This window comes from Sceloporus occidentalis, unplaced genomic scaffold (assembly GCF_023333645.1).
Source record: "Sceloporus occidentalis isolate IW3139 unplaced genomic scaffold, rSceOcc1.0.p SCAF_2, whole genome shotgun sequence".
Taxonomy (NCBI): domain Eukaryota; kingdom Metazoa; phylum Chordata; class Lepidosauria; order Squamata; family Phrynosomatidae; genus Sceloporus; species Sceloporus occidentalis.
In genome coordinates this window covers 218,450,415-218,522,503 of record NW_028316982.1, presented here as the reverse complement: position 1 = coordinate 218,522,503, position 72,089 = coordinate 218,450,415, and positions in this window count along the sequence as shown.

Below are 72,089 nucleotides of genomic sequence, written 5' to 3'. Positions count from 1 at the left end.
CCTAATATAAAGATCTGTTGGAGATCTCTTATTCATGGAGTTATATGTCAACACTGACTTGACAGCATAGAACATGAACAATAACATATGAGAACATGAACAACAGCAGGCACAATCTGAAGCATGGTCTTTTTCTTTAACATTTTTACTGAAGTTGGTAGTTTATTTTCAGTTGGGCTGCTCAATTTCAGGAAGTTCTTTTTGTTGGAACAATGTTCCTTTAACATGTTGTAAAATATTTTGTATGGCTAGAATTGCTGAGTCAGAGCACTTGGCATGATGCAAAAACATACTCCAAGAATTACATCATGCTGAGTAGCACCAGATAATGACTCTTAAGAGCTTATCACATGAGGCACTTACCATGTTCGAATCATTGTCCAAACATTTCAGAAGCGCAGAGGTGGGATAGCCGGTCGTGCTTCTGAAGTGTCACTGAGGCATTCTCCCGTTGACAAATCATTCACGGAGCAGCCATTTTTCTAGTAATAGAAGTTCCCATTATTACAGAAATGGCTGCTCCACAAACAATTTGTCAACAAGAGAAGAGTGGGACACGCTTCAGTGACACTTCAGAAGCATGACTATCCCACCTCCGCACTTCTGAAGTGTTTGGGCAATTATTCCAGCGTGTTAAGTGCCTTGTGTGATAAGTTCCCTAGTCAACTCTGTACATAAGTGCACTGAGAGTTAAGACAACTGTGGATTGTTGAAGAGAGTGGTTTGGAGATTATGGACTTTATCGCATAGGCCCTGGAACTGGTCTGTCGTGTTCTAAAAGGGGACATGATGAGAACAGGAGGTAGCATAGAATGCATCTTACCACACAGGGAAAATGCTGCCACTGCCTCCGGACATTCCCATCATGTTCCGGATGCGTCCCAGAGGGGGCCATTTTTAGGAGCACTTGGGAATGTCCAGCGGCAGTGGCAGTGTCTCCCTGTGCAGTAAGATGCGTTCTATGCTGCCTCCCGTTCTCATTGGGTCCCCTTTTAGAACGCGACAGGCCAGTTCCAGGCACTGTGCAATAAAGTCCAGTGATTGGTGGTTGTTGATGGATTGATTGTTGAGCTACAGACAGTGAATGTTGAGAGAAGTTGTGAGGATTGTTTTGTACAAATCTGTATATAATGCAGCTTAAGATAAAAACCTCCAAAGACTTGAAAGATATCAACAAAGGTCTGTGAGGTTATTCAAGTGGTCAGTGCATTGACAAATACTTAAACTCAGCTGGTGCTTCCATACTCTTCTACTGTTAGTTACTTATGAGAATGTTAACCTCAGACAGTGGTGGGAGTTGACATTTCTGGTGGGTCTATAGTTTTGGTTTTGTTACTGCACATCAAGCAGGACACAGAAAAGAACCAACACTTTTTCCTCAAGTATACTCACATTCTTGCAGAGAATGACACTTCATGGTATTATCTCCGAAACTGGAAAATAAAATGACAGTGTTCACCAGCTATTTCAGAACTACAGCACATATGTGGAAGAATAATTGAAAGAAAACCCTTTTATGATCAATGAATCATATATATATATATATATATATATATATATATATATATATATATTGATCATAAAGGTTTTCTTCAGTATCTGCCAACTTTTCTGATTTATAGACATGACCACAAGATTAAATTACTGATAAGTTTAAACCAAAACACATCTAGTAAAGCACTGTGAAGATGTGTAATGGATATCTCCACTGCTATAACCATCCTCCCAAATATACAGCAATTCTGGGTCAGTACAGTTTACTTGACAATAAGATCATGTTTTTTCTAATCTGCAACTTTTCTCAGTAAAGTCAAGCACAATTCATTTGTCCTCATGATGTTTTCAAAATTCCAAAATTAATTGGCTCAGAAGTACAATGGCACCATCACATTTACCATGTGATCAGGCAATCTAATTTAATGAAGATGAAATCCTCAAAACGGGTTAGAAATTAGAGTAGCTATTCTCAAAGCTACAATCAGGCATGAGGAACAATGCAAAACCTATGAAGATAGGGATAGTTTTCACAGGGCATTTGTACGTCATGGAAACCAGTTTTTCAATTTTTAAAAGTTTACATTTCACATTTCTGTGCATCTCTAATTATTAATGCTCTGTGTAAGTAATGCTGAATATAGTCTGAATCTTGATGTTTCTCTCAACCAAAGCAGACCCACTGAATTAATATGATTCCTCTACATGTCACCTCATTATTCAATGGCTTTGTCCTATCTAGCTGGGACTAAGTATTAGGATTCTTGCCTCTATTTAATTTCTCCCTTTCCACTACAATTCTTCTCTCTGCCTCACTCACTTCAGTGATTAATTATATTCTAATTACATTTTCATGAATACACTTGAAAGGCGCATGCAACAATGTCCTGTTGTATGACTTCTCATACAACCATGGAGTCTCACATGACATACTGACCTACTCCAAGGAAAACAGAAAACAGTGACTAGCTCTGATATTCAAAATTCTTTTATAAAATAATGCACTGGTAATGGACCGATGCTACTGCAATAATATTATGATGCAGATAATTTAAGGCTGAATCAAAATACTTTTTAAAAAGCAGTGATTACAACAAAAAATTCAAAATATCAGTTGATCTCCAGTTGCCATTTATGCACAAAGGAAAGAGAAGCAGCAGCTAATTACAGGACTCTATGAGTGTTTTTTCCAGCTGGATGTAAACATAGAAGGCTACCTCATGAGATACTTTTTTAAGCGTAAATTCCTACCTTTATCTGTCAATCGTACTTGCATATCAGGCTGGTTCTAAATAAACCATTTCAAATGTGTCATTGCCCATAAAGGCCATATTGTGAATGTCTATACCTGGGCCAGCATGCTTCTTAATCCTTAATTGATTAACTAATTTGCAGTTCAGTCTTATCAGAGCTTAATTCTCAATTTTTCCCAACTAGCATAGACGTCTGCCTCTTTCCAGGTTCTATAGGACCAACTATAATTGAAAATTGCAAACTGCACACTGAACCTCTCTCATTCTCTTTCTAAACATAACAAATTATATCTTAAATTTGACACATATGCACTGTCACAAATGTTACATGCATTCCAAGAGATGCCAATGCAGGACTTGATTGCAGGACTCTTCTGCTGTTCTGCTCAGTATTTTTGCAACATTTGGTTCAACCTTAAAGTCATAAAAATGCAAAACAGAAGGTAATGCAATACAGACATTACATTAAAAACAATTTACTCTTTTGTTCTCACCTAAATGCACAACTGAAAATCCCACTACCTTATTCAAAGTGAAAAGGGCTATTTAGACCTGGCAACTGCAACTCCTCTCCAGTTCCCACTCTATTACTCTCCTTCTAAACTTAGCCAGAAAGTAAAGCCCCTTCCTTAGGGCTTTTCCATCCACCGGGCCAAATCAGTCCTCATAGGGGTTTAGCTGATATCTAAAGCCTACACTTTACTCAGAACTCAGGCCACTGTCACAGTGCAGAAATAAAGCAGTTTGACACCACTTTAACTTCCATGACTCAGTGCTATGGAATTCCAGGATTAGTAGTTTGGTGGAGCACCAGAACTCTGAGAAGAAAGGATAAATATCTGACAAAACTACAAACCCCAGAATTCCATGGTATTGAGTCATGACAGTTAAAGTGGTATCAGACTGCTTCATTTATGCAACTTGGTAGCACTTTCACTGCCACTGAGCTGAAAGAGACCTCCAGCTAAGTATAGATATATTGCACCCCCGAACTTCTTGTTTATGTCACATACTTAAACATCACCCTGTCACTAACTTCTCACAGTCTTAATTAAATTCAAAAGGCGTCATGAGAATACTGGTGATATATTTTGGGGGTTTGAATCAATCGAGCTATCACTTTCATTAGTAATTACTACTGTGGAAATTTAGAGGTTTATTCCCACAAGTGTGAATAGCAACACTGGTAATAGCATTGTGTGAGCATAATGCTTTTCTGGCCCTCATCCTCCAAAGTAAAGGGATGCAGCATCCCCAGATTTTATATGAAAGCAGCAAGTGTTATTATACAGTGAGTGTAAACAGTAATAGATACCCAGGAGGAAGAGGCTGTTCCACCATTGTTATACCACTAATTTACTAAAATATTTGTGTATGTATAGGATGATTAAGAGCAATGGTACAAGCTGATGTATTTTATATTTAGAAGTATTCAGGCTCAGTGTTTGCCAAGAAATATTCAGTCTTGCAAAATTATGACCATTCTAGAAGTGTGCCTGGGAGGCATACTATAAAAATCTGATCACCTTTCTTTTACCATTGCAAGGGGAGAAATAAACATATTTTATTCATGTGAGCAGAGAGAGGAAAAATTGCTTAACCTCAACTGTGTAAGCTTATGCATGACAGTTTATATCTGACATGGTGAGTGTTGGGCTGTGCATCAGAGATATTACTAAAGTCTTTTTTAGCAGACGAAACATAGGATAATAAATATATTTGATAATATAGTTTCAGAAGCCTTCGGAAGAGAAACCAAAAAATGCTTTGAAATAAAAGAGCCCTGTGTGAAACTAACAGACTGATCTATGTGCTCATCTGCCTGCAAAGAATTGCAACAGATAGGCTGAAAAGCTGCTGGGACACCATATCATCACAAATTGTAGTGATATCATTTTAAAAAAAACACATCAAAAATCAAATCCACTATGGCAGAAGCAAAACTCCAATGAAATGATTCTATTTTGCATCTGTTTCCTGATGTTGAGCAGCTGATTTCCACAGAAAATCTCTCTACCAATTTTGGCAGCAAGGATGTCTTAAAAATGTAGATTGCACACATATTCATGCTGTACATGAAGAAAAAACTAATTATGCTTAGTTTCTCTTGTGTATATGCACATATTATTCTCCTGCTGTATACATTTGGTGCTGAAACCAATGGTGTAATTCTGGTACCTCCTAAAGAAAGTGAATCACGTATCACTAGTTTAGTTGTTATTTTCTGTTAAGTTGATTTAGACTTTTGGCAATTCTATGAATGCTAGGTCTTGCAACCTGGGGCTGAGGCTTCCTTGACTGAATAAATCCATCTGTAGTATGGTCTCCCTCTTTTCCTATTGCTTTACACTTTACAAACTATTATCATTTTTTCCAATAAGTCATTAAAGAGCTTAGCACACAGCAAAATATAGTGACTAACTGTTCCTGAATTCAAGCCAAATTCAGGCTGCTCCTTAGTTTTATCGCATGGCTTTTGTCCTCAAAACCACTATCCAGATATAGCCCGGCCCCGAAACTGGTCCCTGAACTCACTTTGGTGGCCATTTTTCAAAGTCAGAAAGCCCCCTACTTTGAAAAATGACCACCGATGTGAGTTCAGGGACCAGTATTAGAGCTGGGCTGTACCCAGATGGTAGTTTTGGGAGCAAAAGCCTTGGGATAAAACCAGGGGGCAGTCTGAATTTGGGAGCAGTAAATAATTTATTTTGCTGTGTGCTAAGCTCTGTAATCTCAGAGTATCTTTAAAGGACAGTAGCCTCATTTAACCATCTTCATTACCAATGAGAGTATAGGCTTGACTTGCTCTAGGACTACTCTTTTCAGTAGTCTATGCCATCTGTAAAGCTCTTCTTTAGAACTAATTTCCAAAGAGTTAAATTATTTCATGTCATCTTTCTACATTGTCCAGCTTTTACACCTATAAATAGAAATCAGAAATGGTGTGCCTTAGACGATCCTGACTTTTATAATATTTCTTTACACTTGAGGATCTTATCTAGTTCCTTCGTGGCCACTTTTTCAAATCTTAGAAATGGGCCTGTTCCATTCCAAAATGGGGGTGCACACGGGTGCGCATGGAAACAGGATGGGTCTAGGAATGCATCTTACTGCACTAGGAATGCCGCCGTTGCCGCCGGGCATTCTAATCGTGTCCTACATCCATTCCAGAGGGCACGATTTCTGAGAATGCTTTGGAACAATTCTCAGAAATCGCACCCTCTGGAATGGATGTAGGATGCAATTGGAATGCCCGGCGGCAGCGGCAGCATTCCCTTGTGCAGTAAGATGCGTTCCTAGAACCATCCCGTTCTGTGTGCGCCTGTGCATGCCCCCGTTTTGGAACACAACAGGCCCATTTCAGGGCCCGTGCAATAAACTTCTCAGTCTTATGAATTCTTGATTATGATCTCCATTTTATTAATGACTGGGCCAAGTTAAAGGAAATCTTTAACTGTTTCAGTGTGTGTGTTTTAACGTAATGTACAATTATATGGTCTTTTTTTTTTTTTTTTGGTCTCAATATTCAGCTGTGACCCAACATTTGAGCAATCTATCACTGCCTTAAGTAACTGGATTTACAGAGATGACATATTCAGGCAATGGAATCAGGAAAGAAATTGCAGTTCTTTTGGAAATTAAAGCACATTTGAACCAAAGCATTGGCAGAAGAGAGCAAGTGTAGAGCAAGTGTAGAGCAATAAGAAGAGTTTGCCAGAAAGTCAGAGTACCACACAGTATCATCCAAATAAAAGTATTCACTAGTTTAATAGAGTGCCAAAACATTCATGAAAAGAGGCTACAAATGGGATGTAGAGAAATGACAGGCAGATGGGGAAAACAGAAAAGTTTGGATCAAATGCAGCAGTATAAGGGGGAAAAACTGAACAGACAAGGCCAAGCTAGCTGTTGCCAAGGCAAAGGGCTGGCAGGCCAAACATGGCTGCCTGTAAAAAGTATCTACAGCCAGGACTTGTTCAGGGACAAAGATGCTGCCTGGAGGTGAGACAACGTTGGAACCTGACTAAGACAATGCTGTATTTTCCCCTCCACTTGGGAAAAAGAGATGGATAATAAACATCTTTTAAGTTTTCAAGACCAAACATTAATGTTTCTGCAAATAAAGATTTCATTTCAGATGTATTCCTCTGCTCTGTTTCTGAATCTGTTTCTCCCAAGGGGTTATTTTAGCTAAAACCATAATGTTGGAGGTGGCTGAAATAAATTTGTATTACAAGTTGAATCTCCCTTACCTGTAATTTCAAAATCTGAAATGTTCCAGCAACGACAACAACAACAACAACAACAGAAACAACCCTTTTTCATGGATGGCTGAGATAGTGACACCTTTGCTTTCTGATAATTCAGTGTCTGTGTACAGAAACTTGTTCCATGCACAAAATTATTTTTTAAAAAGTATTATATCAAATTACCATTAGGCTATGTGTATAAGGCGCAAATAAAAAAAAAGAATCTTATGTTTAGCCTTGGTTCCCATCTCCCAGATATTTCATTATGTGTGTAGATATGCAACACAGGTAATCCAAAATCCAAAACATTTCAGGTCCCAAGCATTTCAGATAAGGGAGGCTCTACCTGCATTGTTATCTTCCCAAAATACCCAAACATCAGAATTAGGATGTTTCAGCCAAAGAAGCTGAACAGATTTTGTTTTTAACCTAAACCACCCCTCTCAGAAGTTACTCCAATAGGAGGTTGTCACTAAATTCTATTCCCCACAACATAATGGTTTGATACTAGTAAAATAATGGTGCAAGTAATCACTGATGTCATGACCCAGAGATGTGTGTCACCTCTTCTTTGCACTGTGAACCTAATGTGGATTTCTGAAAGCCTGTTGAACAGAGATGGGCAAAGGAGTCTGCTTACCCAAATTATTCCTCCCTAAAATTGCAAACATCAAGCTTTGCTTTCTGAGACAATCTGAAGTTTTGAGAAACACTCTGCAGCAAGGTGATATGAAATTTCCCCACTTTTTTTTAGCAGCACCCATAACGTAAGTGTGGGGGTAAAAAGCTACTTTATGTCAGAAAGTCACTGTGCAGTTTGGCTTTTGCATCAACCATAGTTCTCCTGAAAGCAAAGCAGGGCAAGAGCAAAGAAATGGATAAATATCAATGTGACTTTGCTGGAGAGATTCCATCAAAAGAAGGAAAAAGTTGTAAAACTGCTCTTGCTCATGTTTTAATCCAAGAAGGAAAAGAATTTAAGGACTTCAAATGTGTAACCATTATGGTACCCTGAAAGCTTATTAACAAAGTTGACCAAAACAAACCAAAACAAACCAATCCTTTGCTAATGTCTCTGCATATGAATTCAGTTTATAAAGAATGAAGCTATTGGTCCTTTTGCATAAAACAGCAGCACAATTAATTTCTAGATTACCTGGGCAAGGTCCCCTTAACTAGAGAAGGAAAAGGTTAAATATGGGTCTCACACTATGTGGTTGACCTTCACCCTGGAGGAAAATAACTACTAGTGTGCCTCAAGGGCCTGTCCTGGGCCCAGAGTTGTTCAACATCTTTATAAATGACTTAGGTCCAAAACAAATGGGCCAAAACTTTCCCCTCAGGCTGATCCAGGGATGACGCATAACCATGGGTCTGCCAGGAGCTACAGCTCAAAATGTCTGGAAGTTCACTTTTTTCAGCCACTGCAGTATACTTCAACATACTACAATTCCTAAGGTTTCCCAGCCTTATTCCATCCTGCCCTTGGGTTCCCAATATGGCTTCTGGGTTATATATGGTCCCAGGCCATTTCAGTACACTACAACTCCCAGGATCTCCCAGACAGCAAGGCTCATTGGCTCTGCCAGATGAGGATTCTAGGCAATGAAGTCCATTAAGAAAAATATAATACAACTCTCATGTCTGAATGGGTGTTTACCTAAAGTATGTAACCATGCACATCAAATTCTTATTTAAATGTCTTGTCCCTTTACTTCATTTGCAAATGATGTAAAATTAAAATTTTCATACCTTGGTGAAGAAGCTACCAAGTTTTACAGCTTGATAAAGATTTTCCTGAAGCATTGAGAAACCAATATCCTCTATGTTTAACTAATAGTGATGTTCTTCATCGCATCCCTTAGAGCAGGTGCCAGTCTCAGCTAATGACAGATCTATGCAATTTGTATTCCAGCATAAGTACTCCAAACTGAAAAAAAAATTAAAATGAAAAGTAGCCCTGAGGCTAAGGAGGAAGTTTAAATGCTACAAACAGAAAATCTCCATCCTCTTACTATCCTCTACACAGTTGAGCCACCCTGATTCCAAACTCGTTGACCAATTGAAAATATGCATTATATTGCAATGCATTACACTTTTAAAAGTATCTTCTGTTGTTAGTCTTATGTTGCACTTTTGCCTCTGTATTACATCTAAATTGGAAATTCTTATTTGGACACTTGCAGCCAATGAGGGAAGGAATTAAAATGTAAATTTTCATGTTAGCCAGCAAAGAGAGGATTAGAAGCCTCTTCTGACAAGTGAGCCTTGATTTACATATTGCTAGGCAGAGTCGTACCATCCATATTTGTTGTTTTGCAGCTGAAGGGAACAGTACTACTTTTTGTTGTGATGTTACAAGAAGGCATTATAAGCTAAATGCTACTGCCAGTTTTGTACTACTAAGTCTAGCAATACAGCTAAAAGGTGACATTTATAGAATCTTCATGCCTAAATATACTTCTCCCCTTCCCTCAGTAATTTTTTCAAAGTAGCACAGGGTTCTTCTTTTCTTTCTGTCATTTGAAAAATGTTTCACTATTTCCTCTCCTTTTATTCTTCCTTGTAGAGAGTGATAGCAGCCAACCTAGAAATGTAAATACTTGAATTATACAAATGAACTAGCTCTGGGCAGTTTGCAACTTTTAAAAAGTCAACATGAATTTTTTTTATGCATATGCATGCTTCTCCCTCCTAATGTATGCATTTGCACAAATTTTGCCTAATATATGCTCATTTCGTAAACAGCCATTTCTTATATAATGGTTCTGAAGCTTTGTCCTTTAATGTATAGATTTTTATGCATGTTTTTCCCTAATGGTGAACATTTTTTTCCTCTCCCAAAAATCCCCATTGAGAGGTATGAATTGTAAAGGATAACTGTGTTCTTCTTTACATATTGATTAGGAAATCATATATGATTTATAAAGTTCTTTTCAAAATGTAAATTGAAAAGAATTCTATCCTTCAGGAGGCTACTATCTACATTTCTTTCTACTTTCCTTTTCCCAGATCTTAAAAAATAAAATTTTAATACGGTTCCTAGAATCCCCCATGGCTGGAAATTCTGGGACCTATACTCCACAGAAGTAAACATTTTCAAGATGTTCCTACATTTCCAAGATAATATTGCTGAGCTGGGTCTGGGGACTAATTTTACCCTCAGCACATTCTACAGGTAGTATGTCCTCTGGAACACTTTTGGGCATTTATTTAAAGCTAGAGATGATCAGAAATCAATGTTCAGGAGGTTTTTTTGAGGGAGGTGGGAAGTTAACACACTCTCAACCTCAGAAAAAGGCAAAGGCCTTTGAACAAATCTTGGCAAGAAACTCCTGTGATAAATTCACTTAGGGTCATTGAAAGTTGGAAATGACTTAAAGGCATACAACAACAACAACAGCAAACTTATGATATGAGACTTTCCAATGGAAAGGACATGGAGACCCAAAGACATATGAAAACACAGATAATACAAAGAGAAAAGCTAAATGTGTTTGCTGATCATTCCAGCCTCCACCCAGGCTAGAAACAAAGGCAAAGGTAAGTAAGCCAACACTTCCTACCTACACTGTATCATGTCCCCAGCCAACTTCCCTGTCTGGGGTTGTCGTAAATCCAGTCAGTGTTTTTATCACTCCATAGTTAAAACCAGCTCTTTCCAGAATCCCATTGTCAATTCCTTGGGAAGAACATTAGGTCTTTGGAATATACATTGAAAGATAGCACCTAGCACCCATTGAGGCTAGGTCCTCAGGTATAAATATAACTCCCAAACCTAGCCTCCTCAGACACAGTTGCCCCTCAGTCTGTGCACATAGGTATACACAATGTGCACAGAGAGCTTCTTCCACTCACATTGTCGCCCTTAGACAATATATGAGCCATTCTCCACTTTCTGTGTTCTTCTTCCTAGGACAGGTAAATATTACCTCCTCTACAACTCTAAGCCTCTGCTATCCAATTACCATATCTCTGTTTTGATTCACTCTGGATGGTGTGTCTGTTTAAATGCTATTGTGTGTTTGACTGCACTCTTGCATTTTTCTAAGTAAAAATCTTCTTTATTCACCAAACCTGGAGTCTTCACAGTTAGTACTGGTATAGATAGGTGGAAATGATCCTCAACATTATACAGCCTCTTGCAAGCTTCTTTGAGCTAATCAATTCCCCTAACATTTAAAGAGGAGCAGACACAGTTGGTAGGGACCTACCAGTCCCGCTTCCACCTTCTTTTAGGTAACAGAATAAGGCAAAAAAAAAAAAAAAAAAAAAAAAAAAAAAAAAAAATTGCCTCTTCTCTTAGCTCTCTTTCCTTTGCATCTTTTATTTTCTTATCTTCTTGAGATTGCTGGGGAAAGACTAGGTAGAAGAAAGAGAGATGCATAAATAAAAGGTAAGCAAGTACCAATTCTCATCAACTTTACCATCTGTTGTAACTCAGCATACAGCTCCACAATCCACAAGCCATATACTGTGATGGCTATGAATCATCATCTTGTGTCCCATAGCATGCTGCAACTTTTTGCAGTAAGTTGCAGCATGTCATGTGCTCTGACTCAGCATTTTAGGACAGTCTCACAGGATATGATGGATCCTGTCAGTCAAAATCTTTTCAACCCAATTTAAAGGAATTTTATTCCAACACAATCTTCCCTGTGCAAAAAGGTGGATGGAAAGATTGTCATTGTAGAAAAATGCCCCTCCTCAACAAACAAACAAACAAACAAACAAACGACCAAACTGTCCAAACCATCACTGAAATGTGGATGCATTTAGTTTCCTATCACCATCAAAATGCATTTTCCCCCTGAAAGAAAAGGTGATATTTTGCTGAAATTAAAACCATCCTTCCATTTGTGCTTTTGTCTTTTAAATCTCCTCTTGTTGTCCTTCTTCTATGTTTATTTCTGTATCACCTTTTCCCCAAGACTAGAGCTCAACGTGCTTTACACATTAAAAAGGATTACAATTAGAAACATACAAACTATCAGCATTAAAATGAAATGGCTAACCATATATTTTTTTAAAAAATTAAAAGCTTTATAATATAATTTAAAACAATACATCACTTCAAGGTCTTTGTTAAAAGCCTTCAACTCTAAAATGTCTGTATAAATAAAAGTCTTCACCTGCCAGTGTAAGGACAGCACTGAGGGTGCCATTTCAATCTCCCTAGGATGGGAATTCCAAAGCATAGGGAAAACCACTGAGAAGACCCTCTCTTGTGTTCCCATCAGTCATACCTGTGATAGTAGTGTGAAATCATCCTTAATTAGGTTAATAATCACATGAGGAGAGAATCAGGATGAACTCAGAGTTCTACATTGCATCAAAGCTCATAAGAGAAGGAAATACTTTCCTCTGTAGAACTCGTCTTTCACACAGGATCTGGCCAAGTAGCTTTCGTTCCTCATAGATTTATGTAAACTAAATAGAGAATACCCCACTAGTACTAAGTGCTTGGACCTGACAATTATTCATTTATCTCATTTTTAAACAGAAAAACAAGAACAACAACAAAATAATTCAGAAGTTTCTGCCTGTTTAGTAAGTTTTGCACATCCTTGCATTTGGTGACTTTTTACCAGAGTTTGTTGATTTTTGGTTATGTGGAAAATGTATTTTTATCCCCAAATACACTGTTTTGCAATGTACAATATGCTATATAAGAGACTCTTTCTGAAATGTGTCCAGAAACTTCTTCAAGTAAAAAAAGCTGTAGCCAGATTGTTAATGGTATGAGGGAGCATACCATTCCCTTTTGCCATAGTTCCACTGACTACTAGTCCATTTCTGGGCATAATTCAAAGTGTTCATTATGACATATGAAATCCTTGCAGCCCAGGTCTAGGCTATATGGACCTGAATGGATTCTAAGAGCTTTGAGGGAGCCCTTTCTCCAAGTCCTACCACCTTCCCAGATATCTTTTGTAGGAGTAAGTTAGAAGGCTTTCTTGATGGCTGCCCCAGACTTGAATCTTCCTCTCCAGAGAGGCTAGGATGATTCTCTCATTGTTGTTTTATTCTGTTAGCAAGTAAATATTTTTTTCTGTTCCAACACGCTTTTAGGAATTGACTGCAATGGCTTTTAACAATGTGCTGTTTTGCTGACTTTTATTGTCTGTCTTTTAATAGATTTTTCAATTGTTTTAAATTCTATAGAGTTTTAATTGTATTTTTATAATACAATTGTTTTATTAATGCCTTTATTGATTTTAATTGTCATTTGTCTTAGTTTTTGTAAGTGACCTTAAGTCCTACTGTTTGAAGAAAAGTAAGAAATGGAGAAGGAGGACGAAGAAGAAGGGGAGGGTAACAATGAATTTATTTTAACACAGCAATTATATGTACATGCCAAAAAGATATTCTGAGAAACCTAGTCACTCTATTCTGCACCACCTGCAATTTCCAAACTAATTTCAAGGAAAGCTCATTAAAAAAATGAGATTACTATTTCATGGAACACTGTGGTCAAAGTATCCCTCTGCAAGAATGGCTGTAACAGCTGAAGTTGGTAGGATATACTCTTTGCCACAGAGCCACCTTGGTCATCTAGTGACAGAGATAAATTGATTGAAGGCAGGGACATTCATCCAGCCCACTGCATCCAGGCATGGGCCCAGGTTACCTAGTCAGTAAGGACTCACACCTGATCATATAATAGAGCAATAGAACTGGCTACAGAAATTATACCAAATCCTAATTGTTAAAATCAATGGATAAATCTAGATTTTTTCATAGGAGGGGTGCAATGTTTTGTGACACCACACAGCATGGTTGCAAAGGGTAGGAGATGCAGTGTTCCAATGCCATTATGTAAAATTGACCAAAGAACCATCATAGTCAGAGCAAAATTCTTCTATTCCATTCTGACAAAAGTCTAGAAAAACATCATGGCTGATGGTATTCAAAGGTGCTGAGAGAAGAAGCAACAGGGACACACTTCTACTGCCCCTTCCCCACTATATGTAATCCATAAGGGTGACCAGGGACTAGGCCATTCTAAAACAATTATATCCTACATACTATATCCAATACTTGCTTCCTCAGTAGTAAAACCACACCCAGAAGCATCCCTAATTGCAAATTTACTTTGTCAGAGAAACCAGGACTCCATAAAAACTAGGGGAACATAACTCACAGAATTCTTTTGCCCTTTTTGTTGACAAATGTTTTGTTAATAAGAAAGAGCCCTTCGTTTTCATCCATTTCACCTGTAATCTTTCATGAGCAAAAAAGCCCACATTCCTAGATGTGCAGTTATATAACACTTATGAAAATGTATCATATTCAAGAGCCAATCTGGTGTAGTGGTTTAAGCATTGGACTACAAATCTGAAGACTAAGGTTCAAATCTTTGCTCAGCCATGAATACCAGCTAGCTGATTTGGGCAAGTCACATTCCCACAGCTTCAATGGAAAGGGAAAGGCAAAGGCAAACCCACTCTGAACCAATCTTGCCAAGAAAACCCCATGATAGTTTCACTTTATAGTTGCTATATGTATTGTAAATCTACAGCGCTATATAAATAATAATAATAATAATAATAATAATAATAATAATAATAATATGTCGGAAATGAATGGAAGGCACACAACGACAATACTTATTCTAAATGTAAAGAACTTCAGCCTGGGCTTGAAAAATAAAATTACACATAAAACAACAAATGTTTTGTGTCATTAAAAAACTAAGCTGTTAACATTCTTTAACATGTTCATGGTGTTAATATTAGAACAATCTCCTTTATAGTTTAATTTGCTGGATATGAAAATTAAGCACCGTCAAAACATTTTCCTTCATCTATTGATCCTTTTAATCTTCTATATATTTCCTACAGAGGCATATATATTAATAGTTCTACAGAAGTTTAGTCAGCAGGATTCCTCAGATCTTCTAATAACCCTCTGAGTATATATTGTCCTGCTGCCTTTTATGATTCACACAATCTAAGAACTTTAAGAAAGGTATATCCTCATTCAAAGCCTCTTCTTTTGCTTTGACTTTCATGTCACAGAGCTCATTTCATTAGAGGAACATTTTTTCACATCCTGATTTGGTGCTGCTCAAATTAACTACTTTAAAATAGTAAATATTTTAGGAAAAATATTCTTACATTACAGTTTGCACAGTTTTCAGCACAAACTTTTTAAGGAGACACAGGAGGGAAGGGGAATATGTGGTAACCATGCTTTCTCCCCCATATCAACAGTATCTTTAGCTGAGAACAATTGAAGATGAAATCCCCCAAAGGAAAATGATTATGACCTTATCCATGTAAGAAATATTTATCAGTCAGTTCATGAAACTATAATGAAACCTGATCCCTAAATAAAAGTCACATCTAATCCCATCATTAAGTCAAATTCCTGTTACCTATTCAGCGTTCAGAGTGGATGGTACCACTTTCATTAACTTTATTATCCTACAGAATTATGAATAGTAAATCTCCAAGATATGGCAGGTTTTGATCAAAATATTAATGTACCATGGAAGATAAATGACAGAGATGTCATCTAGGGGAGACTACATAGCCATCCTCCCTCTTCCCCATTTCCAATCCTGACAATTTTTTTTAAAAAAAAGGTTTGCATAGTTTATGATGTCTATGTTAATCTTAATAATAATGAATTGGACATTATGAAACACAATAATGCCTGAAGCTCAGTGTATTGTGAGAAGGACAAGCATCCATTTTAGATCTGAAACAAAAAATTCCCTCCCATAGGAACCCTAGTCTTTGTTTATCTTTCTTTGTTGCTATTGTTGAGGAGAACCAGACTACTCGCTGATTCCACATGTACCATTAAATAGACAAATCAAGGGCTAGGTTATTGTGGTAAAAATCTGTATTATATGACATATGGAGAACATCTTTCAGGGTTCTTTAACCACCACCCCCCTTTTATGAGTCCCATTCACATGATTCTTTTTTTTTACAGAGATAAACAAGAATTTCACCCTGAAATGCATAAAACCAAATTAAATTGTCAGATTTCTTGGGTTTTGTTTGAAGTGGGGAGTACATTATAATTTCCTACACCTTCGCAATGGGAGCATGTGCTGTATGAAGTGTAATAATTTTATTCATAATATTTCACAGGGGCTTGCTTGAATGCATTTCTTTAATCAATACAATATTAATAATAATAATTAATAATTTGTTTTATTTATATACCGCTATTCCAGAGATCATAGCGGTGAACAGCAAGTAAGCTAATTTGCTCCCAACAGTCTGGGTACTCATTTTAGCGACCTCGGAAGGATGCAAGCCTGAGTTGAGATTGGGCCCTTTTGCTGGTCTTGAACTCGCAACCTTGTGGTTTTGAGTGAATGGCTGCAGTACAGGCATTTAACCACTCCGCCACCATAAGAATATTCAAATAGCCATCCTAGCTCATATCAAAAATCTATCTAGACCAGCAGCCAAAACAATACCACTGGTAAAACTAGTAGCAACTCACTGGAGGGCTTATACGGCGATAGCCCCTACCCTCTGGAACACACTCCCAGAAAAGATCCGACTCTGTTCTACATTAGAAGCCTTTAAGAAGGCATTAAAAACCCACCTCTTTCAAGTAGCATATCCTCCCGATTCTGTTTAGATTAAAGAGCCCCCCCCCCCCCGCCTCACAACTGATGGTTTTAAGGATCTGTATATGGTTCAGGTTTTTAGGAAATTGTATGAAATTGTGATTGTAATTACTGAGCCATTTTATTGTTTTGTACTGTGACATGTGTCACATGCTTACTATGCTGTGAACCGCTTTGATCTACAGGAAAGGCAGTATATAAATAAATTTTTTATATTTTTTATTAAAAGAATTCATGGTAAAATAGGCACAAGATGTGGGTATTGGGATGGAAAACTGGGAAAACTGAGGAATAGAGGGCTCAAATTTTATAGAAAAGAAGGAATTAAAATGCTTGCAGGATTTACATACTGAGGTGATACCAATGTATAAGGCAAATTGCTAGAAGCTAAAATTTTGTAAGGATAATTTAAAAAGAAAACTTATGATTTAAACCTCAGGTGGGGGATCTAGAAATCATTCTATGAATGAAATAATTATGAAATAACTTTGTTTGTATGGAAGTTGGCAGGAGGAGGGAGTTAATGGGGGCTAATGTTTTGCTTTCAACTGTGTGTTGATATTGGTTTTTTTTCTCTGCATTTTGTATCTATTTATTTTGCAAGAGAGAGAGGGAGAGATTATTTCTTCTTGTATATAAGAATGAAATAAATAAATATTTCCATCCTGAATCTCTACTGCTTTCTGTCAGTGAGTAGAGAAGCAAATGTTCTGCTTGGAATGAAGTCAAGCAGAATTACTGGGAGAAGCAATGATACATTGTCCAACTTTCTCAATGCTCAATCTGTCTCTCCTACTTTTGGGAAAGCAGGAGCTTGTGAGAAGTCAAAGGGGCTTTCTACATTGCCATTTGGGACGTCCTCCGGACGTCCCATTTTAAAAAAGGGGCGTCTCTTTTAGACGCCCCATGGCCTAGTACGGACTCCGTCCGTACAAGATGGCGGCGCCCCTTCTACATGGGCGCCGCCATCTTTACGTATCGGACGCACAGCGTCCAGACGCGTCGCGCCGCTGCTGACGTAGCGAGCGCGCCCCTGGCGCCTCGCTACGTCGCAAACGCGACGCAAAAAGAAGCTCCATTTTGGAGCTTCTTTTTTCGGTCCGCGCGGGAGTCGGGCCGTCTGAAGGCTCCGGCTCCCCCGCGGACCTTCTGGCGGCGGCGGCAGACCGCCGCAAAGCGGCGGTCTGTACCCCGTCAAAGAGAGAAATGTTTTAACCTAATTTTGGGGCTAAGATTCTATGCATATGCTCACAATGTGGCGTTCTGCTTTAGTCCAGTCATTCTCTATCTTTTTACCCAGGATGAATCCATGAAATAATTTAGAGGTCTCAAGAAATCTCTGAATAAAAATTATTCTATCTACATCAAATATACATTCACCAGTCATGATCATGTGGAACCCTTTACACCCTTTGTCTCAGCTGCAGCCAAGCCATTAATCTCATTGCCAGAGGCTAGAATTTGCCTATATAACCTTTAGATCCATTTACCCAGGTGTGCTATAGTCAAATTACAGCTTGCTTCACATCAGACCAGACTCTGATTTTATCTCCCTCAGCCATTTTCCCCCATGTTTCAGTGGCCATGCCTTCCATCATCTACATCTTCATTGGGTTCCCAGAAAAGCCTTCAGAAGTAAGTATTTCCTGTAGATTTGCCTCTGTCAGCTCTCTCCCAAATTTCCCTCCTTTACTTTTGTTGAGAAGTGTGTGTGTGTGTGTGTGTCCTTTGCTGCATGTTTGTTTCCCCTTGTTAATAAATATTTAGACTTAATTGGAGCAGTCTCTCTCAGCATTGTCTCTCAAGGGATCATTTTGGTCCTCTGGTATACACTACAGGACACGGTCTTGCAAGGGTGTTGTTAGGATCTTCCCTCTCAGCAATTTGAGCTAATTAAAAATTCCCCTAATTAGAAACTTCCTAACAAGGCCTACCTGTTGACCCTGTGTGAGGCACATTCACTCATCCTTAGAGGAAGACAATGGCAATTTCTCAGAACAAATCTGGCCAAGAAAATCCTAGGATGGGTTAATCAAATGTTGGAGTCAGTTTGAAGGCATATAGAAATAACCACACATGTATTTTTAAAAGCTATGCCTCTTGGCCTTTCACTTTTATTCTATGTTTCTAACCAATCCAATTTTAGTCAGAAAGTGTCTTCATTAGTGTTTCATACATTACATATTTATTTCAGATTTATCTTTGTTCTCCCCTGAATCATATAAGCCTGAATCACCAGAATACTGTGTTGGAAAAGGCATTTATTTACCACAGAGATGTCTAAAGTGTCACCTATAGGCTATATGCAGCTCATGGGCCCCTTATTAATTCCTCCTCAGTGACCCCAGACTTTTAAAAAATTGATTTTCAGCAGCAAATTATTGAATATAATAAAGTCAAGGAGAAAAGAAACCAAATGCACTATAATCAATATGGTCCCTTTTAAGTCAATATAAATTGGCAACATGGTGGTCAATATGAGTAATTAAAGCCAGTTTAAATACAAGTCAGTTTCATTTATATATAAATAAAAATACTATTTAATAATAAGTCTTAGTGGGGTATTTTATTTGTTAGTAAAGAGTGGGACTAAGTTTAAATAATTTAATAACATTTAGTAACAATTTCTTGTTGTGTGCCTTCAAGTCATTTCCAACTTATGGCAACTTGAGGTTGGAGTTGGGGTCCCCAGTGTCTTTCTCCTGTCAGTGTTTTGTTTGGTAGTGTGTTGTCTATGAAGTTATTACTATAAATTCATTCAGGTCAATACTCTTCTGGAAAGAAATAAACATTATCTTGATTCTATGATTTCTGATACAGTACACTGGCCTGAATCCTAATTAACAACTCTCAGAACAGAACTGCTCTGAACTGACTCTTAAACGGGTACACTCTCCTGACTCTGACTTGTTCCTCCTCTTTTATAGCCAGTCCTCTCATAGCCACTCCTCCCTCTTTTACAGCCAGCCTGAACCAGTATTGCTGTTGAAAAAATCAACCTTGCCTAGTGATTCACTACAACAACTGTAATAAATAAATAAATAAAAAATAAAAATCCAGGAAATTGCACAATCAAATTGCACTGATTAAAAACGTCAGTTCTTACCTAAACAAGATCTTTGCTTGCCTGTGGAATGATAGCAGTCAATTTCTATATGTTAAAAAATTTAAACAATTAAAACAATAACCAAATAAGGCAACTGCTAAACATTTGGTCAACCTGAAAAGTGATTGCTTGTCTTTTGGCTCTGCTGTATCATAGCAGAGAAAAGCTGGTGATGTGGAAGAAAGGGTAGGGAAGAGAAAGTAAAAAGAGATACTGATAGGAAAGAAAAGAAAGTCTAAATTAAGGGAGAGACTAAGGAGTGAAACAGACCGGCAGCTTAAGATGGCTTGAGGGCAGTGGGAGGGCATGGCGTTTAGATGATGCATACACTGACGATGCCCCCAAGCCGGTGTCAACTGCCTACCTGCCTGCCTGCCCAGATGGCGGGCAGCAATAATAATAATGATGATGATGATGATGATGATGATGATGATGATAATGATGTAACCCGCCTTGGTTCCTTGAGAAAAGGTAGGCTATAAATAAATATTATTACTATTATTATTATTATTAAAATTTATTTCTATCCCACCGCTCCAATAAGATTAAGGCAGGTTACAATGATAAAATTCATACAATGTAAAACAAAACAAATCCCAGTATCCCCTACTTCCCCAACAGTAACGTAATAAATCCAACATACATAATAAAATACAATTAAAACATTAAACAATCAAAGATAAAAGCCAGTTTATTAATTTTGTTATTAAATCCATTGTATTATTGGTAACCTGATGTGTTTGTCATCATTCACAGGGTATGCAATGACTCAGTGGTGCATCTGCGCACTCATGTTCTTGATTGATCAATTTTTGAGTTGGAGACAAAACAAATGACTCGCAATGGTGCTGGTGGCTTGCCTGGCCCAGAGCACCTTCTCCTGACCACTTCTGTTACAGCACACAGTCTTCATGCTGGTATAATACTTTGCATTTTCCTGCTTAAGCGGAACAAACTGAATTTTTTTTGGGGGGGATGTGCTCTGGTGTTAAACCCCAGATCACAGCATAAGTCCTTTTTCCTCCTGTTTCAGCCATGTGTAGGGTCTGAACAGGTACGTTTTGAAACAGAGCAGGGCCATTTCTTTTAGCCCATGTGGACATAGAAACCTAGAAAAAATATATACCGTTTTATATCAACTCACATTCATTACAGACCCAAGTATTTGCTGCAATGATTCACTTTCCAAGGTTTTAAACCTTCCATACCCTGCTTGGAGATACAATAGATTTAATCTTTTTTACTTAGCACTGAATGTGATAATGTGATTATTTTCAATTTGTTTAATTCAGTTGTGTGAAGGATTTTGATCTTAAGATGATGTGTATGAGATTGGGATTTGTTGTTCTAGTTGTTTCCTGTTCACAATAAATCCCATAAAATATTTTTCAAAACTAATTTAATGGAATACAATACATTATATAAAGTACCTGAAATATCTCTATTTTCTTTCAGTAGGAAAGGAAATAAAGATCTTAAAGTCTTCATCTTCACTTGTTCAAAGAAAAGTATCCAATAAGGGAATGACATCTAAACATTATCTCCTTTTTCATTTGACAATAATATTATAACCAATGACCTTCTTTGGAATGCACATCTATTGAATGACTTTAACGTCTTCACAACAGAAACATTTGTATATCTCTGGTAGGTGTATGCAAATTTGTCACTTATTGCTTCTATTGGGACATGCATAAATATATACTGTGAAGTAATAGCATTCTTTTCACATGTTTTGCCAACAAAAAGGCAATTTTGGAAGCATGGATTCAAAGCTGCATTAATATTGTGGACCATAATGTTTCATCTGTTCTTATATTGAAATAGCTTGAAATGAAAAAGATGAGGCTGCAGCTGAATGGACTGTAATATTCATCAAGTTGCTCTTTGGGTCCTTTATTCTGATCTAAAATTGGAAGGCTAGCTGGAACTGCCATTAAGAATCTGTGACAGGAACAGTGGGACAGTAATCCCTTTTGCAGATTCTATTTTAATTTAAATCCTAGTGTGTTAAATAGTACTATAGTTCTTAATAAGAGGGGATCAGAAACTGTATTTGCCAGGCTCCATACTGGGTATATTACTACCTCCATTCTTTGCTTGTTCTTCAGAAACATGATTTTGGGCTTTGCGATGAGTGCTAAGTCCCTTAAACCACTGAACACTTTCCCTGAATTGTTGGATTTTAAGCCATGAATACTTCAGATCCTATCAAGTTAAAATTCCCTTTCAATTTCACTTCTCCTCAAAGGCCCACAGCACTGATTTTATTTTAACTACTTATATTATCTTCCTGTGTTATCTGAACTATTTTATATTTTTCTAAAGTCACCTAGGATGGCATCGCAGTCCTGTGAAAGTGATGAAAATGGCATTCTGTATGCTTTAAACTGGCAATCTGTAGGGATATTTACAAGTGTGGCAGTTCAGAGATTCTCATAAAATGCAGCCTTTTGTTTGATAAACAGTGTCATCGCTCAAGTATGGAACATGTCTGTATTATCTCCACTTATAGAACTGAAGTAGCCATGGGTAGTAATTCAAGATAACAAGGCAATTTCCAGCTCTGCCCAAGTGACAGGATTGCAACCTTGATGTCATGGGCAAACCCAGTCTGAAAATTTATCTTCAGTGCTCTTCAAAAATGGAACCTAGTATAGGTATTTTTCTTCTTTTTTTAAACTTTTAAGTGTGAGTTCTTCAAGCTATCAACTATTCCTTTATATGAACCATAGGGTGCTTCCAGGGACATTTTCAAACATTCTCTGCTATAATTTTACTCTGGTGAAAGGCCTGCAACAATATTTTAGGAATAAAATGGTAAAAGGGATTGCATGCATATTTTTGCCAGTGAGTCAGATTTTTTAAAGACATGCCTACATTTTTGCATTTTTATATCTAATTTGCAGGTACAAGTAGATCCATTTAAACAGTTTCCAAGAATATGGCTTTAATCATGAATCATGAATTTAAGACTCTAGTAAAGGGATATAAAGACTTATGGGCAGAGCATTTTCAATTTAACAGAGAATTCCCTGAATCAATAAGAAGCTAATTAATCGTTACCTCCTGGTTCAGTTACTTGTCAATATAGTCGAACTGTATTCTTAGTGAACCACACATCTGGAAGAAATAGTGGCAAAATGCAATGTCCATTTGAGCAGGTGCTAGAAAACAATACCAGTATGATAAACTATGGGACTGAACAGATGGCCCCTTTCGAGGAGGTTGCCACCACCCCTTTGAGTGTTAGATCGGGGCCACAGGAACCGCATGCTTAATGCCATGTCTGTGCTTTTGCTCCATTTCTTTGGCACAGTGTAAATAAACGCTGTGCTGCAGAAGCATACCCATGCCGCCCAGCATCTGGTCAGGCAGGCAGCATGATGGCAGCTTGGGGGTGAAGTTGGGACATGTGGTGTGTGGTTACCCAACCCCACTCCACCCTGATGCCAGCTCATAGTGCCGATCTGTTCACTCCCTAAGTCTTAGGAATGAAACAGTACTATCTTAGCATCACTTCACCATAGGTAACTCAAGGTCTCACTTCACCTGAGACAGAAAGTGAAGTGTATCCCTACACCATATTGTGCATTTCTCTTGCATAAAAATGTTTCAGTCAGACAACTATCTATGTGAATGAAAAACAAGACCATGCCTATTTTACACATTGCCAACAAAGCACATCTGATAATTTTGACACAGTTGCAATAGTTACATTTGTTTTGTACTTCTTGCTATAGCTAACTGATGGTGGCTTTGGAATTTATATAATGGGAAAGGTATAGGAGACACAAGTAACTCTTGGTGTTCTCTTTGCTTCTGGTTCCAGTTTCCATCACCTATGTAGTATCTGAATTGTTTAATACTCAATGTCTTCCTAGATGTAATTCAAGCAAGATGACATATTTAAAAGAAAAAAGTATCCTAAAAACCATATATGTTATGAGAGTTTTGAACAGGTACAAGTCTAAATTGCAATGTGTGAACTATTTAAGATCACATCATCTGACATTATATACCCATATTCTTCATGTTCCAAAATGTTACTACATCATGAACAAGTATAACAATCGAATTATTTCTACAGGAATACTACATTTTCTTAATCTATGTATCTAGTGGCTTTGCTCCTGTTCTTTCATAGGGACATGGACAAATTTCAATTTCCAGTTTAAATGCTGGGTGACATAGAATGTTGTGTACTTGGCAATGACTGCAGTTTTTTTTAAAAAAACCAATATGTTCAACCCAATTATGGTGTCATATCTTGCTTTCTTTAATGCATTTGAAGAAGAAACTTGACTTGATTTTAGTTTGACTTGAAATGCCTGTGATTGGACAGAATAGTTCTCACTGGATTTATTCAGGCAATTCAAATGATTAGAGGGATGCAATATTCAATATCTAAAAAAATCAAACTGAAACCATGGCTAATTCAATAGTATTTGCTGTAAAGTTGACAGTAGGAAAACAAAGGCTAGATATTGCCCCATTCTTTTTAACAGAGTACAGGCTTAATCTATGACTCCCCTTATTGTGTGTGTGTGCATGTGAACGTATATTTTTACAGGTGTTTGTGAAAATGGATGAAACCCTGCTCATGAAACACAGATACTCCTTTTTGTCTTGTGTGATGAGTGGATGCTTACTTAGCCTGGTCATAAAAAGGCAATTCCTGTCTGGGTTCTCAGAATATAATGGTCATAGCCCTATTGATGACCAACCACAAAATAACAAAACCAGACACAAGCCATTGGGTTAAACAAGGACCACTTTTTTTACCTAAAAACTAATTAAACCCAACATGGAGATAAGCAACAAAATGGGGGGAGCAACCTGATGAGGGTCTAGCTGAGGCCCAGGTGTGAACCTGTGACCACTTCTGCAGCCTTCCCTTTGGGTGAAACATCTGACCTGAAAAGCAATCCAATATCATTGGTTGATCTTCAGCTGGCTGTTTATAGAAAGGTAAATTGAGAGCACCCCCTCCAAGTCCATAAACTTTACAGGACAGAGCAACACCCCCACCCGGTAAGCCCCAAGAGAGGACTATTTTTCCACCTCCCAAGCCCCCCAGTCTGTGGAAGAGGTTCCATAGTCTAACCTTTCCCCAAAAAGGTGCCAAAATCTGATTACCCCCCCCAAAAAAAACCCCACCTAGTTATATAAAAAATAACCCAAAATAACCTATTTAGAAACACCACCTGAGCCAATTGATACAGTGTAGGGTAGGGGGGAAAAAACCAACATGTAAAAGGGGAAAATATTCCTACCTGCCCACAGTGTGACCAGCAGAGCTCACACTGTACAGAAGCCAGGCGGGTGGGTTACCATAAATCTCTAAAGAGGACTTGTGAGAGAGTGGCAGTCATCCCCCCCCCTTCACAAAGTACAGCTTAGCACCCTTTGTGCCAGGCCAATCAGATCTGGCCTCTGATTGTGGAGGCCGTCAAACTGCCAGTCTTGTAGCATCTTCCAGATGCCCAGGTTCAGGTACACATTGATGAACAACCACAAAATAATAAGACCAAACACAAGCCATGGGGTGAAACAAGGGCCACTTTATTTGACTTAAAACTTCTTTAAATGGAACCTGGAGATAAGCAACAAAATGGGGGGAGCAACCTGATGTGGGTCCAGCTGAGGCCCCAGTGTCAACCTGTGACCACCTTCCCAGCCTTCCCTTGGACAAAACACATGACCCTGAGGCCAATCCAATATCATTGGTTGTTCCCTGACTGGCCATTTACTGGAAGGTAAACTGAGGGTAAATAGGAGAGAGCAGGGGGGAGGCTATTTCCCTGCTTCCCAAGCCCCCCAGCTCATGGAGGTTGTTCTATAGCCTAACCCATCACCAAAAGGGTCACAAGGTGTATATCGGTCTGATATTTCCCCCCATAACCTGCCATGAACAAGGGATAAGTGTCTGCTCAGTCCCTTTCCCCCACCAGACCAGCCATATCTGCATCCTCATAAACTATAACCTAGTGCCCTTTACACCAGGCCAATCAAATCTGGCCTCTGATTGCAGAGACCATCAAAATGTGCCCTTCCAGTAGCATCTTCCAGAAGCCCAGGTTCAGGCATGCTTTAGGTATGTGGATGTGCTTATATCTATACCATACTATACTATACTAAACTGTGAATAGTCTTTGTAAATACACAAATCCTTTTTAAAGCCAGCGCTTTTTGACACTCAGCAAGCATTGTATAAACGCCATGCCAAAGGAGCAGCGTGATGCCACCTGCCATGTAGTTGGGTGAGCGGCGTGATGCTGGCATGGGGGTGGCATTGGAGCATGAGTCATCCAAACGTCATGCCCCTAGCTGCCCTCATGCCGGTGCTACAAGCCTGTCTGTACAACCTCTTACTCTCCAAAGTGTATTTTTTTTCCTGTAAACTTTACAACAGATAGACCATTGGTACATTTTCTACACCATACTAATATTCACTTGGAAAATATTATTTTAATTTAAGTTATAAACTGATTTATCTAATCATAATGTCCCTTCTCTTCCTTGTTTGTGCCACCCTGTACACACCTAACTGCAAGCAAAAGCATTTAAGTTGGAAGTGGTTGGCTCCCCTCTCCTCCTCACTATCAATAGTTTATTTTTGTTTTTGTTACTATACTCATATTGTTCTACAAAGAAAGGGTTCAACAGTTACATGTCTTACAGGCTTACAATCATACACAGAAAGGGAATAATCATGAAGGGGAAAGGAAAAAGTTGTAAAGTGTTTAAATAGGGAGAAATCACTATTATTTCAGTTACATTTACTTCATCTTAGTTAATGTGAAGTATTGGGGTATAGAGAAGGCTCACAGAAAAATGTGTGCATTATTGACATATGCATACCTCTCTGATATTGAAACAAATATGTTGATCATTGCTAGCTAAGGAGGTTTGTGACTTGTAGCCTAAAAAGGTAACTTCCCCAAGTCCTTTATGACTTATGAACTGCTGAACATTATGAATGTATTATACAACCTTTAAAAACTCACCTGCGGGAAGAAAGAAACAACACTTGCTTTATGGTAGTTTCCTGCAGTACAGCTAGCTAAGTTGGCAGTAAAATAATGCATAATGTATTCATCCTTAGGTGCATTTCATCATCAGCTTTATATCTAGGTATTTATTTGTTTTCTAAGTAGTTCTTGGGAGACTGAAAGGCAATTCTTGAACTACAACCTATGCAATGGTTTGTCATATCATTTTATGCATAATTAATACTGGTTGGTGAATGATAGCAAAATATGTAAATACAACTGTATTACACCAGTTGAGCAGGTAAAAAAGTCTGTGAATATAAATGTAAACTAGCATATAACTCTGTAATTAACCCTACAAAGTGAAACTTCTCAAGAAACAATAAAATAGGCATAGATGTCTGATCATTTGTGTTTTTCATTTTAATGACATTTGTTTATAGACCTGTTTCTGGAAAAAAATCAGAATAGTTTCCCAGTTTTCATGCATCTTTCCAATCACCTCCCAATGGATTGCCTCCCAGAAATGTAGTTACAATTATGATATAGCTTTGCTTTGAGAGTGCACTGATAGACCACTCTGGTCAAAATAATCATAATTGTCACATCATCATCATCTCTTTTGTTGTTGTTTTGTAATGTTAGTTGAGCTAGACTAATGTATTTCACAGCTGAGAAATCCAGGAGATCTGCTAAGTATTAGCGGATTGTTTCCTAAAACAATTAAAGCTGGTGATTTTTTTTAAAAAATGCAAAGCTGCATTTTTTTCCCAACTCACCCATTCAGGGGAAGTGATAATTTCTTTTCATCTGTAGATCTTTAGGTTGGTCTTCATTCAGACATTCTTAGGTAAAATTTGTAAAGTACTATTTAAGAAAATCTCTCTACCAATTTTCAATAAATAATTTATTTTGAGAGTAAACAGCTGTGACAGGATTTAGCACTAAGATTGTACTTAAGGCTGGATAACCGTGAAGTATTAATTCATTTGAAAGAGATTATCTGTTAAGTTAAGTATTCTGATTTATGCAGTTTGCTTAGAGTTTCTCCAGTTCAGAAGGAAAGTCATACTCCTGTTTCAAGCAGCACAGATTCCTTTGCTTAAAGGCAATGCTCTGTAGTCCATTTATTCTTTGAAGAACTTGGTCCTAATCTGTACACCCACTGGTCATCTAACATTAATGTCATCCTCCAATTATTTAGGCTTAGGGTAAAATTTCTAAAAAAAAAAAAAAATCCTCAGAGTTCAGGGTTACCAAACTGATCATAAGTACACTGATATGCCCTTTGATACCCTTTGCTGAAATTGTTTTCCCCTTTTGAAATTGTTTATTCACCTGTAGTACATATTGGCTGGCTGCTCAGAACACTTGAAGTTATTGTAAAAGGTGAAAATGAAAAGGGTAACTGAACTATGACCCTTTAATATCAAAGCTGGAGTAAAAGAACAAGTAGGACTTGTGTGTGTGGCAATGGCCAGAAAGATATAATTTAGATAAAATACAAATCCAAGTTTTTCTCTATCTATGGAACTGAAATCATACCCCACATTATAGGGGGTCTAGAACAAACCAGAAGAAAAAAAACACCTTAAGATAATTTCTCAGTATACATGTCAACCAAATGTTTAGTGGTACTGACAGGAAATAAAATAGTGGAGACTTCTTTTAGTGGACTGGATTACATATGCCCATAAATGTCTATATTGCTTTCTGTGTGGCCTGTCATAGTGGCCAATAGCCCCAAGCCTACTTATTTCTTTCTGTCTGCCTCTCATAAATAGTTGATTGAAAAATTCTCTTTAACATGTTGCAGTATTTTTACATAATATGGCACAACTTCACAGGTGTTCCAGATAGATTTGCAGTACTGTTGACTCTGAGAAAAAAGAACTGAACAGTGATATCACAGTTGATTGACAAATCTTTAAATCAAAATATTGTTAGTGCAATCATTAAAACTGATGATGATAATGACTAATTTGGAGCAGCTCCAACTGACAGCTTCTCAAATGACAGTAGTTCCAACTTTTGGAACTAAACAGAACATATATAATCAAAGAAATTACAGTTTCTACAGAGGTGTGGATCTGATGGTCTTAGTGCTTAGTTTGATAGTTCTGTGTGAATTCAGCTAAGCCACTTGGCCTCACAGAGAAGAGCATCAACATAGTTGTTGCATACTCAAAGGTACTGTAGCTGTGTTGACCATTCAGCAAAGCACAGCTACATCCAAAATGCCCCTCTCAAGAGATATATTTTATTGGCCAACCAAAATACACTAAATGCATCATTCAAGCTTTCAAGGCTCCACTGGCTTCTTCAGAATAACTGAACTGCAACAGAAACAACTTCTGATGCAAAATGTAGGCTTGTGAAACTATCACTGTCATCTTTCTTTTTCTGTATGATTTAACATCTTTTGCCTGAGGAAGAAGCCAATGGATCATTTGGACTACAATTAGCAGGTTTTACCTATATAGGTGCAGATACCTCTTGAAAAATTTGATATTCTCTGACTAAGAAAGGAGCAGTTAGCTTCACAAGGACAACCTATATAGTTCCTGAGTCTGAAGGAAAGTTTCTATTGCTAATGGAATTGAAATTTTATTACCTGTTTTTTATTGCTCTTTGTCCCTGGTCCCCACATGGTGGAGAAAGGCAGTGGTCTGCATTGAGATCCCTCCAGAACAACTGAAGTACAATAGAAACAGCACCTAATGCAAAGTATAGGCATGTGACTCTGCCATTTTCACTTTTTTCTCTTGCATGATTTTTTAAAAACATTCTTTTCTGGATAAAGAAGACATAAGACCTTCAAAAGCTTTCATGATGTATTTGGAAAATAGGGACTGATTACCATAATGTAAGTCAAAAATCACAATTTTTGTATTAACAGAAACTAATAGAAAACCTCTTGGGAAAATATCACATTATTTAAATTGGTTTTAATTTCAATCAGTTAATGAAAAAGTGGGCAGAACCAGGCAAGAAAATTGCCATATTTTATCTATACTAGTTTTGATTCAGTTGTTTTGATTGGAACCTCCCCACCCCACCCACCCCCCACACACTGCTATCATCTATTAGATGCAACAGTATATCTTCTCTAATGGCAATAGTAAGGAAGGAAAATCACTTTAATTTTAACTAAGATTTAGAAACAGCAATTAAGGTATCGTTTTGTTTTGTTTTTAAAGTTATTTGGAATTTAACAAGAGTTGTACGTCTGTTGCAAATGGAAACATCCAAATTCATCTAATTAATAAAATGCATGGTTTCACAAGTTGCACCTTATTTCTTTAATTAAATCTTGCTAGCTTCAGTTTTTCTGGACACTGTAACATTACTTAAGCAATTTTCAATCTTGTTCTGAACTATAAATGTATGAATATAGTATGTCACTATAAGATGGATGGTGGGAATAATGGAAGCTTGGGAATTGTGTTCCATTGTCCTCTTCTTTTTAGACCAGTATTAATGTCAACTTGTAGGTTACTGAACCACAAGGCACTCCAAATAAACATCTCATTAGTTTCTAATTTGAGCCACTCCTTCACATTTTGTCCTAACTTTTTACCAACTGAAAGAACTGCGGTAACCAAGGAATTAGCATGTCAGCATTCAAATGGAATAGTCATATAGCATTAGGTGGTTTTGCACAATTCCCTTCTTCCTAGCCTTGATCTTACATTGCTGCAGTTAACTAAATTATGGAGCATCTGACAGCTGCTCTACTAGATCACATGAATATTCTGTGAAGGTTGACTACTATCATGGGCATGCATGTGGGAGTAGAGATGCTGAGCCATATGCATTGTGTTCCAGTCTCTACATGTGCAGAGCTAATTATAATCAAATGGGCAGAGTACATTTTTAAACCCTTTTCTTCACCATTCCATTCCCCACTGATACATCTGTTCAAAGAAAACATATGTAGACTATTCAAAACTTCAAAAGGGAAAATAGCAGAATATATTTTGGGAGGTACTGTGAAATGTAGCAATATTCTTGGGGTCATTTTGCATGGTGTTCACAGCCTGTCAAGTTAATGAAGAAAGTTGCTCATCTCCAGATTTAAACCTTTTTTTTTTAGAGGAAACAAATATAGTCTCTTTATCACTTCTCTGTAGCATTGCATGGATCATCATATTAACCCTCAGCCTGAGAATAGAATTTTGTTTTGTTTTTTAAATATTTGGTTAGAAAAATGATAACAATTTAATTTATTTATTTGCTTTAGAAACATAACAATTTTGAGGCAAAACCAAAACGGACAACTAAACCAACTTGCACTTCATTTGTTAATAAATATCCAGTGACAGGCTACCTTATATTGACCCTGCTAGTGTTTAAATATTGAGAACAGTAAATGTTTTTCTACTAGTTTGAAAGCCATTTATGCAATAAAATAGATGGTTGTCCATTTTAATTGGGATAGGGAAATTCCACATTGGCAGCTTTTAGGTTATGTGGAGGTGTGTCTTCCAATGAATTGCTGCACATAGAAAATGATCCATCCAGAAAAATATGGATTAGTGTCTCTATTGGATTAACTCTATATTAAAGATTTAAAATTATTGTTGTTTTGGAAGACTTTTAGAGTTTATTTATCTACTGCTTTTAGTGGTACTTATGCATACTGATTTTACATTACAATTACATCTTGCACAAATCATTAAACCTAAGCAAGCAGAGTTACGTGTACTTAAATAAAATAAATAAATAAATTTTTTATTTCTATCTCGCTTTTTGCCAGGCAATCAAAGCAGCATACAACAGATTAAAATACATCCATATATACATAATGCCCCCCCTTTAAAACAAGATTAAACAATGTACGATTAAAAACTACGTATTAAAACCGACTAAGCTAAATAAAAATCATCATGGGCAGAGTTCACTGGGTGGGAAGTCTTATTTGTGGCCGAGCATTTTATTCCGGGAAGGCTTGCCAGAAGAGGTCCATCTTAATGGCCTTTTTAAAGTTCTCTAGAGTGGTAATTTGACGGATCTCGTCCGGCAGGCCATTCCATAAGTTGGGAGCGGCTGCAGAGAATGTCCTCTGGGAGGTTGCCATCAACCTGGTCTTTAAGGGCTGTAATAAATTCCTCCCAGAGGACCTGAGTGTATGGGGCGGATTATATGGAAGCAGGTGATCCCTTAGATAGGTTGGGCCCAAGTCATGTAGGGCTTTAAAGGTGACAACCAACACCTTGTACTGTGCCTGGAAACTGATAGGCAGCCAGTGAAGTGACTTCAATATTGGTGTTATATGGTCACTCCTTGCTGTTCCTGTGACCAACCTGGCTGCCATATTCTTTGCCAACTGGAGTTTCCGTACTAGGCACAAGGGTAGCCCCATGTAGATCGCATTGCAAAAATCAAGTCTTGAGGTTACCAGTGCATGTACTACAGTTTCGAGGTCACCCCGTTCCAGGAAAGGGTGCAGCTGGCGTATCAGCCGAAGCTGATAGCAGGCGCCCTTGACTGTCGCATTCACCTGATTCCTAATCTGAAGCGACGGGTCGAGAAGCACCCCCAGACTGCGAACACAGTCCTTTGAGGGGAGCGTGAGCCCCTCTAGGACTGGAGGTTGCAGCCCAATCCCTGGTTTGGGGGCCCCTACCATATATACCTCCGTTTTGTCTGGATTCAACTTGAGCTTGTTTTCCCTCATCCAATCCATTACTGCCTGAAGACACTGGTTGAGGGGAGAGATGCCATCTGTCATTGTCGCTGATGACTGGGACATGGAGAAATATATTTCGGTGTCATCAGCATATTGATAACACCCGGCCCCATATCCACGGATGATTTTTCCCAGCGGCTTCATATAGATATACCTGTTTCTATTTTTCTGCTGCTCCACCTTATAGGCTTTGTCTTTTCTCACTAAGAAGCTGTTTCATGTTTCCATCACTTGTGTGTAATATGGACATGGTTCACCAAAATTAAATACATTTACGTCATAGTAATGTCAATGGAAAGGTTAAACTCATAACATCTATAGTAGAACATGCAGTTAGATAACTTTGGGAGGCCTGAACAGGGAATGTCACATCCTATATTTCCTGAGCTGAATCGGATTTAACTTCCTTTTTTTCTAAGATAAAATGAGTTTCATTCATTATTAAGTAAACATATAAACAAACAATAACTCTCCTTTCTTCTACAAATCCAAAACTCCCCTTTCTTCTACAACAGTGGTAGACAATTTCTAGGGGCTGTGAGTCCATGGAAGACCACACATCTTCTGATTACATTCACCCTCCAAATAGGAGACGGACATTTTTGCCCCACAAAAAAGTGGCTCCCTTTTTCACCCTGGGAAGGGTGCAATAGCCATGGTCTTGGATTGTTAATTTTAACATTGTATGTTTTAAATTGTACATTTGTAATTTTTATATTTTTACAATTTTAATTGTACAATTTTAATTGTTGTGTTTTATATATGTTAGCCACCTTGGGTCCCACTTTGGGAGAAAGGCAGGATAAAAATAAAATAAAATAAAATAGCTTTAATTGTGCAAAAGCACTCTTGATAACTGCCAAAACCTGGGCCTCCAGGCTCTGAGCTGTGAGAGTGTAACCCCATCTAACATAGACTGAATTTCTTTTCCCAGATCTATCTTTTGACTGACCTCAGGAGCACTTCTGTCTTCTCTAGGTTAAGCTTCAATTTATTTGCCCTCATCCACTCCATTACAACTGCCAGTCACCAGTTTAGGACAGTAACAGCTTCCTTGGAATTAGATGGAAAGGAGTGATAGATATTACATTGTTTAATATACAATTACTCTGTATGGAATACATTATTATCTACTAATTAGATAGTTTTAAATGGTTTAAATTGTTTCTATTTTTATTCAACTCTGAGGTCCCATGACATAGAAATATAAGTATTTTCTGAAACGGACATAGAGGACAATACTTAGCTGGTGCTTCAGTGGCCAGCGTTATGTATTACAGTAGAACTCGGTGGAATTCCTAGGTGATACAGACCTTTTCATGTTTGTTTGTTTTTCAAAACAGTTTGAAAAACTGAAATTGAAAATCACTCTGTGATTTCAAACACAGACCATGCTTTGGTGTACTCAGGAATGGACAGAAGTATATTATCTTGGCTTTTTAAATAGAAAAGTAGGAGAACATGGTCAGCTCTGTCACATTTGGACTGGCAAAATACTCAGCTAGTGTTTATTAGTTTATGTACTAAAACGCATTCATCAAAATTTTGAAACACACACATAGAAAAACATTGTATATATTAAGGACAGTATGTATAGAGGCACATCATATGATGGGAGGAATTAGAAATAATGTATATGTTAGGAAATTTGCCCTGTCAATTTTTTTATGAATTAATGTATGAAATTGAATTCACATTTTCCCCATTTTTACACACTAATATGAATATGGAATCAGTTTTCTGTTGGGGAAATGAAGAATGTGATGAAACCAAAATTCACAGATTTGCTATTGTGTCATTTTGAACTGTGGAAGAATACAGGATTTTATGGTGGCAGAATTCTGTATTGTGGATGGGCACCAGGATTTCATATCACACACAGAATTAGATGTCCATCATCATCATCATCATCATTCATTTTATTTATTTATATTCCACCTTTCTTCCAATATAGGTACTCAATGAGACTTGAAATAGAGTTTGGTCTCACCTGTAGAGCTTTCATCTCTGAGTGTGTGCCTGAGACTACAGCTCCAGTGGGTTGGGCTGAGATTTTATTTTTATTCCTTAACTTCTACAAGTTTCCAGAAAAGCACCATCCTCTTAAATAAATAAATAAAGTTTTAAAAGTATATGAAAGGAAGAAAAATGACCTTGTAATAGAATAACTGGCTAGCCCTGAACTGGCACTTTGTACTTTTCCTAGGTGTGCTGTACATTTTGCAGAGTTTGCACTGAATCTTGCATACAAATCTAACTGCTGTGTTCTGCTCTGCTTTGCTAGCACTAAATGGGCTCCCCTGGTAGCTTTAAGTACACCAGCTATTATTGAACTAGTTCAGGCTCACAGTTCTTCAGAAGACTAAACACAAAATCCTCAACCCTGCTCAGGTGGAAGAATGTGAGTGAGTACATAAAATGACTTCCCTAAGAAACACCAATGGAATTCCTACAGAAGTTCAAGAACCATGGCCTATAATGAAAAATTCAGAAGGGTACTGCAATGGAACAGTAGACAACAGAGCTCAGATTATTCGGCACTTGGGGGTTTTCTAATAATTGAAACTAATTTTCCCAAGTCTTACTTTGATTTCCCCGCTCCCAAGAGAATGCTTTACTGAATAAATTACTGGGTTCTTTCTAGGAAAATAAAATATACATTTTTTTCTCTTTCCAAATATGTGTAGGTGAAAAGTCCATGTATCAGCAGCATTAGAACCATCTCTGGAGTAAAGTGGCCAGGGGAATGTTGTTGTTCTTGAATACCTCTGCATTGAAAACCAAGTTAATTGTATTTTTTGCTGAAAGAGAAAAATGGAGCACAACCACATCATATAATCTTCTCTTCAGAGGATTAGTCTCTTGGACATTAGCTATATTACTTATAAATCCTGAATTCCATGCAGGCTCAAACCCTTGAATCTGGTCCAAACTGTTTTCACAACACTTGGAACTGATTTGGGGTTTCCACCCCTTGTCCCACATCAAAAAATACTTATCTTTTGCTCTGAGTTTTCCAGAAAACCTGGAACAAAATGTGACAACACCTTGTTCTAACTACTGAATGACTCACTCATAGAAAGCCATGTAGTTTTGTGCAGTTTTATGTGCTTAGTAAAAAAGACTGTGAATGGAAGTTTTGATTGCAGTTCCTCAAAATCTCATGCAGTTCTCGAAAACTGCACAGTTCATGTTGTGCAAGGAACAAAATAAACGTTCTCACAATTTGCAGGAATTTCTTCCCACATATGTTTATTGACACACTGGGAATGCCAGATTTGACTCCAACCAGGAAATTGTTTAAAAATTAAACTCCTTGTTTCTGACTGGCTGATTAGTATTATAGCCCAACATAGTAAAAGGGAATATATGCATAGCAGATATATAAAAGTGACAAATGCCATGTTATGTAGACATTGTTGTCTACCCCTGAGATCTAGCATCCATGTTTTCATGTGTTCTGGAAATCAGAAGCCCATCTCATTTATTTTCATTATATTGTGAAGCTGGAAGAACTGGCTCTCCTTGTCCATAGATCACAGCATCCAGAGTTATAGTTCTTTACTGTCTTTAATTGCTGCTGGGAGACAAGTCCTAGACTTTTCCATATAAGCACACATGATCACACACACTTGGAGACATTTCTGCACAGATGCAGACCCAGAGAAACAAACTTGCAGAAAACACCCTGAACCATAATCTACAATTGAGTCATATGTTCCTCCTCATGTTAATAGGATTTCTTCCCAGGTTACACCTTTGTTGGCGTCTGTGCCGTTCTGTGCCCATGTTTCCTCCTTCTCCCATTCATTTGGGCCTGACTGATTCAGAACTACCTCTGCCAGTTTTTAACAATGAAGTCAGATGTAATCAACAATGTCTTGTTTTGCAAGAAATCTCTCTTTTTTTATATACCTTCAGTTAGATACTGATATAACTGCTCTCTCCATGTGTGGGTTTTAACTTTTAAATTGTAACTTTTTCTTTGTATGCCCATAGTTTAAGTCAAAATGAGTCTGAACATTTATCTTCTTTTTAAAAATTATAGCTTCTTTGTTCTCCTTTACAAATGAAGCCACATGAATCTTCCACTGTGATCTTAAACTGTATTAAACAATCTATAAGTGCATTGTTTGTACCTTGGAGTACTATTGAAATGTCCTCAGAGTACTTAAAGAGTGTAATTCATTTCAAAGTTCTGTTTCTGAAATGTTCAATTATAAGCTTGAACATTTAACTATTCCCCGAACTAATGTGGCAGGTCTTTTAGAATAAGCAACATCTCTCTGGGATTGATAGCTATTAATTCTAATGTTAAAGCTTTCCATTTTGAGACAAACAGTGAATTTAACAAAAGCTTAAAATGTCTAACCTCAGTAAACCTTCCATTTATGATGACAAAGAAGCAAGGTTCACAGTTGAAATGATAAAGATGCTGTAGGTAACTTAGTTTAGAAACCAATCCTATGAATATAACTTGGGAGCAGATATTGTTGAACTCAACAGGGCACACTGTCGAGTACAGCTGTATAGGATTGCTCTCTTAACATTTAATATTCTTTCTTTATAGCATAAGAATTACTACACCCCCTTGATAGGATAGGAAATAAAATGCCTATACTGTATATATATTTATAACATTAAATATATTACCTAGAGGTCATACATTTTAGATCTCTGCATTGTGCATTTTTCCTGATTTTTGTTGTTGTTGTTGTTAGATATTAATGATAGTACAAATTTCAACATTCTGCTTTGCTATTGCTAAAAACTACCCATGGAACAATTCCCTAAATGTGAAGGCTGTAATTAGCAAATGAAAGGGTTAATTTACAGATATGAATTTCTTCATAATAATGAGGGTTAATTTAATTTCTCATGGGAAATTATTTCAATTGGATTTGGGAGAGGTGTGAGTATTTGAAATGGATTAATTATCTTCCAAGTTTGCAATATCTCAATTGAATAGAATTGAGCTTTAGAAAAGCTTTTGTGTAAATTACATCTTCATGACTTTAATGCAGGTCAGGGACAAGAATGGATTTGAAGGATAAAGGCCATGCCATCGAAGTCATTCATAAGGTTTAGCCTTGTCTTAAGCCTTAAACTATCAGTTCTTTTTACTCCAAATGCATTCTAATATTTCCACTGAAATCAGTTCCCTGCAAGCATGCATATCACTATGTATCTCTAAGTCTATTGTTGCAATTAAATAATTGTATTGATACAATATAATTCTCACCCAAATTGTCTAAAACAAAGTTGTATGATTCTTTAAGTATTTATTTTTCCCACATTCATTTTTTTTTATAAAGAAATAAAGTCCCTTTCTCCCATTTATTAAGAAAGATATGAATTTTAGCAAATTCTTATTTTACAAAACACAGGCCACCACAAATTCTCATATATCTACACTGGGACACGGAAAGCACAGGCAAAATGGTTCTTGGATTGAGTGTTAGTGTCTGGCTCATTTGGCCTCCTATACATGAACGCATGTGTGTGTGTGTGTGTGTGTGTGTGTGTGAGCTAGTATAGGATGAACCCTTCATCCACCATCTTGAGAGAGAGAGAGGCAGGCTAGCTCCAAGAAGCCAAGTCCTCCCTCCAGTCCATCTGCCTTGGTCCAGGCCTTGAAGGTAGAGAAGAACTGCTGGACCTGATCCCCTTCCCCACCACCACTCCCTTCTCTTTTTGTGTCGTGTCTTTTTAGATTGTAAGCCTGAGGGCAGGGAACTGCCGAATTAAAAAGATTGTATGTACAGCGCTGTGTAAATTTACAGCGCTTTATAAATAAAGGTTAATAATAATAATAATAATAGTTAAATTATCCACTTCCTATGCTATGGTCCAAAGCACACTGCAGAAATAATCCAGTTTGAGATCTCTTTAGCTGCCTTGTCTTAATACTAGAGAATCCAAGGAATTATAGTTTATTGTGGTACCAGAGCTTTCTGACAGTGAAAGTTAAATGTCTCACAAAACTACAGTTCCCAGAATTATTTCATAGCACTGAGATAAGGCAGTTAAAGCTAGCTTTAACTGGATTATTTCTGCAGTATGTTTTAGACCTATATGACATTCTCTTTCTGCAAGAGTTCTGGAAATTTATTCCTTTATTGGTCAATTTAGTGCACAGAAATATAACTTTTCTTCCAAATCATTTTTACATTCTGCCATTAAAGTACAGAAGCCCAGGGATTCTTTTAAATCCTCTAAACACCCACTCTCAATCTGTATTCCACATCCAGAGGGTATTCTCTCAGTGGCCAATATGAACTATGAAGGCTGGTACAACTTTATTTAAAGCATAGTCTTATTTTCTGAAGCTCTTTCTAAAAAGCAGATATACACTATTTCTCTTCTTATGAAAAAAATTAATTGTATTTTAATGAGATTATTAGTCTAATCACAGTATATTATTTTTATCTTATGTCTTTTTTAGATTGTACACCATTGGCAGGTTATGTGTTGATTTTATGATGTTTGTAAAGTGCCATGTAGATTTATGGTGCTAAATAAATAAATAAATTGTACTGACATTCCTTTACACATTCTTTAGTTTTAAATGTAGGGCTGTCCTTGACAATAACATGGTTTCCCCAGACTATATAGAATGTAAATAATTTTCTTAACAAGAACTGATCACATAGGTTTCATATAGGTATGTTAGATATAAATTACTTTACCTGCTCTGGGTGTCTACATACTATGAGGTCCATTTCAAGGTAGAAAGTAGTACGAGTCATGAGATGAAGATGATATCCCAATTTTACAGCAAGCTGAGTGTTGCTAACCAAGAGCAAAATATTGTATTGCTCAACAGATCACAGGAAGAGAAGCCTGACATGGGAAAGGACTTGAATTAGTTGAATGATAGGTAGCCATTTACACTACCTTTCTTTCACCATCTTAGTAGATTTGACTGCAGCAGTAGCTGCATCACACTTTTGTCTGAGTGCAGAAGTCAAAAGCCTACAACCCTGCTTCTTGATGTGTGAAAGCAGAATTTGATTCTCCTAAGGTACAGATTGCTTCTGCCTCAGATTGGTTACTCCCACCACCTAAAGTTATGCTACCCCCTTAGAGATTAACTTGATGGCCTCCTTCCTGTGGGCTATGGCTTCTCAAGTCTACGTTCCTGTTTCTAGATTTGTGATTAATTGTTATCAAACTGGCTTTGATTTATATCAACCCTGTGAATGAAAGGCCTCCAGGTTACCCTGTTATCAATGGCCATGACAAGCTTTTACAAACTTGCAGCCATGGCTTCCTTGCATGAGTCTGTGTGTGTTGTGTGTCTTCAAGTTGTTTCTGACTTATGGCGACCCTAGGGCCAACCTATCACAGGGAAATTTCCTGCTGAAGTCCTGCCTACTTCATAGAAAGAAGCAGGGAGGGGCAACACATAGCTCTTAAGTTGCATCTAACATCCTAGTTGTTTAGAAGTGCAGCAGTGAACCACCCATTCCCATAGAGGGGAATCTCGTAGTGTCATTGTTGAGAAAAAAAATGTTTGTTTGCACCATATTTTAAATGGACCGGTAATTCCTTAAGAGATGAATTCAGCTTCAACAACAGAGTTAGGGTTTCCTTGCCTTTGTAATCTTAAACACTTGTACTGAATCCTCCATCTTTAGTCCACAATAATCATCTTTGCCTTTAAGTTATTAAACAGAAAAAATGCATTCAGTATGACGTTTCTTGATATTGCAGGCAACTATAAAGTGCAAGAAAGCAGCAAACTGCTTCCTTGGGAGTCATTTTAGAGTTACAGGAAATAAGAGTGCATCTAACGACCAGAGAAATTCTTCAAAAATGGAAAACAACAAGACTCGGCCCCACCATAGACAGGAAAGTACTGGAGAAATTTTTCTGCCACAGAGCATCCCCCTCCCAGAATGAAAACAGGAGTATCCTAGAGTTGCACAATAGTTTTAGAGGACTGGGACAAATCAAATCCCTTGTTTTGATAGCGAGACATCACTCCTGAAAGAAAAATTCTCCTCTTTTGTCTCATTTTTGTAAATTTGGCAGGAGATGAAGGCATATGAGAGGCTATAGCCCATATGATTCACAGGCCTCTTCTAGATAGTGCAATCTTCTCTGTAGGTTTCCATCATGAGACCTTTGAGAGTTTGGGTAATGAGAAATCATCAGCTCCATGTTCTAGCTTCTCTTCTTTTGTCATCCATGACTAAGGCTAATAGAAAAGAAAGGGAGTCTTCTCATTCTCCCAAGCCACTTCCACCTTCTAGAATGTGTGCTGCTCTTTCTTTCTGGCTCCTTCTAAAGGCATCACTTCTATTATCTTAACTCGTCACAGGTACTAGGATTTTAGCTGGCTGGTTGACTAATTATAATGTATAATGAAAATGTGCCTCTCCCCTTGCTATTTCATTATAAGTTTAAGTGGCAGCTGAACTTTGTTTTAAGATCCACTTTACATCTAGGTTATGTGTGTCCCTGTTTTCTCAGTGCACAATGATGCTTCCCAGATTCCATTACCTTCATTTGTAGTTTGGTATTATGATGATATCCTGCCCATAATGAAACAAATGTCCCATCTTTCGGGAATGTTTAAAGCTATTCAGAGGACCCATTGCATTCAGTCACTCCTCTGCTTGCTAATACTATTTCCACAAGGCCTACAGGGAAACCCTCATTCAAAATAAAATAAAATAAAATAAATTGATTGGAACCAGTATATTTCTAAAACATATACTTCCATTTGAATATCACATCATTTCTACTGTTATTGTTTTCTGGAGAAGCTTTTATGGCTTCATATCCTTTGTTACATAAATCTTGTAATTCTCAACAAAAGGTTTACTTACTTTTAAGTTTAAGTGTAGACTTTTTGTTGTTTTAAACTGAGGGTTGAAACAGATAGCCACCTTCCAGGCATCTTGGGAGCATGAGGTTTACATGCCACATGTTCTCAAACTGCCCAGAAGCTGCCTGGCCATTTACATGGCTTACAGGCACTCTGGCAGCATTGGATTTATACACCGCATGCCACAAGAGTGCCTTAAAGCTGGCTTCTGGCTGTGGCGGGGCAGAAAAGCTGGCTTTTTGTTGGCACAAAAAGGGGCACCTTTTTGCAGCTCTTTTTTCAGGTAGCAAAAAGGCAGATTGGAAATGTGCAGTTGTGCAGTTGCTGTGGCCCCAATTCAGCTTCGGAAGGGGTGACCTGTTTCGCCCCTGAGTGCTCTCTTTTTCAAGCTGATTCTTGGTCTCTACACTACACCCCAATTGTCTCTTGTGACCTGTCACAACTTCATGATGCTGACTTCAATAAATGCTCTTCAGAATCAGATCAAGAGGCAAATTATTTTGCTGTCTTCCAAATAAATGCACTACAGACTATTCTTACTTCCCTGGAGCACCTTCTTTTTTTACAATTGTTCAGAACATAGGAAACTATCTATATTGAGTCTGATTAACAGGAACTTTCCAGGATTTTTGGTAGGATTGTTTTCTATTCCTACTTGGAGATTCTGGGTATAGCCTAGAGATCTTATAATCAGCAATCCTGCTTAGCTTCTAAAATGAAAACACATTGGTTATATTCATGTTGATACAAAATTTTCTTTTTTTTTTTAACCATAGGACAAACAAAGTTTGTTTTTCTCCCCTTCTTTCAATCTGCTTTGAAAAGCAGAAAAACGAAAAGACACTTGTATGTTGGATGAGGAAACAGTATGGCTGTAGATGTGGTTAGAGAGAGGGAAGGAAGCAACTTCTAGACATAAAATATCTCTAATTCAGTCATGATTGCACAGCAGCATTGAAAGTGGTGTAAATGAAAAAAATCAGCAAGATGCTGTCATTCACCAGTGCACCATAAGGGTAGGAGAGATGGTGCACGAGATGTGTTTTCCCTGTGTCTTATTTTGCACACTCAGGGAGGGGAGAAAAATACTGTAATTTTTTATTCTTGAAAGGATGAAATTGTTAAGTATTTACATCCCTGCTATGTTGATCCAGTGGATTAAAGATCTAACAGCATATCCAAATGGGGTGACCTAGTTGGAACTAATCTTCTGTAGGTTTCCAGTGCTTCCTCTGTTAGCCTTTAGGTCCTGGGCCTTTTCTTATCCCAGAATCCAAGGACAGTATACATTTGTTTCTGTAATTGCACAGAGGTTTGCCACAATATCTCTGCATGTCCTAAACTCTCAGAAGAGCAGGTGGGGTTATATCCCCAAAGTAAAATAACATACAAGAGTGAAGTTTATTTCATTAGTGTAACCAGTAAATGGTTTTCATTTACTTTCAAATGTCAGCCATTATGCACATTTTTGGAAATATTTTGAGCTGTTTTATTAGAAATGCTATGCATCTCTTCTCAATCTAAAGTTTGTTTTCCCCTAACTAATGAATTAATGAACAACAGATAATGTAAACAGTTGTATGAAATATTAAAATTAATAATCACAATGAGTTACTTCTCAAGTGTTTTACTTCTCAGACACTACAAGGAATAAAGGAAGTGAATTATTTTTAATTACTTTTAATTTTCCTCTAGTGTTGCTAATGTTTGAGTCCATAGTAAAAGAAGCAATATCCAGTAGATTCAGCAACCCCACCTCTGATTATGATTTCCACTAACTGTTCAAATCATTCAGGGGTGTGTGTTATAGCCCGTACTTGATGCTGCAGGGAAGGGCAAGTGAAGGTGATCACGTGCATCACTTTCACTCACCAGCATGCTGAACCTGTCATTCAGCCTCCCAGGAAGTGCAAGCGAAAGTGAAAGCAGAAATCACTTTTACATGAAAGCTGGTTGAAAAGTGCTTTCATCCATCTGCTGAAAGCTCTTTCCACTGTCATTTCCAGCCTTTTGTAATAACAGAAGAACCCATTATTACAATGACAGCTGAAAGTGCTTTTCAGCCCACCTTCATGTGAAAGTGATTTGCACTATCACTTTCACTCAGGTTGTGGACAGGATAGGGACAGGGGGAGTGATCCCATCATTATCCTGTCCCTGTGTGATAATTCTCCATTGTCTCTCAATGCCTGATTTATCCGCAGGAATCTCACTATAGCCTTGGATTACTTACATCCAGAGATTCTTGTTACTTATCACTCGAGAAAAGAGGTCAAAAACTAGGACAAAAGAGGTGGGGAGAACCAAAGGCCCAAAGTAGAACTGAACAGAACAGATATGTTTCCAATGTATTTTGAGGAAATGTCTTAAGGGTAAAAATACATCTTTTCTGCAGTGAGTTAAAGCAGCACCTTCAACATTTTTCACTTGTTTGCCCCCTCAGTGCAGGCATGAATGGTGAATAGCAATAGAAATAGAAATAGCACTTGCATTTCTATACCACTTTATAGTGTTAGGCACTCTCTAAGCAGTTTCAATGTGTTAGCCAACAACACATTGCTGGGTGCTCATTTTAGTGACCTACAAAAGGAGGGAAGGCTGAGTCAACCTGGAGCTCTTTGCAATTAGGAGATCATCTATGTACCATACAATGCCTATGGTAAAGAAATATGTATGGTTTGCATTTTAACATGAAAATACCTCATTTAGTTATTCTCAACTCAATACATAAATCAAAACACATTTGCATTTTAATTTTCTCACTGTTCTGAATTTGCAAAAATGTCTACATAAAAATGTATGACAATGAAAGAGGCATTTAGGAATGTATATATTAACACCAAAATTTAGTACTAAAATAGATTGCATTAGGAATATTGCTTCCTGTATTCTAATTATATTCTGAGAAATTTGCACAAAAATGTTTATAGAATTTCATACACTTAAAAAATTGACAAACAGATAAGGAAATGAGGTAAGATAAGTTTAAGGATTAAAAAAATTAAACCCTGAGCAAATCTAGTATTAATACATTGGTTTGTGCCTACACCGTAGCTGCCAAGATAGAGTGGAAAGCAATAAGATGGCTGATGTTGCTTATCATCATTGATGAGGTTATTCACTGCCTAACCCACTCCTGAGACAGAACAGAAAGCAACAGTAGCTGTTATTCATTTTCTTTTCCCCTTCACTTTGAGATGGAAAAAAGGAATAGGTACTTCTTACTGCCGTTACACTCAGTAAGCATGTATGCAGTTCTTTTCTGGAGCTAGTGGTCCAAGAATGGACCAAGAGCAACCACCGTCATCTTACGTAGTATCTACCCTCAATCTAGACATAGGGTAAGTGAGGAAGTGGGAGGGTAGCAAGTAGGAAGATAGACCCGCTGAAGGCATCTATCTTTTCCCAATCCCTTCCCCCCAAAGCTAAGTTATTCAGCAATCTATTTCCATGGAACTGAGCTGGCATGCATTCCTTCAAGTCTAAACCTAAAACATTAAGAGAAAATAGTTCAGTCAGTAAGTTTCAGAGGATATAGAGCACTTCCATTCCAAATAAACTTTTAGTGAGAGTTACATCGTAGAGAAATGGCACTCTAGAACTCTACACAAAGGTAAATATTGCTTATGGAAAAATAGATTATAAAAGACAGCTGTCAAATTATGACTGATGAGTAAATCTGTAAAATGAAAATCAAAACTTCATCGTAGATAATTCAAATATGGAAAAGGTAGGGTAAAATGTTTCTTTGAATAGCTACTCTTTCCTTCTCTTAGTGACAAGCTTGGTATCGATTTGGATCTATGCTGCAGACTATTATAATTTTGTAGTCTGGGCTGCTTCACCTATTGAATATGGATACCATTTAAAGAAGCTTTTAGATACCCTTACAGCAATTGCACACAACACAAGTCAATTACTGACTGCTATAAAGGTTTTTTCATTATTAAGCATGGTGTAAGTGCATGTGCCTGGCATAATTATATAAGCTCAGGATATGCTTTAGAATAGAAGATGGAAAATAAAAATACAAGAATGAAAGCAAACAACAACAGTGGCAAAACCTGAGCATGGTTAAGTGATCAGAATTTTAATAGACCACATGGAATTCTTAGAGTGTAGCATTATATCTCTTCAGACTGCTATATCTCAGTAGAGTCAAAGCTTCATTTGTAGGAGACATAATGGAGATATGAATGTAAACCCCTTGTGAAAAAAGAGAGATTAAAATTTTTGTCCTTATCTTTGAAACTGTGATTTTTTTTTCTTGCTGGTGTCAAAAAGAATTGGAGTAATTGTGAATTTGTTTTTGTTTAAATTCCACAATTCTGGAAAAGTATAATAGCTGCTGCTTTGTTGCAAGGAAAAACTAGAGACCTTGTATGGGTTATTTATGTCTTTTAAATCAATCAGCCAATCCTTCAGTCCTTATGGAGTGGAGGGTACTTACTTAGGTCCAAAATACACTGCAGAAATAATCTAGTTTGAGACAGCCTTAACTGCTCTGGCTTAGTGCTAGGGAATCATGGGAAACCCAGAAGGTTAAGAGGTGATATGATAACCCTGTTTAAATATTTGAAGGGATGTCATATTGAGGAAGGAGCAAGCTTGTTTTCTGCTGCTCCAGAGAGCAGGACCTGGAACAATGGATGCAAGCTACAGCAAAAGAGATTCCACCTCAACATTAGGAAGAACTTCCTGACAGTAAGGGCTGTCCGACAGTGGAACACACTTCCTCGGAGTGTAGTGGAATTTCCCTCCTTGGAGGATTTTAAACAGAGGCTGGATGGCCATCTGTTGGGGATGCTTTGATTTGGATTTCCTACATGGCAGGGGATTGGACTGGATGGCCCTTGCAGTCTCTTCCAACTCTATTATTTTATGATTCTATTATTCTATTGTGGCACCACAGAGAAGGCTAAATGTCTCACAAAACTACAATTCACAGAATTCCCTAGCACTGAGCCAGCGCAGTCAAAGTAGTCTCAAGCTGGATTATTGCTGCATTGTGTTTTGGACCTTAGTTTCATAAACGGAAAAGACTCTAGTTTTATTTGGCCCAAATATGCAAAATTCAATGAAAAAAGTGCTCATTGCCTCATTCTTGTGCTGAAGGTGAAAAACCTTGTCAGATGTTAGATTCATTATGGGTTTTCTCAGTCTGTTGAGCCCACTTGTCTTGATGAGAATAATAAGCTATCTTCATATCCCTAACTGGATATGAAATCAATGTAAACTCCAAAGTGTGTTATTTGGTAGTTTTTGCAACCCTAGCATGTTGAAATTACTGAAGAGCAATTAAGCACAGATTCTATCTTCTCAGTCTCTTGCCCCTTTCCTTTGCAGAAATGCTTTGGGTTCCATATGGGATAAAAATGGTATATAAAATAAAATAAAAAGCTTTTGTGATGAGCCAGAATTTTATTAGAAGTGACAGTTTTCCACACAGTTAGGTCAGAAATACACTGCAGAAATAATGCAGCTTGACATCATTTAACTGTCTTGGCTCAATGATAGGGAATTCTGGGAACTGTATTTTTATGAGACTTTTAGCCTTCTCTGTCAGAGAGCCCTGGCACCAATAAACTATAGTTCCCAGGATTCCCTAGCACTTAGCCAGAGCATATAACATGGTCTCAAACTGGACTATTTCTGCAGTGTGTTTTGGACCTAGTCTCAAAGATGCTTGAAGATCCCTTTCCATATTGGAAGTAACAATTAACTCTGCTCATTATCTCCTCTCTTCTTTCCAAACACTATTTTAAAATAAGATGATTTAATGGAGAAATGGCTTCCACAGTACTATAGGCAAGTGTGAAAGATGTCATTGTAAATATTGGCAATGAATGTTGAGATGTTCTTTTTTTCCCTTTCCAAACTGAAATTGTAAGCATTAATAAAATATGGATTTTCTACACTTGCTTATTGATAAAATCCACCATTTTGTGGATTCCACTTCAGAATGAATGGCTTGCATAGATTATACCCAACTGCTTTGGTGAACACTGAGTATTGGTGCTACTGAGCTGAGACTGAAGTTAGTGCATTTGATGTTTCTCCAGGCCATGCTTATCTTGACTGCTGTGTCCTGACAGTCTGAACACCAGCAGATTATTTACATACCCTTTTAATGGAACCATTATTATACAGAATGAAATTAGCATTTCTTGTATTCTGTTCAGTGATGATGAGATTGTAAAAAAAAATCTTATTTTACACATGAAAACAACTCAGGAATAAATGGCTACTTTGATTTATTGCTTTGATTAATAAAAATAATTAACTAACAATAAATGAGCATTCCTAATGAATCTAAGGAACAGGAATAAAGTTCATATAAAATTGAATTACTGTTGATAATAACTCTTAGACACACAGAGAAGGTAATTCAAGGAAACATCTTCAAATCAGCATTATTGTATGTATTAAATACACAACTGATTTGAGTTTTCTCAGTTAAAAAAAACATTGCTGCTTTGATCCACAGCAGGTAGGGACTCACAATATGTTGCCCCTCCATCTACCTTTGCCTCTGTCTATATCTTGGAGAGAAACATGAAGATTTAAATTTGAATATATTTATATTAAGTCCATGGGGCCATCAGAAGACTGTTTGCTATGTTGCTGGTATGGTACACTTGTTCTCTGTAAGTAAGACTGCTGCAAAAAGCTCAGAAATTGATTCAATGTAATGACAGCTTTCTCAAATCATCACGAAAATCAGTTCATGTTGAAGTAACACAGTGTGTTGATGTGGAGTGATTTTGCGGAAATGCAATACATTTTCAAAGAGAAAACTTTGACCTTGCCTGACTTAAAAATGCATCCCCATCAAACAAAGATTTGGTCAGAGGAAAGCTTTTGATTAAAAAACAAGAAGTGTTTCTTTTTCCATGGCCATGCAGTGTTAAGGGTCACTTGTATATATAGACAATCCAAAGTCATCCTAACAATGTATAAATGTGGATAAAGTTTAGCATGCAAAAATGGTGAACTACAGGTGCATTATGCTGAGCTCATTTGATAGGACCACCTTCCCATAGTGTTAGTGGCTTGAATGCTAAAATGAAATTGAGACTCATGGAATGTAAAATGTATGTCACTAGCTTTAGAACAGCTGGAGTAGACTGATAAAGCAGAGAAGTGCACACAGGGGCTTTTCAAACCAGCCATTAAGGTCGACCTGGGGGCAGAGTTAGGGCTTCACATTCACATGATGCATGCCATGACTCCACCCCTCAGGGCGCCTTGATGCCATGCGCCGCTCCACATGGCACATGGTGTCACAGAGCTACTCCGGCACTGCATCAAGACAATGCAGCACTAAAGGAGTGCCATGTAGCCACGGTGCTGTGACTATTGTGTCCTTTCCAGTGTGAAAAAAGGAGCCACTTTTGGCTCCTGCATGCTGTGGCCCCAATCCGGCTAGGAAAGGGGTGGCGTCACACCATCCCTTAGGGACTGTGTGTATAGCTCCCCTGTGGCTTTTAAAAGAACCACCATGTGTGCTCATCTTGTGTTGGATGAACTTCAGGGTCTAGTATATTTAAGAAATATGTCAAGTTGTTTAGGAATCTGAAGAAGTGAGTAGAATGGAAGCTAAAGGAAATACCATAACACAGTGCTACTGATTATAGAGCCAGAATAGGTGGTTAGGCTGTATTGTACTTTAAAGAAGATGTCCTTTCTAAATGGAACTAACTGCCCTATAGAACCTCTCTGGAGAAAAAAAATTCCATGCTGTAATAGTGTATTTCATAGGTTACATTGTCAGCAGCCTGATGTGACATTTCTCTGTAACGCTAAATCAAGGTCAATTAGATTGAATACACCAAGTATCATTTAATGCAATCCAGACAACAAATGAAATCTTATCCATCTTCACAAGTGATCTACAGTTTCATTTAAATGTCCAAAGGAATGGTACATTTCTTGAAGTTTTACCGTCAAGAAAAGTGGAAAGAGAACCCTGGTTTGCCATTTTCTTTGTCATGATGTTAGTTCTTTTGAATTCAAACAGATGTAATTTGTGACAAGTTACAATTACCAGGTTCCTCCCTTTCTGCACATACCTCTTTTCAGTTTCTGTCTATAATGTAGCAATAAATACCTCTTGTCAAAGGCAGAGATAACACTGCATTTGACACATTCCCCCAGCCTTACTTCAGACGTCTTTCATTGTTTTGTAGGGAATGGAAAGTTACTATTGTATGTGTTTTTATATATAGCTTTTAGGAGAAAAAAAAATAGCTGAATTCAAATCCAGAATTACAGGAAAATGGAAACCTGTAAATGATCCGCAGCTTTGGCCAAACAAGACCTACATGGAAACACAGTGGGGGATCAAATCTATTCCCATGGTGAGTCTTGTGGCATCTTAAAACCAGCACATTTCATATTGATGGAGCAAGATTGTTTTCTGCTGCTCCGAACTTGGAACAATGAATGCAAGCTACAGAAAAAGAGATTGTATGTAAACATTAGGAGGAACTTCCTGACAGTAAGAGCTGTTCAATAAAACGCACACCCTCAGAGAATGGAGGAGCCTCCTTCTTCGGAGGTTCTTAAACAGAGGCTGGATGGCCATCTGCCAGGGGTGCTTTGATTGCCTGGGAGGGCGTAACCACAATAACAAGCAGAGCCGCATGTGGAAGAAAGGCCACAACTTTATTAATGCAAGCCAGCAACAAAAGGTAGGGTTGGCCAAAAGTATGAGGTCTGGATCATCGTACAACCCACCGTTGTAAGATAAAGGGCATATCATATAGAGCAAGGCATCGGGATGAGCTAGGGGCTAAATTAACGCCCTCTTGCATCCATGCAACCCACAGATTGCATTTAATAATAAAGCCCCTAGTCACCAGGAAGCGGTGTCACGTTATGGCCCCTACAATGTCCACAGTGCATGCCCTCATCGCTCCCGTCTCCCATAGGGACTCCCAATACAGTGCTATGCAACCTTATAGACCATGCCTACCAGATCCAGAACCTCTGCTGCCGCCCCAAAGTTGTGATAAAAACCACACACCCTAGGGAGGGTGGGTGGGAGAGCCGAGCAAGAATGGTGCCAAGAGAGGATGCCGTGTGGCCTTATAAAGGCCAGCCTGGAAGGTGGGGGCCGGGAGGGGAGTCATACCGCCCCCAGGATTGGCTGCCCTGGAGGACTGGGACAACCATCAAGAGGGACCATCAACCTCCTAGAGCATCACTCTGGAAGCAGAAGTCTCTCCCTTCCCTCCAGCCAGCCAATAGGAGGCCAGCACGCCCCAGCAAGGCATGCTGGGACGCACCAAGCCCCCATGTTGCTGGGCCCCAGCAGCAATGTGGCCTGGCTGTGCAGTCGGGCGGCCACCATTGTGAGTTCTTGCATGGCAGGAGGTTGTACTGGTTGGCCCTTGTGGTCTCTTCCAATTTTATGATTCTGTGATTAAACATAATTTTTTGTGGAATCAAGGCCACTTCCTTAGGTGTGTGAGAAAAATATTGATAGATTCTTAGGTGGAGGTGTAGAATGAGAGGAAATGAAATCTGTACAGTGATTTTCTTAACAGTAGCCATTTAGCAATCATTTAGCAATCCTGGGTCACTTTTGACTAGAGTAGACCCACCGAATCAAATAGATTTACCAACATCTTGACTTGCCATTCAACAATTGATTATGTGAGTATACCCTAGTTGGGACTACCCAACAGGATGTCTGCTGCACAGCACTGAAAAAATATTGAGCATATGTAAGCAAATTTATAAGTCAAGCTCCACTTCTTTATTCCATCAATACATCAGAGGAAGTGGTCTGTAATCCACAAAAGCTCATGCTAAAATAAATCTGCTACTATTAAAGGGGGGTGCAAGATTCTTTCTTTTTGTTTATAAGAAACAACATAATGTAAATATTTATATAAAGGGAACAATATCAGAATTATTGAATCCCACAAATACACAACACATACACAACCCCTCAGAAGTCCCAACTAGGGTATATTCACACAATGTAATATTCTATCCCTGGTAGAAGATTGGTTCATTTCAGCTTGATTTCATTCAAAGGAAATAAATCAGAATGGAGAAACACTTGACTCAAACATTTAATAATGCAAATACAGTCCACCCATGATATCTGCAGATTTTCCATCCATGGATTTGAGTATCTGCAGGCATTAAGTCTGTGCCCCATCCCCCAAAGCACTCAGTGGGTAGACAGGAGAGACAAGACGAGATGAGCCAAGGCACATAGGGTCAGACAGGCAGATGGATAGGCCCCACAGAGAGTGGATGAGCAGGGCAGGTGGGCTTGGACAGGGAGGATAGGAAGGGAGAGCCCTAGAGGGTGGTGGTCCTGGGTGAGAGACAGCACCAGGAGTCCCGCCTGGGAGCAGAAGATGGGCTTTGTGGCCCAGAAAGGGGGTCCTGGTGGGGATGAGGCTGGGCAGGACAGCAGTGTACACGTGCTGACATTAGGGAAACTGGAACTTGAGTATCCACGGATTTTGGTATCCATGGGGGGTATTCTAGAACGGATCCTCCATGGACACCATGGGCCGACTGTAATGAATACATTTTGTGAGTGCAGGAAATGTCAGAATAAATTCCAAGTTAGTATTTGAGTAGAATTTATGTTAGTCATCTGGTCCACAGAGGTCTCGTGCTCCTTAAAGCCTCCACCTGTAAGACTCACATGTGGGGTTACAGTGATGGGGATTTCTGCTATTTCCAACCATGGGCATAATATAGTAAGTATTCTCTTCCTGAATACACCTCTCCTTTCTTGTCTGCATAAAGTGCAAAAGAATGATTAACAAATATGGCTACTTTCAGTGTATATTTGCACATGTCATGTGAGACCCCTTCCTTTCTCTTCCCTTTTGCCTGGTTAAGGAAGGTGGAAGAGGAATGAACCTCCGTCTGAACCACCAGAAGCTTCAGGCTGGACATTTTATGTCAACAGAAGAATCCAGCCCTACTCCTTATTTAGAGACTGTGATAGGCATATCTCACAAGCAGAGTGATTAGGATCCATAAGCAGAAGGTGAGCAACTACCAGTCACACTGTGAAGAGACAAACTGGGCAGGCCTAGCTAGAGCTGGAAAATCACAACTCAAGAAGCAGTGGTGTCACTAGAATTGGTGTCACCCCATGTGGTAAATCATAGTGCCATTCTCCATGGAACATCTCCCATACCACATCACACACAATCCTTACTAATATGTTTGTACAGTCGGCCCTTCTTATACACGGATTTTTATACACGGATTCAAGCATTCACGGTTTGAAAATGTTCAAAAAAAGTATAAATTTCAAATTACAAACCTTGATTTTCCATTTTTATAAGGGACACCATTTTTGCTATGTCATTATATTTAATGAGACTTGAGTATACATGGATTTTATTATATATGGGGAATCTTGGAACCAAACCCTAGCATATAACTAGGGTCCACTGTACTAATATTATTCATAAATCATAATTCCTGTATATCACTGAGTGTAATGGAAATAGCTGTGCCATAAACAACTAGCAAAAGCAATAGCAAGTATATTTCTATACCGCTTATCAGTGCACTTCAGCACTCCCTAAGCAGTTTACAATGTGTAAAATAATTTCCCCCAACAAGCTGGGTACTCATTTTAGCGACCTTGGAAGGATGCCCAGCTGAGTTGACCCTGTGCCCTTGGCTGGCATTGAACTCACAACATTGTGGTTTGTGAGTGAGTGGCTGCAGTACTGGCATTTAACCATTACCAGGGCTCCAGGGCAAAATAAAAGTTATACCTTAAAATTACAATATCATACCCACCCTAAATATATTTACATGTACATAATTTCATGTGGCTTAAGTGAAAATTTGGAAAAATGTGATGTTTTCAAAGAAAATATAAAAAGAAATTATTGTTATTATTATTATTGCTATTACAGCAGATCTTTTACAACATCATTTGCAAGTGGGTCCTTGGTATCTGCTGTGATTTGGTTCCAGGATTCCATGTATATACCAAAATCTGTGAATGCTGAATTCCTGTTAAATATAATGACATAATAAAATGCTGTCCATTATATAAATGGTAACATTAAGGTTTGCTTTCGGGATTTTTTAAAAAGTATTTTCAAACCAAGGATGTTTAAATCTGTGGATAAGGAACCCATGGATACAGAGGGCTGAGTGTCCATGAAGCTTGCTATATTGGATCCAGCTCTGTTGATATTAGCAAAAGAGATAGGTGGGTGCAAAACGGTGTAACAATTTTTACTGCATTCTCCATCACTTCTCCAGGAACACACATATAATGTGAGTTTTTCTACAAATGCAAAGGAACATAGCATGACCCTCCATTGTAAAATTAGCAGAGCTTTTTGACCTCTCCAGTTTTGTGCAATAATTAAGACACATAGCAGGAGACAATTCTGTAAATGAGTTGGTAATTATCTCTAGTTCAAGAAATCATTTTATGCCGAACCTGGAATATTCAAGGACAGTGCCAGCTCATATGAATGTAAAAGCCTCTCATATCTCCACCACAACACCAACAGTATTTTTTCACACTGTAATGAACTGTATTCAGGAAACATGTTAGAGTAGGGGTTTTTTGTCTCCTCAGTTGCAATAAGATTGATCTAAATTCAATTTTTAGTCTTAAATAAAGATGGTACACTAAATCACTAGGACTTCTTTAAGTGTTGGCATGCTGATTTACCATTAAGTACATGGGTCTTCTCAGGTTGAAGCTAACAGGTTTTAAGTCATTGGGCCTAGTCCAGATTTAGGTATATGACACTGGTTTCCCAGCAGTAGATATCCTGACACAACCTCCCTACAGCAAACCCTCCAGACTAATGAACTTGCTATACAAAGGCTTGAATGTCACTGATAAATAGGGTTGGCTATGGTGCAAGAGAAAGAGGAATTCCTCAGAACTGTCTAGATACATATTCTGCTTCTTTTAGTAAATGTACAATTTAATCTTTCTCCTCACAGGCAAAAAGCCAGCAACATCTATGACATAAACCCATATATGTCCAACTGACCTTAATGGGACTGTTCATATACTTAGCAAGATCAAGTTTTAATTCACTTACTTAAATTGTCCATGTATGTGACTTTTTTATTTTTAAAAAATCAAGATTTCTATATGCCTTTGTCTTCAGAAATACTTGAATATGAAATGTGTTCAGTAATGGATGTTATTATTAAATCTGTGACAGACAGAACAAAGGACTCTTAAACTGAATATGTTTCAAACAGATAAAAAAGAAGAAATAAACTTTTTTACCTGTTTGAAAGATATTCAATACTCCCCTCTCTTCCTCCACTCATACACACAATTTTTATTTTTATATTCTCTTTACAATGACCTTCTCAGAAACCTGAAGAAATAGCTCTATTGTACTTAACGTGGGGTTAGCTAAATCAGTTGGTTTTAATAGCAGCATTATTTTCCTGTATTTGTTGAATTCTCTTCTCTCTGAATGGTAAAGGGTAATGAACAGAAAAATCCTGCAATATCTAATTTAGTTAGAAAACAGTCTGAACAACAGTTTGCTTTGACATAACAACTAAACTTTTTTCCACTTACGTGAGAACCAGTCTATGTACTGGTGAGCTGGGATTTGGGTCATGTCACCAGGTATTCACTCAGAGCATGTGTATAACACACGCATGTCCTGAGTCTGCAGACAGGAGTTTTTCATTTTGGCATGAATAGGGTTTAGACAGGTTGGACCCAATAACCCACATCCATACATTCCAAAAAGGGATATTTTAGTTGAACATATAAGAGTATTTAAAACTATGCACCAACTATCAAATGTTATTGTAGAGATTTGTAAATAACAAATAATAATAATAATAATAATAATAATAATAATAATAATTTCAAAAACTACCTAATATAACACAGTTGCATCAGGATGGAAAATATTAATATAAACAAGAAAACTCACTTAACTGCTATAGAGTGCTTGATTCAGGTTGCAGAATGTAGGTAGATAGGTCCCCAGGGATTAGGGGATGAAAATAGGAGCAGCTGGGAAGATAAAAAAGTTCAAAAGCATGCATTTGTGGGGAATGTGGATCAGAAAAAAGGGTATTTTAGAGGCAGCAGATGTTATATTCTTGAATCTTGCTAGACTTTCCTGAGGATAAGCAGGAAAACATTATACTTCTAATTGGACCAGCAAATAGATGACTGCAATCTAATCAAGGTTAATAATAATAATAATAATAATAATAATAATAATGGGATTTATTTATATGCTGCCCAATCACTGGGAATCTGGGCGGCTTACAACAGAGGGGATAATAGACGGTTCACTGCCCTCAGGCTTACGAAGGGAATGGTGAGGAGGAGGGGATCAGGTCCAGCATTCTTCTCTCCTTCTGAGGCCTGGACCAAGGCAGATGGACTGGAGGGAGGGCTCTTCTTCTTCAGGCTAGCCCTGGTGGAGCTGGGCCTGCCTGGTCAATTCCCTCATAGGCTGGAAGATGACAGTTATGGAGGGAGGAGTCACTTCTTCCAGGCTAGCCCTGATGAAACTGGGCCTGCTTGGTCAACTCCCTCGCAGGCCGGAATATGACAGTTATGGAGGGAGGAGTCTCTTCTTCCAGGCTAGCCCTCATGGAGCTGGGCCTGCCTGGTCAACTCCCTCACAGGCTGGAGGATGGCAGTTATGGAGGGAGGAGTCTCTTCTTCCAGGCTAGCCCTGATGGAGCTGGGCCTGCCTGGCCAACTCCCTCATAGGCTGGAAGATGACAGTTATGGAGGGAGGAATCTCTTCTTCCAAGCTAGCCCTGATGGAGCTGGGCCTGCCTGGTCAACTCCCTCACAGGCCGGAGGATGGCAGTTATGGAGGGAGGAGTCTCTTCTTCCAGGCTAGCCCTGATGGAACTGGGCCTGCCTGGTCAACTCCCTCGCAAGCCGGAGGATGATAGTTATGGAGGGGGAGGAGTCTCTTCTTCCAGGCTAGCCCTGATTGAACTGGGCCTGCCTGGTCAACTCCCTTGCAGGTCGGAGGATGGCAGTTATGGAGGGAGGAGTCTCTTCTTCCAGGCTAGCCCTGATTGAGCTGGGCCTGCCTGGTCAACTCCCTCTCAAGCTGGAGGATGACAGTTATGGAGGGAGGAGTCTCTTCTTCCAGGCTAGCCCTGATCGAGCTGGGCCTGCCTGGTCAACTCCCTCTCAAGCCGGAGGATGACAGTTATGGAGGGAGGAGTCTCTTCTTCCAGGCTAGCCCTGATCGAGCTGGGCCTGCCTGGTCAACTCCCTCACAGGCCGGAGGATGGCAGTTATGGAGGGAGGAGTCTCTTCTTCCAGGCTAGCCCTGATGGAACTGGGCCTGCCTGGTCAACTCCCTCGCAAGCCGGAGGATGGCAGTTATGGAGAGAGGAGTCTCTTCTTCCAGGATATGCCAGATCCAGGGGTTTAAGAAAATTTGCTGGTTTTCAATTTAATGGGCCACCCGCAGGGAGTGCTTTTTCAGTGCTCCTTTTTTTGGCCAGCTTTGGAGAATCTTGGGCCATAGTGGAGTGGTGTATGACTTTTATGGGAGTGTGGGTCATCTGCATGCCCTGCCCCCAAAGCAACCAGAAGCTGCTGTTTCCTGCCTTCCTGTTTTTGGCCTTAGCCTCACTGACTAAGAACTCTTTGCTTAGGAGGTATTCACACAGCCATACACAGACACACACATGCTCTCTCTCTCACTCTTGTTCTCCCCCCCTCTCTCTCACACACACATCTTACTAGAGATATTATACAAGCATCTTGGCAACAGGTTTACAGGTACAAATTCCAACTGAATCCTGAAATGGCCTTTGAACCAATTAGAATCATAGAATCATAGAACTGGAAGAGACCACAAGGGCCATCCAGTCCAAGCCCCTGCCATGCAGGAACTCACAATCAAAGCATCCCTGACAGATGTTTAAAGACCTCCAAAGAAGGAGACTCCACCACACTCTGAGGGAGTGTGTTCCACTGTCTAACAGCTCTTATTGTCAGGAAGTTCCTCCTGTACCTTGTATCCATTGTTCTGGGTGCTATTCTTTGGCGCAGAAAAAAACAAGCTTGCTCCGTCTTAGATATGATATCCCTACAAATATTTAAACAAGGCTACCATATCACCTCTTAATCTTTTCTTCTCCAGGCTGAACATAGCAATAGCAAGAGCAAGTGGATTTCTATAATGCTTATCAGTGCACTTAAGCACTCCCTAACTGGTTTACAGAGTGTAAACGAAGCTAATTGCCCCCAACAATCTGGGTACTTATTTTAGCGACCTCGGAAGGATGCAAGCCTGAGTCAAGCTTGAGGCCTTTGGCTGGTATTGAACTCACAACCATATGGTTTGTGAGTAAGTGGCTGCAGTACAGGCATTAAACCACCGTGCCACCCAGCTCCCTAAGTCTCTCCTCATAAGGCAAGGCTTTTAGACCCTTCACCATTTTGGTCACCCTCCTCTGGACACACTCCAGCTTCTCAACATCCATTTGGAATTGTAGGACCCAGAATTGGACACAGTATTTTAGGTGAGATTTGACCAAGGCAGAATAGAGTGGCACTGTTACTTCCGTTGATCTAGACACTATACTTCTATTGATGCAGCCTAGAATCGCATTGGCCTTTTAAACTGCCACATCACACTGTTGAATCATGTTCAACTTGTGGTCTACCAGGATTCCTAGATACTTTACATTTATTTTACACTTCTTTACATTTCTCCATGTTGAAATTCATTTTGGTATCTAATGATAACAAAGGTTTCTAATGTATTAAGGCAATTTTGAATTTTGATCCTGTCCTCTGGGGTGTTAGCTATTCCTCCTAATTTGGTGTCATCCACAATTTGATCAGCATGCCCCCTATTTGTTGATCTAAGTCATTGATAAATATGTTGAATAGCACTGGGCCCAGGACATAACCCTGTGGCACCCAGATGATCACTTATCACCAGGATGAAAAAAAAGTTTCTCCATGTTTTTTTTTCTGATAGTAGCCTAAGTACAGATCAGAACTCATCAGGACCTCTTTTCTTAAGAACAGATTTATCATCAGGACTATCAAATGTAGTGGCACTCCTATGTCTTTAAGAGTATTCCATACCTTCTCATGATCTATAACAAAGGCTTTGTTATAGTCTATAAAGGACATGCTGATTTTCTTTTGAAATTCTGTGGTTCACTCCATTAAGCATTGTATGTTTGCACTGTGATCCCTAGTGCCTCTTTCTTTTCTGAACTCTGCTTGTACCTCTGGGATTTCTTTCTCTATATATATGCTGCAGAATTTTGAGCATGATTTTCCTTAGGTGGGATATTAATGATATGGCCTATAGGTATGAAAGTATTTAGTTATGTAGAAGACAGTAAGCACTTAAAATTAACTTACATAAATCCAAAGAATATGAGGAAAAGTCAGCAGGAACTCAAATATTTTCTATAGGTTTTATCCCAGCCTTTCACACATTGAGTAGCAGGGGAAGGTTACACACATTCAGTTGAAGTATGATCATGACCTTCCAGAGCTTAGAAAAGTGGTCTTTTATGAGTTAAGCCTGAATTTGGAAGATCCTAAAAAATACACTGTGAAAAGATGCCCCCCAAGCTTTCTAACTTGCTACTAAAAGCACTTTGGGGAGTTTTTGATGCCTCTGCCTAATATGTTAAATCATTATCCAGAACATAGACAAAACATAGAAAAGCATTTTGTTTGACATATTGCATGTTACTTTGTTTGACAAGTGTTTTTGCTCTTGTGAAGCATGCAGATTGTGAGATCAAAATTAAAATTAAAATTGATGAAACTGTGGTTCTTTTTAGGGATGAACAAATCTGCTACTCATTATTTCACACACACACAAACACACACAGAGAGAGAGACTTTAAAAAGCTCATATTTGTTTGAGGTTTGAAAAGGAATCTGTGAATTTTGGTGGCATCTTATTAAAAAAAAGAACCAAGAAAAGTTATCTCCTTTCTGAAATAAGTTAAACAAGTGCAGTTTTTGACCAACCATGAAATAATGAGACTAGGCACAAATAAGTGGATTAAACAAGGGCCATTTTATTGACCCAGAAAAACCCATTTAACTGTTTGAGGCTTGGAAGTAGGCAAATGGATAAACAAGAGGAGTGTAACCTGGTGTGGATCCAGTTGGGGCCCAGATGTCAACCTACAACACCTCCCTAGCTATTCCTTGGGCGAAACACCAGACCCTTAGGAAATCCAAATGAGATTGGTTCCCACCTTGGCCAGTTATCTTTGGAAAGGCGAAAACCTGAGATCTCCTTCCCAAGACTCTAAACTTTGTAAGAGGGAGTAAATTTCAGATTAGCCCCAAGGGCAGTGTCCTTCCCACACATCCCAGTCGCTTAACCCATGGAGGCAGTTCCAGAGACCAACACTCCACCACAATGGAATGCCAAGGTGAACACTGATCCAAAAATCTCTCCCCACTACCTCCCAAGGGAAACCTATTTACTGACACCACCCTGTGCCGATTGTCCAATACTCAACAGATACAGTATGGGGTATGTGGGGAAAAAACCCTCAGGTAATGGGGAAAAAAATTCCTACCTGGACCGTAGACAACCAGCAAAGCTCACATTGCACTGAGGGTAGGTGGTTGGGTCACAAAATGTGAAGAGCTGACACTCTAGGGGGCAAGATACTTAAAGCCTTTGCAGTTGCCCCTTGTCACACAGTACAGCTTGGCTCTCTGGCTTTTGTTCTTATTGGCCAACAAAGTGGCCCCTTCTCCTGCAGCAACTTTGCTGCACAGCTCAGGGGGCAATTTTTTTCTGGTATAGAGAAATCATGTACCACCATCCAGCTAGATAGCTCTTAAACTTGATTGACGTGTCAGAAGATATTTGTTTGTTTGTTTGTATATTGCATTTATCTGGAACATTTCCCCTGGTGTGAGACCCAAGGTAGCGCACAAACAATAACATAAAATAATATAAAAAACAAATAAAATATAAACATGATTAAAATATTACCATTTAAAAATTATACATGGAATAGTATAAAATTATTTTAAAAGATACAAAAGATAAAACTAGACTAATACAGCTCCCAGCAAACAATTAGGCATTAAAAGTCACCTTATATAGGAAGGTGTTCACCTGCCAGTAAAATGAGAGCAGGGAGAGGAACATCCTTTGCTTTCCATTTTTTAGCGTATAAGATTCTAGTGGAAGTATCCATATACATGAATATTTCCCCATATTTTTATCAAGTTCCTCTTCTAACATCTAATAAAAAGATTTCCAGCATCATATTCAACTTGATCTCCAAAATCTTGTTCATTTCTTCTCTTATAGTTCTCTTATATATTTTTGCTATTTTTTATTTGGGTTCTGAATTACATTTTAAACCAATTTTCTTTTAAATTTTGCACAACTGTATATTTTATATTTTTTGTCCATGCTCTTTCCCACTGCTGCAATTGGATTGCATCCTTAGCCCAGCTAATCATTGTTTCCTTAATTACTTCCTGTTCTGTGTCCCATGTGAGCAACAACTTATCTGATATTCTATCCAAGGATTCCCACTCATTCAAATCATAATGCACGTTCATATACTTGAAAATATTCAAACCAATTTAAATTGAACCCCTCTATTTTCAGCTCCTCTTGTGTCTTGATTTTGAATTTCTTCTCCTTAATTATTAATATATCTTTATAGATAATCCACTCCCCTTCCCTATACATTTATTTTCTATATAATATGCTTCTAATGGGAAGGCCCATTTCAGCATACCGTTAATGGTTCTATTCTTATATTTTCCCCCCAGATGTCTAACAGACATTTCCTTATACAATAGATGTTAATTGCTTGGTTTGCTTTCTCTTTATTATATAATAAAAAGCAAGCAATCCAAACTTCAGTCCTTCACCCTCCAATTCTAAAACTTTTTTATCCGATAAGGGTATCAATTCCTTAATCCAAGCAAGACAACCAGCTTCATAATATAATATAAGGTTTGGGACTGCCAGCCCTTCCCTTTCTTTCACATCTTGCATCAAGTCCTGTTGCCATACCTTTAGAGTCTACTTGATTGGTAATGTCTGGAAAAGAAATAATGTTTTCAACTAATTAGCCTTTGATGGTGTTGGGGCTGAGAGAAAGGATCTTAAGTCTCTGTTGGAAAATCTTATGCCTCTGGCATGTTCATATAGAGAAATATGGTCTTTTAAGTAATCTAGACCAGAGCTTTTTGGGGCTTTATAGACCATGACCGGCACTTTGAGTCATGGGTAGAAGCAAACTGGCAGCTAATAGAGCTGTTTCTTATAAAGGAGATATATGCTTCCCGTGACTGGGCCCAAGAAATGAAAGCAGTTCCAATTCAGCTCCATAAATATGGCTGGATACATGTGAAGTAAAAGCAGACTTTTAAGCACCCCGTGCTTACCTTTTCAGCTAAGCACACAGCACGCAAAACCCTTTGCCTACATGAGCAAATCTTATGGCTTTGCTTTTTCCAACATTAAATTGTTTTTTCCTGAAAAACTGAAGTTTTGTTATATTAAACTCTTTCCCCTTGAATTTATAAATTTTGTGAATTTTGAAAAATTTCCATCAAAATTTTCAACCACCAATATCTTATTTCTTTTGATTCACCTCACTGTATTAGATATTTCATATCTACTTGCTGTGCACCCACAGAAAGAAAGAAGCAAGACACAGGAACAGTAAACTAGGACCTCATTTATCTAACATGTAAACCCAGACTCACAGTAAAGCCTTGCTTGGTACTTGGAGGACCGCCTCTCTCCGTACAATCCGCCCCACACACACACAGATCAACTGGGCAGCAATTATTAAGAGTTCCAGAGGTCAGATTAGTTACTACCACCAGGAGGGCCTTTACCACCTCGGCCCCCAACCTCTGGAACTCGCTGCCTGCCGAGCTCTGCTCGGCCACCTCCCTGGCCCAATTTAAGAAGGGGTTGAAGACATATCTTTTCGAGCGGGCCTACCCCTGATTCTACCTCCCAGTATACTCTTTCTCCCCTCCTTCGTCAGCTGGTTGAGCTGGCGTGAGTTTGCTTATTTTTATTGTAATGTTTGATTGTATGGATTGCTTGTTGTACACTGCCCTGATTTCTAGAAGGGTGGTATAGAAATAAAATATTATTATTATTATTATTATTATTATTATTATTATTATTATTATTGCCAATAAAGGGTTTATTTCCAAATGTCTTCCATAATTGCTACATGAAGCACCAATGTTAGGAAGTCTCTCAATTAGGGGAATTTTAATTAGCTCAAATTGCTGAGAGGGGGCCCTAACAATGCCCTTCGCCAAGACTGTGTCCCATAGTGTTTACCAAAGGTCACCAGGGAATCCTTAGAGATATGAGCAGATATCAACTATGTCCAATTAAATGTCTAAAGTTTATTAAAGTAGAAACACACATACTGCAAGAGGACACACACACACACACATTCAATACTGACGGAAAGCGAATTCGGGAGATAGGTTGAGAGAGAGACACCACTACAGGAGATACGTTTCCATAGAAGTCTTCTCCGGGGAAGTCCAATGCAGGTTTGGATGAATGGAGATTCACGGCCACTGGAACTTGGGGTAAGATGGCTGAGGGAGCTAAGATCAGAGTTAAGACTGGTGTGGACCACTCTGTAATCTGGTAATAGCACACTGAGGGTCCCAAAACCCTAAGTTTTTATAGGCTGAATCTAGCCTGTAGCGATAAAATAAAGTGCAAGACAAAGGCTTGTTTACCTTGGGTATTGTTAAGCCAAGGAGAGGAGAAGTTACAACAATGTGACTAGATCTGGACACAATCGGGTGGGCAAACAGATCAATGGCTGGGTCGTTAAGCTGATCACCGGCCCATTAGGTGTGAGGCCAAGGTTACTGTCTTACCTTTGGAAGCAGTGGCCATTCTTATTTGACAATTCCCAAACTTCCTGTGGGGATTTTCCAAGTCTATTTTCTAGGGATCCTGCCTCTTCCCATGCAGGCTGATTACATGTCGTCCTCACTTTTGGGTTAAAAGCGGCTCCTCTAGGAGGTCAGTTTGGGGTCATAGTGAAGTCCATTTATTTCAAAATGTTATTAAAATCCAAATTGATAACACCGAAACACTAATGCCATCACATACCTTTTAGTCCTGATATTGGATAACGTCATTCCTAACAAGTCGAATAACGAGTCATACCTAACCAGTTTTCAGTTGGCTTGGAATTGCTAGTGATCTGTCTTGTTATTTTCACAATTCTTGTTCTTGTTATATGTGGTGGTGCTTTTGTATAGTGTATGTAGCTAAAATAGGAAAACAGATTTCCACTACTGCTATATGCATTTCATAATTCACAAGTTATTCCTATAGACAATGCTCACCCTAGGCCCCATGATTTTGCATACAGCCAACTCTGGGCCAGCCCCAAAAGGTTATTCCCATCTTTACACCTGAGCCCCACCAACCCTAGATGCAATTCAGAGAATCCCCTTTTAACCAAATGGGACCACTGTTCACTAGCTCATCTCCTAGTTTCTGCCCTATCCATCCCATGTGACCAAATTAATTATTTTTGCCACCCAAACCAATTTCCTGAGTACTATGAGGGTTTCAGTAAACTGGACAAAAACCATATTTGCCAACTTTTCTAAAATTTGCAAATGAGGTCAAGAAGCCCAAAAATTCCAACTTATTTCTCAAGGAACCAGCCAAAGCCTAAACCGAACTTTAGTTAGGCTAAATGTGAGCAGGAGACTAGGCTGAATTTGATGAAACAAAAAGAGTCTGATGTCATGAATCGTGGACTTATATGCCCTCTAGACTCCACCCTAATGCCAGCTGTATCATAATGTCGACTGTCATAATGTGTAATGTTTTCTCATTCTGGGTGGAGCACAAAGCCACTCTGCTTGGCATGACAAGGCATGGCAGGGAGATGAAGAGGGCATTATTCTTCTATAAGTGCACCAGAATTCAATTTTTAAAGAGAGTGCAGACAACGTTATCTTCCATATTTTGCTCTCTCCTAGTTTGTGGTCTACAGAGCATTTCCATTTGTAGCCATCTCATTGTTTGTCATCTGTAGTCTGTTAAGAAACCCAAGGCATGAGAGATGAAGGAAGTATTTTGACTGGTAACAGGTTTATAGATTCATATTTTCCACTCCTGCTTTGTCTTCTATACATATTGCATTGCTGCCTCAATCACAGAAGAAGAAGGGGAGGAGGAAGAGGAGGAGATCTTAAAATTTATTCCCACAAATCATTTTATTTCTTTTAGACTCTATTCAGAGAAACAGGGCTTGAGAAATGTGGCTTTCCAAAGCTGATTTTTCCTTAGATTGTAATTGACTGCCAAACAGTACTCTTCCCACCTATTGCTCTTATGACTCATCCATATTGCACATTTCTGAGCTCCTTTCTCATTTCTCTACTCTGCTTGTTGGTCTAACATAGCTTGTAAACCCTCTAAGTATGCTTCATCATAATACTTCTGCTTTCTGTAAATAGCAGTTACAAAATGCTAGTGTACTAAACCTGCTGTAGAAAAGGCAGCTTCAATTTAGAAGCTATTATGTGTTTGTTATTATACAGCCTGATGCTAGTAATCTTTCCTTGGCTCCTGAATTTTCCATTTTTGTTAGTTTTAATATGTGTAAAGGTTTTCTTGCAAAATATTGCTTTTTTTCTACTCCTTTTCTATCTTGCAGTTCAAAAATCACTATAATACTAATCCTCCTGGTATTCTCCAGCCATCATTTTATTGACTCTCTTACTGATCTTACTTTTCTGTCTTTCCTGACAATCTGTCTCTGCCTTACAAATGGTTTCTCTCTGACAGATGAAATTCTTATTGTCAAACAACAGTACAAGATTGTGTTTCAGCCCAGGATACTTTTTCTATCTGATTGGTTTGCTAAACCCATGGTTCTTTGTTCAGTTTATTTCATAGTGTAGTTTCTTCCAATAACATTTTTACTCTTTTGGAACACACTATACTGAACCAAACTGAGTTAAATGTTCAGGAAGTAATCTCAGAAAAGGAGTAGCAAGACTTGGTGTCTAATAGTCAATAGAAGACAGTGTTTGATAAAGGACATGGAAAAATGGAAATAGGCCAAGTTCTTCTTATAAGTACATGCTGACTGACATTTTATGTCCATCAAATAACACAAAACCCATAACAAACAACACTGGGAAACAAATATTTTTACACTAGCACATTTGGACAATTACTTGCTCTCATCAATCCTATTAAAAGTATGACAAAATATTTAGGTGTGATATGAATTGCCGTGCCCCCTCCCTTTCATACTTAGCTAATGACATGGAGCTGGGCTCAAGGTGATATCGCAACATGGTTAAGATTCTAATATTAGATCAGTGGGACTTTCTTTTTTAAAAAAAAACATGTAAAAGATTCCATTGTAATTTTGGCTAAAGTGATATGAGAGTGGGTATGCATCTGAGGAAGTAGACTGAAATCTATGAAAGCTCATGCTGCCAATTTCTTTATTTCAGTTAGTCACAAAAGTGCTACCAGATCTTTCTACATTCTGATTTGAGAGTGTAAGAAATTTGAAATGGATCTGATTTGTGTCAAGCAGAACAGAAAGATTTACACAAAATCATCCCGAAATGGTGACATTTGAAAATGCAACCACAGGAAGAATTTGTTATCATCACTAGCATCTCTACCAGTAATGACCTGTAGGTCTGTATGTTAAGATCTTCAGACCGGGCTCTTCTCTGAATTCTTTTGTATGGATAGGTTTTGTTATATAGTAAGCAGCAAAAGGCCTCCTCTGCAGTGACACAGAGATGTCTTGAACACCCACCTTACTGTAGCTCAAGCTGTATTGACTCCACCCTCATTTGGTGGCTGTTTAACATAATTATCAGGCATTCTGAGTTATGCCTAGTTTTTCTGCCCTTTTTAGAAATTATTTTTTATTTGTTTCTTGATATTATTTTATGTTTTGATTATTCAGACACATAGCCATGCTAGTTTGGGTCAGTATGCAAATAGATCTTGTAGCACCTTTGAGATCAACTGAGAGAAAGAAGTCCGTGTGATGCACACATTCTATACTTGATGGTTTCCATATGGTGGTAGTTCATCAACCAGCTGTCAATGCCAAATCATTCAGCTCAGGAGGCTTTTTCATATAGATCCCATGCCATTTTGTAGCCATTATCTTTGTCAATACTTTTATCTCTCTTTTCTGCTTAATTGAGGTGGGGGGGGGGGGAGAGTCCAAATGGCTAACAAAAAAGAAAAAGGAAAGAAAGAATAGTAACCTAACAATGGAAAACACTCAGAGAAATTTTGAAATATCAGCAACAATCTCTATGATTGATAACATAGAAAAGAAAAAAGAAAAAAAAGAAGAGCTGGGTAATATTTACTATCTTTGTCATCAATGAATTCATCATTGATATGGAACTGCAACTGTGAAAGTAATGGTATTTTCCAACATGCAACCAAGAGCACAAAATTTCATTTTCCTGAATTTGTAAATCAAATGACCAGAACACACACCTGATTTTGAAATGGCTATGCTTCACTTTCTGTAGCTCATTAAAAATACTCAGAAGTGACTCATTGGAGACTAAAAAGTGCTCCTGCTGTCATTTCTCAAAATGCCCCAAGGATATTTTACTGGAATAGTTTAAAATGATAGGAAAGTTAATAATTTTTAACAATGCATTAAATGAAGGTTAAGGCTGTGATCTGATGCACATGCACATGAGAATCAGAACTACTATACTCAGTGTGATTTACTTCTAGGCAAATTGTGTAAAATTTGTGTGCAAGACTCTTAGTCAGCTCCTTAGTTCCAGAAACCATATAGTGTGATAACGACGACAACAACAACAACAACAATGCTCCAAAAACAATGACTAACCAGAAAAAAAGAAAGTAATGTTTTTTTCAATATTGGGAAAGGATGGGTAAGATATGAAAAGCAACATTTTAGCTTTCATCCCCCTCCTCCTTATTTTCTGTTTGAACTCCCTTCTCACGGCTTCATGCTTCCTAAAATGTCTCTAGCTTGGGGGGAAAAAACATGTGTATGAGATAGAGAAAGAGAGAGGCTCTATGTACACACACAGCGATATGCGTGCACTCACATGCATTTGCTCTTGATAGCCTGAAAATACCAGTCTAAATTGAGTCAGCCCTCCTGGGGTTCCTGTCAGCTATTGGCATGATTCCTATTTCCTATTGACATGACTCAATAGAAATACCAAGCTATGGGAAGCATTAAAACCATCCCGATAAAATAATTTCAAAAGAAAACGAAGTGGAGAAGCAGCAATTTGAATTTCATAAGGGGAACATGACCTCCTCCCCATCTAAGACATACATGGAAAAGATAAAACAAAAGAAGCATTAGAAAGAGGAGGTATTCTGACTGCTAAAACTTGTCCTCTAGTTTGACTGCATCTAAATTATACAGCTATGCAGTTTTCACAATACTTTATCTTGACTCCAGTCTAAGAAATCCTGGGTTTTTTTAGTTTGGTGAGTTATTTAGAATTATTTCCACTGTATTCAAATGACTTTATCACATGGGGAAAACTGGGGGTTTAAACAGTCATTTGCCAGCAACAGTCACACAATTGCAGTTAATGTGACAATTAGATATCCTGGAAATAACCAGAAATGCTCCAGCAACAAATCAGTCACAGGGAAATCTGCTAAATGATTTGTTGCTGGAGCATTCCTGGTTATTCCCAGGAAAAATCCTCTCTAATCACAGTGTGTGCGAAAATCTTAGCCACAATCGCACAACTGTCCCTGGAAAATGGCTGTTTAAACCTCTGATTTTCCCTGTGTGATAAAGACCTTAGAAGACAGGGGTTGAGAACTGAATAAGTTTAATTTTGTAGTATAGACAGTACCTAAACTATAGTTAGAGGGTGGACTAGAGTTATCTAGAAAAAAAGTCTAAGTACCTCACCAAAGTAATGATTCCAGGCTTCCATAGGATAAAGAATGACTATAGGTATAAAATGTGAGCAACATAATATAATTTTGTACATCCCAATAGCCTATTGTTCCTATAACCCATATTAATTCTGCTTATAACTGCAAGCTCAATGAAGCTCCACCAACCTACAGAAAGTGCAGCTATTGTTTTTGTCTATTGATTATAGATACTGAAGAACTTGCTCTATCTAGACAAGGAGAAGATCCCCCCTCTGGAGTAAGAGAAGAGCCCTCACTGAATCATGGGGTATCTGCCTGTTGCTGTGGATTCTCTACTGTCAGTGCACAGCCCAAAAGGAATGAATGTAGGGATTATATCAGAAACCGATCAAAGAAACTTGGGATCTACTATATCACCAAATCTGCTTTCTTTCCTGGAAATGATTCTGAAACAGGGAAATTACATCTGACCTGGAGCAGGCATAGATGCTTACCTACCATTGGAAGCAACAGGGTGGACATTTTTAAACCACACTCTCAAATAAGGAAGAGAAGAAGTTGTTTATCTCCTCAGTCTACCCTGGTTGGCACAAGTTTGGCAGGGGTCATCAAGTGGCACATCTGTCACAGAAGCTTGCTCCCCTGCACCCATGGGATTTCTTTTGTTCTTTCTTGAAAACTGTCATATCTCTGTGAGATCACAGGGATTGCCTTCATCATTTCAAAATAATCCAGTTGGGGAAAGATATACACACCTGCACATGTGCACATACAACTTGCTTTGAAAAATAAAATCAAAGAGATAGGAGAAGCAAACATCTTGTCTACCTTTATAGCCTAACTCCAATATTACAAATGACAATACAGAATTTTTCTTTATTGGCTGTAACATAGGGCCAGCATTGCCATCAGGCAATCATCTCAAGCAATCAAATCTTTGGGAATGGTGATGGAAAAGTTGTGGCTCTTCCTCCTGGATTTACTGGCTCTTCCTCTACTTAGGATAGAGTTGCATGTGCTACCAAACTATTCTAGGGCCTCTAAACTAGTCTATTGCTTCAAGTGTGGTGGATGGCATTCTTTGGTCAGCAATGGTAAGAAAAACTGCAGGTCAAGTTGATTTCTGTGTATGAAACAGGGAAGAATGCCATAGTGCTGGCTGGCTCTGAGGTCCTGGAAGAGGGGCAAATATGTAGCTGGTAAAAGAATTCTTAAGGACAGAGGACTAGGGATTTTCTTTGTTACATTTGGGAGCACTGAAATATAATGTAAACGTCAAAAATACACATTTCAGCAATGCATACTGAATTCTATGGCATGAGTGTGATGTTTTATACTTCAGTATTTTTCTATCAGAAAAGAGCTATAAAGTATACTATTTCTGAATATTTTTAAAGGGTCTGGCAATAAATCAACTGTCATTGCTTTGTTTTAGTGCTCCCCTCCCCGTGCCAAATTGTCTAAGTTTCATTCTCTGATGATTTTTGTTACCAGGATGAAATATTGGCATTTAAATGCTTCATTTGTTCTGTGAACTACACTACTAGAGTATGTACTGTTTTGACCTTTTCAGAATTTTGTAGTTTAATTGGATGCCTGTTTTTCACTCATCTTCCTCTTAAGAACCTTTCTGATAGCTAGGTGAAAAGGCAGTGTCTGACAAATCAGAGTGAACTTTATTGATATATATATATATATATATATATATATATAGCGCCCATCCTTTTGCAAAACACCTCACTTCTTGGCACTATGAAAGCCTGACCCTTTACCCACCATTGCAAGATTCAAGATGAGATAACAACACAAAGTAAGTCTTGTATTGCTTCCCTCCCTCCACAAACTGTGTTTTCTGCAGGTTGTGGAAAGCATCTGTGAGAATGAGAGGAGGGATGGCTTGAAGAATAAGGATAGGATGTATTATGGCACTTCTCTTAGATGGTGCTATTTGTTGCTCCTGAAATGAGGTAAGAAGACAGCTGTTTATGCAAATAAAATGTCTCACAAATCCACATGATAAGGTGTGCACAATACTTATAAGAAAAGGAATATTCCCTCATGACCATGCTGCGTCTGCTTCCTGAATAAATCCCAGACTCTCCTAGATTCCGATCTGCCAACTTTGTCTTAATGAATATGGAACTCTCTGAAAAACCATAGCATAATGAATAAAAGGAGTAGCTTTGCTTTCATTTTGGAAAGAATGCATTGCTAATCCAAACTAGATGTAAAGATGTGGCTACCTCAGATTGTAGGCTTTTTTAAAAAAAAAACTGGCTGTGTTGAGTCTGCTGATCCCGTCCAACTAATTCATAAATGTAATGGAAAGAGCACTGGCAGGGTGTGAAAAATCATGTACAAAGATTAGTAATATAAAGGTTTTTAAACTGTAAAGTTTTGTTAGGATTGGTTATGTGGCCAGTTCTGTTTTAAAGTGCTCTTCTCATAATTTTCTTCCTCTACCACTTTTTCTTTTTAAACTATCCCAATTAGATGATATGTACTTGCATACTCTGTGGTGTAAAGTACCTGGAACACAAATCACATTTTATTATGTTTTATAAAGAATTCATAACATCAACTTCAGAGCAATGAACTAGTGTGTGAATAATATTGCTGTTTACTAGATTATGTGAACTCAGAGCTGTCTAGGTCTGTATCTGACCTCCTCCAAAAGTTTCTTTTTATTCCAGGAATCCTATCAGAAATAGCCTAGAGAACTACCTCCTATTCCCCACCTTTGTCAAATCTATGGAATCTTAATAGCACTGTGCTAGCCGTCTCCTGTTTTCCCTTTTTTTTTCTTGTTTCAAAGATCTGAACAGTTGAGCCCTCTCCTGTTTCCTATTCTGGTAATAGAAACCTACTGGGTGACCTTGGGCAAGTGAAACACCCTCAGCCCCAGAAAACCCTGTGATAGGGCCTTCTTAGGGTCCTCATAATTTGGAAATGACTTGAAGACACACAACAACAACAACAACAACAACAACAATGACTACAACAACTACAACTACTAACAATATATTTACTAATGAGTAATGACAGTTCTCACTTTGGAGAAGTCCCCTTCTTTTGAAATTTGACTTAAATTAACCAATGAAAAATGGACAACAAACAACAACAACACTGTCAGATTTTTGAAGCATCTGCCACAATTTCCAATTATGTTATGGCAGCCTTCCTTTTTGTTGTTGTTTTCTAATAAATCTCCCCTTTGGAACACTGACTTTTCAGCTTGAAATTGGGTGCTACTATTTGGATGACATCTGAAAACATTCTGTACAGACTTGAAAGATCTGCCCTTGGTTATCCTACCTTTATTTCTAGGATACTCCCCCTTAAAAAATAACAATACTGAATTCCAGTTTGAAACCTGTCACTGTAACTTGGATGAAAACCAATGACACTCTGCACACAAAAGGATCTCGTAGTACCTTTGAGAATAACTGAAAGAAGTAGATAGCATAAGCTTTGGTAAACTCAGAAATGAGGCTTTAAAATTGCTATTAAAGCTACAGAACAGATGTGAAGTCGAAGGCTTTCATGGCCAGCATCCATAGTTTCTGGAACATGGCCACATAGCCCAAAAAACTCACAAAAAAACTACAGAATAGAACTTTTGTCAATATTTATTGCATGTTGTCATCTCTCCCTTGTTGCTGCTTTTTTATCAGGTGATTTTAGAGCACCCCTTTTCATTCATAGGGACAACCTGTCAATAAACTCAAAATCATGCTGCACTCTCATTAGTTCTCATGTGAAAATATCACTGCTGGTTTTCATTTGCATTTTGCTGGGTCTTGATTTTAGTGTTTTTCAGGACTGGTAGCCTAACTTTGCTAACTTTAAGGATTTCTTATTTCCTGTTGAAGTTGTCTTGGTGTTTGCATATTTCAATGGCTTCCCTGTGCATTGTGACCTGATAGCTGTTGGCACCAGCCAGA